General features: G+C 36.7%; 1 long non-coding RNA gene across 2 annotated transcripts; it reads right to left on the bottom strand.

Moving 5' to 3' along the window:
- Positions 1 to 36,941: 36,941 nt before the first annotated feature.
- On the bottom strand, positions 36,942 to 48,497 carry LOC126875164 (uncharacterized). Of its 2 annotated transcripts, none has more exons than XR_007695590.1 (3): positions 48,310 to 48,497; positions 46,346 to 46,789; positions 36,942 to 45,893 (listed from the first exon to the last, which is right to left on the bottom strand). It is a non-coding gene; the product is annotated as an uncharacterized LOC126875164 (long non-coding RNA). The 2 variants fall into 2 exon arrangements; XR_007695443.1 differs by having other exon boundaries at positions 36,942 to 45,489; positions 45,588 to 46,789.
- Positions 48,498 to 60,948: the final 12,451 nt, after the last annotated feature.

Genomic DNA, 60,948 nt, shown 5'->3' on the forward strand with positions numbered 1-60,948 from the left:
TCTTTTATGCAGAAGATTCTTTGCGAAGAACTTCACAATATATTTTCAAGACTCTTGTTTAATGGATCAGTTCCAAACATTCCTTTCGAATATTACACCCTTTCTCATTTTGTACAAAAAGTTCGACCAAAAGAACTTCATAATAAAAGTTCAGGATTCTTGTTTTATAGCTCAGTTTCCAATATTGAAGTTCTTCTACAACACTATACTCCTTATTTTCCTCGTTTTATAGAAGGAATTCTTTCAAAGGATATTCATAACACAAGTCTAATATTCCAATTTTATCTCTCAATCTTCAAGTTCCTGTTTAATTATATCTTTTTTCCTTTTGTACAAAAAAATTCCTTTAAAAGACCTTCGTAATAAAATCGTGTTATGCCTGAGATTTCAATATTTCAATTTCCTTCGATATTATATACTTTTCATTTTTTAAAAACGTATATATGTGATTTCTCTCACAGTTACGGACTCTAACAACTTCTACCTCCATATATCCGTACGTACTTAATACGTTCTCAATGTACTCAAGCATCCAACTAGGAGTAATATTTTTTTAAAAAGAAATTATCGTTTCATTATCTAATAAAAATTCGCAATAAATAATTTCTCCTCTAATCGGAATGTATTGTCAGAAATCGTCGAAAAGGTTAGGAACTTTTCGAACAACCCAAAGCATAGATTGAGCATATAACAGATGTACCTTATTATTTAACTAGAAATATCTAATTTTACTAATTTTAGAATACGTATAAATTCTTTCACTAACACCATCCTAAGGGATAGTATATTAGATAATATATTTTTCGTAAATTTGAAGGAAAGAATCTCAGCCTATTAAGAAACTGATTCTATTAGGCTCCTATCAAGCGATTAAAAAAATTATTAAAAAAACGAAAAAGGTGTCGCAAATTGTAAATGATGCTAATTCATTGACCAGTTATTCACTCAATGTACAGTATGTATATTCGGCAAATTTCGACTTTTCTTCCAACATCAGCAGTGTTCATTTCCATCGTGGAGTTTCTGGAATGGAATCACGCACGCGAGAAGCACGCGTCGCGTGCCGAACGAGGCTCGCAGTGATGAAGACAACTTTCAAGCGGCACGCGGAGGAAAATAACGCGAGAGCCTTTTACGCGTGGAATAGAGATCTTCGATTGAAAAGAGAAGTCACGGTGTGTCGAACGGATCGCGATCGATGATCTCCTTTTTCGGGTGCCTCCTCGAGGCCAGAATAACACGTGTTCCTCTTAACTCCATCCATAGATCTCTTTGCTTCTTCGTATACCTGTATGAGCGTACGAGCGAATTTGCATATTATAACGATATCGATATAGCGGCACGTTAATACCGCTGTCGTTGCGCTCGCCGTATAAGCGAAGGCACACCTGCGCTCGCGTTCGCGCGGCCCTCCGGCATCCGGTGATTGTCCGCTCCCCGTCTTTCTTCGTTTCTCTTCGAAGCGAGCCTCCCTTTTTCCACCGTCTCATCCGATTCTTGTATGTTTCCCTTTTAACGATCGAGGAAGGCATGCCCGATCGTCACGCTTCTCTGACTTCGTCGCGATTGCGTTTTGGACCGTGTTATGGTCTGTGCTATGGGATAGCTAGGATGGATGAAGACAGCGAGGAATATTATTTTATTCTTCCGACTACAATGGCGCGAAGTTCGTGCTACGTCTATCTCGTATAATCGAAGAGCTTATAATAGAAATGATTCATGTACGAGTTTTTTTCTCTGAAAAAGAAGGATGCTATAGAATGTTTAATTTCTGTTTTATATTTATGTATACATTATGTATTCATTATATGTCTGTATTTTTCAACTTTTTTTTTAACAAATAATTCATCGCGTTATATAATCGATGTAGGCATATCTGTGATGGTATTAGAGAACTGCGTTTATTTAAATCATGTTGTGAAATTTGAATAAAATTTTTACAGAATCGTTAGATACTTTTATAGAAAAAGTAATAAGGTAATCTTTGTTGATTATTGAAGATACAAAGTACATGTCGTGATGATGGAAAATTAAATTCAATCATATGTTGTACCAGCAGCGTTCAAATATTGCTCGGCCTTTGTTCTTGAAAGAATTAACATATTCCACGCGTTGCAAAATTATGATTAATCCTCGCTCATAATTCTTTCCTGTCAGACGGATACTTGTTTTAAGAAACAACGTTTATTTTCGTATCTCTCATTTTTCATAGTATGAATATAGTTTTCAATATTAACTTCTCAATATTAAGGTATCTGTCGGTAGTTTTCTACGACTAAAGTAGGGTTAGATTTAATAAGGACGAATTTATTCATATTAAATAAAGGAATAAATGAGAAGATATGAAAAAGTAACAAAATATATTGTGATAATGTAAATCTTCTTAGTAAAGAGACGTTTCCTTCTCACTGTCGGCATTGAATTGTAATTACAAAGAAGGAAAAACTCAATAAAAAGTTTCGTCACGTTTCTGTTGTCTCTATCTTATGAAATTTATGCAGGTTAAAGATGAGGGTAGCCAATGAATATTTTCTTACTGTGGCGCCGCAACTTTGTCTCCACATGAATTTGTATGTCTATTCATCTGGATATCATAGACGGAAGTTGAGATTATTTATAATTCATTGGTTCGATCGTACGTCTGACAAGAAAATTAAAGATTCGTTAGTTTACACCCCTTTCGTTGGATACTTTGTTAGAAATGTACATACTAATCTCTTCGAATTTTTCATCAGAAATTTATCACTTCTCTACTGAATCGAGGATTTCGATATTTTTTCTTTTTTTTTTTTTGTAAGGATTATCTGTCCTTTGTAATAGAGAAACGTTGATTTAAACAAAAAATTATAAGAAAGTAAAGAAACCAAAATGATTACGTTACAGTAGACTGTTGTTAGACATATGAAGCTTATCCTTTAACTTCTACTGCGTTAAGAATTATAGAAAGCAATCAGTGAATACGTATGATATAATTTAGTTTGCATAAGCCTGGACTAGATCTTTAGGATATGTAACACGGCGAGTACCTGTTGCAGTAGATTAAATTCTCAGGATACGTAGACCGAATATGTAACTTGCCAAATACGTATTAGATCTCTTCGATTCAATTTGCGCGAATATATATGTAGCCGGAGATTCAATTACAAAGTCAATCACGAATGTCATTTAAGTAATCGTCTTAACGCTGTGTTCATCGCCGTGACTTACGTCAGATACCTTGGAATTATACATATTCACGAATGAGGATAAGTAGACATATTTTTTGACGATACGAAGACAGATGGTTTCTACTGACAAGTCGGGTTTAACAATTTTTATTTTCTTGTAGATTAATAATATTCGCGCAAAAAATGCCAGCATGCAGAAGATTACGAATGATATAGTCTCTAAGTACATAGTATTTATTTTTGTGTAATATGTATACTGTACATAACGTCATCGCATAAAAGCTTCATAGAACTTTCATAAAGTATACAAACACTTTCCCAAATGACTATAAATATGTACTTTGTAAACGAAATAATTCCAGCTAATTAATTTCCATTACTTACACATATATTTACATTTATCAATCGATGAACAAATCTGTAACAACTAGAAAGTAATATTTTCCTTCGTTATCTTGTGTTTTATTTCAAACAACAGCAGTTTCTTCTTTAACCTCGTTCCTTAATCGGAAATTCTATAGATATTCTATAAGTAGAAATGAATAATTGATAAGAATAATTATCGAGCGTAAGATATAATTTGTTTTTAATAAAAATAAAATGACACGTCAAAAGAGAGGAGATTTCTAAATAAATAAAGCTGTTACGTTCAATAAATTAACAATTCGAATAAGTTAATTCGTATTCCACGACCAATAAGCGAACGATACTTAAAACGAATACTAAAAGAAGAAGACTGATATATCAGCAATATAATAACATTAAACTCTTGATCAATTTTACTATATAACTTTCCTACGTTTCTTGTACTGGCTATACGTCGGTAACCAATAAAAAAAAAAACCATCGAGTCGATGATTACGCGTAAAAATCGTATCGATACCAGTACCCTTAACATCATCGACGCTTCCTAAACGTCGTTCTCAGCGGGTCGTCGATCAGGGTGGCTTCGCAGGAGCCCGAGAGCCGAGGGTTGGTTAACCAGCCTCTTTCCTATTTGGCTGATCGCAGCGGGTGACCCGTGCGAACCAACAAAAGCCAAAATTGCGGAGCATTAGTCAAACATCGCCACGCCGTAAACCAAAACCAACCACGGGGTCTCCTCCCCATCGTGGTTTCTCTGTTCTCGTCGTGTTCTTTCGTTCGATTCGTTCAAAGAGTCGTCGTTCTCCCTTTCGCTCTCGTTGATGTTCGATTGCCTGCGATACGCCGGTTCGTCCGTTAGAAACGGATCAGAATCTGACCACCTGGTGGCAGCAAGAGGCTACGGATGAAGCCATCAATAACCGGCGATCGACCAGAGCCCGTGGCTTCCATATACATCTTGTATATGCGTATTACGATCGTATGAAACGCATCTGGAACTTGCAAATGTAAATTATTGCCGACGTTGCAAAGAAATCGGAGAGGAAAGGGAGAGAAAAAGAATTAACGGGTAATAGGAGGAATTTGGTTACATTCCTGTAGGGAATTAATTCTTCATTTTGGAGCTTAGATGGTAATTTAGAATAGTAACCTTGACAATTTTGGGGATCGAGTCTTGAAACTTGGAAAACTTGAGTTACATACTGTTGGTTTGCTAAGAGAATGATACGATTGAAAAATATGTGTATTTTTTAGGAAATTGGTTTGAAATAAAATGTTATTGATATTATACTTAATTATTTATTAACTATGAAGAAATTGACTTTCCTTCGTACTTTAGTTAATGGTCTTTAGGTTTCGATGGTCTTCGATAAAATATCATTTGTCCGTTGCTTTTATTATAAATTTATTAAAAATTTGTATTTGAAAAAAAAAGGATTGGAGCTCTATTTTGAAACGTAACGTTGCTCTTATCGAAACATAATTTTATAGGATAATATAATCCTAATAAATGTCTCACATTTAAATTCCGCTTCTTAAAAATTACAATTTTTACCAAATCGATGTCCTTACCAGATGACGTTATTACATTACCAATTTGTCAGCTGTGAAATATATCTAATCGCGATGAAGTTTGGCAAAAGACTGTTTTTCAGTTAATTATCATTTCCAGTTAAAAAGAACCACTCGTTTTCTTTTTCTTTTCGAGTAAAGCTAACATCTAAGCCATATACTCTGTGTTCGCAATGATATTGTCTTTCTCTTTCATCTATCGTAAAGTGTAGTATTCTTCAGTTGGACAGCAGTCAGAAGTCCTATAAATCTTGCGGCAAACTGCGTTCTGATGGGCTTTAACGACTTACTCGCTGCTTTCAATGCTGTTCTGTGTCATAAATTTCTGGCAATCTGGACGAATGAGTTTGCGACGAATGGCAGGAGGAAGTGTGAAAGCTTGTTTAGGTCGAGCAGTTTGCGACTATTGGCTGGCACGAGAATATTAGTAGAATCGATTAAAGAAATTTATCTACGACAGGAGGAAATTCTAAACTGTTATGTCAACTTTAAGTCTCAGGGAACTCGAACGTAAAACATTTAAATTGATACTTGTGATTAATACTCATTTCATTATCCGAAAATGCAAAATATCAAGAGCAGCGATTCCGTTCGAAATTTTCTTTGCTATTATAACTCGAATCAATTAATTGTCAAAAATATTGTATATCTGCGTAAAAATTCGATCAATGTTACAAAATCTCTTGGCACTATCCAAAACAATAACTTTTGTTACTCGAAATACCGTACCTTATCGTTAACCGCAGAAGATGAGTTAATATCATATTTACATTTGCAAGAACTAATTCGACTTTACTGAATTTTAATACCACGATTATAGAAGTTTCTGATTAAGAAATATTCCGATTAACAGACTTTTAACACCCTTAACTTCTGCACTATATCCCACTATCATCCATCGACAACGCAAAACTGTAATTCGTTAAAAATGACTCAATATCGTCAGATATTCGAAATACGTTAAAAATCGCGAAACACCATCGAACCAACAAATTTCTCTTAAAAATGAACGCTGTTAGATTTTTTCGTGCCACGAGCCGGACACGTGCTGATTCGTGTGTACGGCTGTGGCCGATATTAGTCGGCCAATTTGTGCTTTACATTGTTCACGAGCGTCACGAGCACGTAATTAACGTGTGTCAAGGCGTGGGTCGGAATATCATTAGCGGCAACGAGTCTCTATGAATTAGAATAAATCCAAGTGGTGTCGGGTGGGTGCGCGGGCCAAACGTTTTATCGCGAAAAAGTGAAAGATTTATTTGAATTCCAGCGACACGGATCCAGAGATAAGCTAGATCTATCTTTTGGCGTCAAACGTTCCGACTTCTTTTATCGGTGCGTGTAAAACACGGTTTCTTCGCGTCTGACTCATTGTCATGCTAATTATGCATTCGCGTTGGAATCTCACGATAAATACTTACCTTCGACGATAATTAGTTGCCAGAAAAAAATCATCATCTAAAACCGAGAAATGCGTAGAGAAGTGTTGTTCGTGATTCTTTCTCTTTTTTTTTTCTTCTTTTCTTTTATTCCTTCTAGCGTTGCCTTTTTTCCCTTCCTTTCTCCCTTTCTCTCTAAAGCGGAGAACGGATAGTTGAAGTCGTAAATTATGTTTAATAGGTCTGGAAACGTTGAACGTTAGCGGATAACGGTAGGTTTGAAGTGTGCAAGGACGGCGTTCTTATTAATTGTACGACACGAAGGTGTTTACGCGCACCGTTAATTTATTGGATTGTTGCGAGTGATTAATGTATCATTGCGATTCGACGGAGTCGTCACGGTGTTCGTATGGTGATGGGTGAATGTCACGCGAATATGTAGGTACGTTACTTCTTATGTATATTTAATTTTTGATCAGCAAGAAGGTTTAGACGACGTTCTCCAGTTGTAAACCAGGAATCGGTAGATTTATCGACAGACATATAGGTACTTGTGTTTAATTTCCTATCGCCCATTAATGCCACGAAGAATATTTTTATTCGTTGTATAAGATATCGATTACGTTGAATTATAGTAATTGGTATGAAAGCCAGTTAAATCTTTCTCGGTTGGATTACACTTTATATCCTTCGACCTAATCCGATAGCTTTCGAGGCTCTGAAAAGCCTGATGTATATCAGATTTAATAGAAGAACTGTGCTATGCTTTACATACTGCTTCGCGATTTAATCCGATCAACTGGACGATAAATTTTATCATTTTCATAAAATTCAAGATCATAAAGGCACGAATAACGAGTGAATAAGTTCATCAATTACGCGATGTGACTTCTTCAAAAACCAAACTAATCCACTCCACTTTTCCTTCATTTCTTCTTTTCACTATATGCAGATTAACGACAAATTCTCAAAAAACAATGACTTCTACAAGTTCATTTATCGCAAGAAGATTAAATAGACAGTAGAAAATTCTACAGTTTTAAAAAACGGTGCTTCTAATTTATTTCTCAATTTATAGCTTCTGAGCTTCTGAGTGGTTGTTACGTTTGTCGTTAGTAATAAGATCAAGTATATTGCATGTGTGTATATACGAAACTAAGTGTACTCTCCTGGTTTAATATAAATCAATATTAATCGATGTAAAAATACTTTACATTTAAATTGCACATGTATTCAAGGGATTGAAAACCAACTCGTGTAATACAAATCCTTTGAAGATATATAAAATGAAATATCGCTTTTAATGGATAATAATCTGATCCCACAAAGTAAATATTTTGTATGAAAATATGGTAGATTCGTATTCGAGAAATATGTTGCTCGTCACACTTTAGTCTTCTTCGATACACGTAAAACATCCAACAAAAACCAAGCAGCCAATTACCAATTGACAATTACCAATCACCTTACAATCAGACGTCTGGAAAGAAAAAAGCAGATAAGTTGCACAAACTATTTGCTTTACAAACCGCTGCGTAATTACGTTGACAAAAGAAGCGTTGCTACAACGGGTCGATTATTACCGATCACGTGTCGATTGAAAAACGTCGCGTTCTCGCGTCCGTTTTACACGGCCTGGTCGGAATTATGCAACAATTTATGAACACGAGTGCGTGACGCATTCACAGCGAAGTAAGCAATCATCCAATTAAGTTTTTTGGAAATTCAGACGTTTGCTGACTTTAGTCCGATGCAACTTGCCCCGTAGACGTTGAAATCCAAGCACGTTTGTACCCGCGTCGCATTACCATACTTGTCACCGGCTCGTCGCATTATATTCGGCCGGTGCGCCAAGTTTTCCCTACTTGGCGACTTCCGGTGTAGCCGACGAACTCATGTCCCTTCCTAACAGGGCTGTCAGTGGTGCTCTGCAAATTTAATTCGTGCCGATCATGACCCCTGATAACGTCGTTCCACTTAGGGGCCGCGGACCTGTCTGAAAACTGGCCGACTGATTCGCGATCAGACGAAAAAACATTTTCGTCCAGTTTGCGCCGATGCGTTCCACGGATGCCTGGCCGAGGAATTATCTTGATGATAGTGCGCCGAGTTTCATGGTTGTACGGTTGCTTTGAAGAATGGTTGCCCGCGTAGGAATGCGGATGGGAGTATTGCTCTCCTTTTTCGGGTACTGGCTTCTCGAATATTGAGCTCCAAGTATGGCTAAAATTATAAAAAGAAACGCGGTATGATATTTTGTTCCTGTGCAGTAGCCGCTGTTGGTTGGAAATTTTGTTTTACGAAATAATTTTTGTGTAGACAGAATTGAGATTAGGTTAAAGTTTCTATCAAAATCACTTGATTGTCAGCGTTTTACCCTTTGTTTTATAGTATGGCAAATATGTATTTTGTTCTCCTGGAGTACTCGTCGTTGGTTGGAAATTTTGTTTTACGAATTAATTTTTGTGTAGACAATATTAAGATTATGTAAAAGTTTCTGTAAGAAGAATTTAATGACGACTGTTTGATCTCTTGTTTTACGGTATTGATAAATAATTGCGATAGACTGTGGTCATAGTACTCGAATCCTCGTACCAACTTCAAATTTCCTTTCAGTTCATGACAGTGAAGATTATTAGACCCAAGTTGGAGGAATACTATCTTACGATCCTTTATAACCTTTGTATCAGCCAAGATTGATTGATTAACTCAACCCATCGGAGGACGAGCAGTTCATACAACTTGCTGTTATCTACGATCTTTCGTTCATAGGTATAGTAGAAATTCACGTCTACGTATGTGAATTCAACAAGCTATAATTTCGTTCAAAGAAATGGTGTTCATATAAACGAAGTTCTATCAAAGAAATGTTAACGTGGGTAGCCTAAAAGAAACTCAAAACACTAGAGATTAACTTAAATGAAAGTAGTTGTTAATAAATTATTTTCTTCATAAACAGTTCAATCGACAGTTCGATTATCAAAGTGTTCATTACAAAGATGTTAGTCGTTCGTAAGAAAATGTAACGATCGATCGCACGTTCTTGGTTAAACACCCTGGTGATGCGATTCCACGAAGAACTAATGCTGTCGAACTTTCCTGGTGTGCTTCATTTCACGCTAACGAAGCCTTTTACTCAGAACTCCTGACCTCCGGCGCAGCGACGTGGTCGCCCTAACACATCCGGTAATCCGATTAACGGCTCGTTTCCGATTTTATATTCACTATCGTATGTTTTTCTCCACGTTCTCGGTCGGTATCGACATTCAGATCCATTACTGCCTTTATAAACTCCATTATACAATTTTTTTATCCATTACTAAGTTTATTTGAAATTATTCTATGTGTGAGTACTTCGGTATCTACAGACAATTAACCAAAGGGAAACTATGGACGTTATATTAAAATTTAATTACTTAAATAACATATCTATTTTTACGCTTATTCACGTTATACAAAACTATTCCTAATGTTTCTCTATCGTTATCACTTATCGTTAATAAATGTCTATCGAGGTATGTGTAATTTAGTATGCTACACTAAATTAGCCGCGTAGTAGTGACACACATATATGAGTATGAGTGTGTGGGAGTATGTGCGTACACAGCGTCTCGTAAAACAGACGAATGCAATTGTTTCGTTGATAGTGTGGTATAGAAGATGGTGAGACAAAGAGAGTGCTGAGACGCGTGCAAACGAGTATCGACGAAGATCTTGTAAATCACATATTAAATAAATTTGAAATTATTTTGATATCAATTCTAAGTGTAATCTAAGTGTTCCTATACATTTATTTCGATAATTAAGATCCACAATTTTCAACAATGTCAATCAAATCATTCAATATCACTTAAACCACGAAATTGTTAAACCTATAATTACCAGTCCTACAAAAATATTTTTAGCGATTTACATAATTAAACCACGATTATATTGTATGTGCTTATTACGCGTCATTAATAACTAAATATCGTATCGAGTCATCAAAAACCACCTAAATCTCAACCTTATAAACTTACCGCTAGTATTAGTCACGTAATCCATCATCACGACTTATCAAATATCATTAGTCGAATTACCCAAGATCATGCAGATCTACCAACGTACAGTAATCACCCCTAAAAAATTCTTAACGGTAGCCACATTACTAATCCGTCAGTATCACTTAACAAGCGTCATTAATAAGCTATCCATTATCAAATAGTTCAGGAATCATTTAAATTCCAAGCTTACAAACCTACTTCTAACGTTAGGCACGTGACTAATTTATCATCTTGACTTGTCAAGCATCATTAACACTAGCACTACAGAATAGTTCGTATACACTTTATAAGTTTGAAACTGCATTTTTGAGGATTTAAATGATTTTTCATATAATATTGATATATATATAAAAGCTTGACTTTCGCCTTGCATTATATAGCTTTCTTTACCTTTCATTCAAATTTATTTAATACTAAATTTATACTTCAGCCATTAATAATTCTACGATTAAATCAACTCATCGAAACTCACGTAAATTCTAACTTACTATAATTTACAATTTACAGAAGATTTCAAAGCTCAAGTTCTCTTTGCTCTAGCAATAATCAAATTATCTAAACTCGCTTGAATTCTAACCTCGTAAAATTTACTGTAAAAAATTCCTAAAGAATTCCAAAAGTTAACGTAATCTGTTCGTAATTAAATTACAAATAATAATTGAATCAATGGATATTCAGGAATTTTTAACGACCTTTTTTGTAAATATACGAATAGAAGTCTGTCTCCCTGGTTGCAGTATCGTATACATATATCTTTTTTCACGTACCTTTTTCTTTGTCCCCGCATTAATCAAATCGTCTGAACTCACCTAAATTCCAACCTCCTAAAGCCCACAATAACCATCCTAAAAAGTGTCTAAAATTATCCACACGACTAATCCATCAGCACTTATCATGCCTCATCAACAAACCATCCATTACCAGAACGTCCAAAGAGATCACCTGGAATTCCGCCTACGCAAAGGTCTGACAAGGTGTGCCGGGTTCGTCAAAACGTTGACGACTATCGCACCGGTGCGCGCCGGTTGATCCGGTGAGCGGCTCGGCTGCAATGTTTTATCCTAATGAGAACAACAGTCGCGTCCGATACGAGGCTCCTGGGAATCGGTGGCTAGGACTGATGAAGATGGAGGCAGCGGAGGCAGGCAAGTTGAGGCGAAAGGGGTCGTTAAACTCGCTGGAGCGAGCGAAAGAGCGGTTTACCACTGTGAATAGAGGGAAAGAGAGATGGGCTCGTTGGACGGGTCGCGCACGACACCGGACAGTGGCCGATACACTAATTTAATTAGCAGGAAATGAACGCGCCGCCTGACCAGGATCTATGCGGCCGCGTAGGACACGTGCGTGTGCAACGGCATTAAATGCGTGGACACGTTTCACGGGAGACTGGAAAGGGACAGGAAGGGAGAGGCCGCCGAAGGTATTGCCCGATCTTATTCCGTTTGCATAAGCCGGTCGATCCTGTCTCCTCGCCCTGTCTCTCATTTTCTCTCTTTGCGATAGCATCTGCGGAATCAACGATAATGAGATACGGGCGAAATTGGAATAGGATGCGTTACGGTGAAAGAGCTTCACGCTCTTGTCACGACACTGCCATTGTCTCTCCCTTTTAGGTAGTGATAATGACTGCGTTTCGTTCGTATCTGATGTTCGTTCACGGTTCTTCTTTCGGGGTATTGGAAAAATGAAAAGTTGGTTATATCGGGCAGAGTTTTCCGAGGGAAATTGTGTTTGCTCGAAGAGAAATTTTTGATCTTTCTCGTATGGGCGTAGTTTTTATAAATTGTGAATTTACACGTTGTATTTCCAAAAAAGGTTCAGTGATGTTTCTAGATTAAGTTTGTGTGCCATTAACATTCCGATAATGGAATATCTTTTGAACAAGTTTACTCGTTTGATATATCTGGATATCGATTACTCAACATTGAAGGTCTTTACGTAGTAGACTTTGTCGCTTGCCGTAAACTTTGTCGCTTGATACAAACGTATATAGAAGACACATTCGTTAAGACACGTTTCATTTATTACCAGTATTTTGAATCATGTATTTTGTCAGAAGATTCAAAACTAAAGAGTATATTTAATATAACTGTATTATACAATAATAGCATCTGATCTATAGCTCATAATTTTTACCGATCTTTAGGTACTAGAGAACAATTTAACAACGTAATAGGATCCCCAGAATTATCCGAAGAAACAATAAATTGGTAGTAATACACCAGTTATTGATTATCCGTTTTATAAAGAAGAGAAAGGAAGATAAGGTATCGAATACAGTTTTAATAAAACCCAATAAATTCTGAGATAAATTGAAAGAAGTATATTTTCACGATATGCGACCCTGGGTCACTGCATCAGCGAGCTTAATGCTTTAATTTAAGACCTCGCTATATCATGGGGGCTACTGTGTACGTAAATAGGTCTGTATATGATACCGTGAATACAATGATTTAAACTATCGATGACTGTATTTTCAAGATACACGATATAACATAAAATAAAAGAATGCAAAACTTCTGGCTGCAGTTGAAATATAACTGTATCTTGCAGATTAATAATTCTTTCAATCTAACACAATTCTTCAAATAGTGGAAAATTCTTTTAATCTAACAAACAATATTGTCTCCTTTTGCCTATCTCATTCTTTCTTCCTCTTTGTTGACTTTTATACAATTTTGCAAGCTCGTGCTGCTCTTGTCGTCTCTCGCAAATATTCCCATGAATTTCGACTTTCTTAATTAAAATCTAACCTGAACAATATACATCAGGTCGTCCGAAAAGTTTCTTTCGTTTTATGAGAAAATAATAGACGCACAACGTTTTTTCTTTTATATTATTTTATCGAATTACGTACGATCCATTCTGTTCTGTTGAGATAAACACCGTGACACCGTTCGCAGATTCGGTTTTACGTTTGTATGAAGCTGCACTGTTGTAAAAAACACGTTTGCGAAAAAAAGACACTTTCCGGACAACCTAACACAACGCTCCAAAAGAAATCTTCAACTATTGAACCACGACCAGATCGTCGATCAGTGAATTAATGTCCGATCAATTGAAAGTCCGATCAATTGAAAGTCCGATGAATCCAAAATTTATAAAGACAATAGATACTTGTATTACCTATATAAAATATCAATTTGTGTTGAACGTCCAAGTATAAAATATATATGTTGACTAAAAATGTAGTTCAAAGTACCATTACGAATACTCAGAGAAAATGAAATTATACATATATATATATGCAATCCTTATGGTATAAAACGGTTTATTTTGACATAATTAATCGGTAGCTATCAGTTTGGCCGAAATATGACAGTCAACTTGGCTGGTCCTCAATAAAATGATGATATCGTTATCTACGATCAACAGGAAGAAATTACTCAAGAGGATGACAGTATGGTAGACGTTGAACGGCGAGGTTACTATTATATTTATTAAGGCTACATCGAGATCGAAGATCCGATAGGTATAAAGGGTGAAGTGTTGTATCAGACAGTGATAGACGGAGAAACAAAGAGAAGGTAAAAGCCAGAGGCTGCTCGTATATCGTGTCTTATGATCATGAAACCTCTTCGATCACGTTTCCTTTCCCGTACTCGATCTTTTCCCGATACGACCTATCGATCGATAGATTTTTCTTCGCTCTCGACCGTACACCTGCGTTTCTGACGTGTGTGCTGGACGAAGCCCGGTAATTCAACACCGTTACGCTGAAATATATATCAATAGCTATTAAGTAATTTTATCTTCGAACAGCGATTGTTTAAAATGAATATTTTACATTGATATCGTTAAACACGAATGTAGTTGATATTAATTTTTACAACGAGATATAAACAAGGCGAATTAATCTGCATCGCAGAATAAGAATTTTAAAGTTTTACGTATTAAATATTGGATAAAATAATTTAGATAAAGTAACAATTAAAAACTGATTATATATAGTAGAAAGAAGTTTATTAATAAAGCAGAAATAGTATCTCTGTTAACAGAATATTATGTTACTATATGTATTAAAAATTATAATATTACTTTATCGTAAGTGAATGTTAACTCTTGAACATGTTTGATTTCAGGTACTTTTTAAACGAGTTCAGTGCCATTGCTCGTAAACAAAAACCGTAGAAGTCAAACCGAAGCATTTCTGCCCTCCAATTGTTTTGATTTCGTAATTGTAAGATTTGTAGAGCAGCGACGAAGGTTAGTTCCGTTTCGGATTTCGATTCGGTAATATCGCGTTACGTCGCAGTTTTCTCTTTCCCCGTGTTAAATACGTGCAATTTAGTATTCGATCGTCGTACAAAAGTAGTTAATTTTACAATCGACGTGTCTCCTGTTTCAACAAAAGAATGGGAATCGAGTTCCTGCGATCTCCGGTTAAAGGTAGGAAAAACAAATTTATTAATAAATATCTTGTTTTAACCAAATACGTAGTATCTTGTGCGTGTTTTCATAAATACCAATTCGTTTAATTAACCCTCCGTAACACTTTATCACGATACATATTCATTTTACCTAATATACATTTACATAATACCTTACATATATATAATTTACATAATACCTAAGATTAATGTTATCTGTCTGTTATTAGAGAATTTTACGTTATTAGTATACCCTTATATTAATACCAAACGATCTGTATGTAAATATAATTGTACGTTCTTAAGCTCTCAAGTTTTAGATCATAGAAGATTCTAACTGATTATCTTCTTTTTTTTTAATATCAGTAAATAGAATTCTGGTTATAGAGGGTTAATGATCAGACGACTTTTTACGACTAATTACTTTTTGATTATCTACTGTTGAATCGTAATTGTAATTTACACAATACCAAATATCTACACTGTTTTACATTTACGTTTGTTCCATTAAACCATATAGGAAACGTTCATAAGCTCACTCCAAGCATATTATATAGTACGCCATCTCAAACGCGTGTCCGTTTCTTAGAAACGTTGAAATTTTGCCCCATGTCTTTACAACCGTACGTAATATCACAAAACCTATGGTCTTGTATCCAACTTGAAATTATTTTACGCTACCAAAGCTCTGCTAAATAAATATAATTAAATCTAATGTCATAATAATAACACATAATGCCAATAGGCATACCTAATAACTACAATCAAATCGCGTTTAACATTCGAACGCATTAAATTGCTGCAAAAAGATTAATCGTCGAGTCTACCATACTGGCAGGCAAAACGACAGGCAACGTGTTAAATCTTCGAACTTGATTTTCTCGTAAACTTGGTCATCTTACGACAAAATTTCATTCTATTCGTTTTCGACTAGTAGTTGTTCGCTAGGAACGTAGTACGATTACTGTGACGCACTGAATAACAAAGTTTCGCCCTTGCCGACGTATCGTCGCCATTCTCAAGCAACGCGCGAGCGAAGGCACATATAAGGAACAGACGCGAGACGAAACGGAAGCCACGAAGAGGCGATGGTTTCCCATTAAGGGGAGGCGAAACACGGCGGTCTCGTTCGCGGAAAAACTATAAAGACGATAGTCGAATGGTAATTGAATGAACGATTACGCGCGATAGTTAGGGCGAATAAATTGCCGGGATAATCGTCAGCGTAAGAAGCCGCGACTAAAGTGAAATACGCGTGGCGGTGTTGGCGAACGCGATAAAGGAGCGAACCATAGGAGGAGAGGAGAGGAGAGACAGTCGTACCCTCGAGGTATGTTCCTCGCGAAAAACACGCCAGTAATAACGTTCGTACCTGCGAAAGAAACGCGTTATGCCACTTTAGAACTAATTCGTGAGAAGTCGTAAAACGCACCTATGACTGTGTATCAGTCTTCCTCTGGTTCAATGATATGATCATTAGAATATTCATTGAATATAATTTTAATATCTCGCACGAGCTTTTATCGTTATTTGATATGTTATCAAATTGCATATTGTGGTTTTTTTCTTTTGTTTGACAATGTATGAAGGGCTTTTGATATTTTGGAAGCTGATAGGTAAATTTGGAATTCGTAGTTACCCCTTGTGAAGCTATGCGACTTGGACATTTTTCTGTGATTTATATATCCGTATTTTTTACATTTATATAACTATATTTTATTTTATTCACGTGTCACTGCAGTATTGTATTGTTGATTTTCGTAGTATGTTGTTATATTAAGGATTTTAATGCAGACGTTAATGACATTAATAAAATAATTTCAATATCAAGAATTCGAGATATTATTAACATTATATGAGACGGTGGTGGAAAATCTTAATAACAGGATTAAATCCGTATACGTCGAGGCGGATGATTTTTTAAAAGTGATTTCAAAGATCGTAATTTATTTGATAATACGGAAGAACGTTTTTTTCGTTCGTGGAAAACATCGATGTAGATATATTTTCTATGGATTTTAGAAGTCGGCGAAAACAATCTTTATAATAGTACATTCTACATAGTTTATTTACATTAATAATTATTAGTAATTATGAATAATGTTGAAAATCTATTTCTCGATTATAATACAGAGTAGAAATTATTGTATGACTCGATGGCTCAGAATCTCCAATACTCGCATTCGATATTCTACTCTTTATACAAATCAAATAAAAATACAATTCATAAAAAATCTCAGAAAAACTTAAAAATTACCCCTAGACTTTTAAACAGCAATTTTCATACTCGCTCGTGTAAATCTTCCAATTCCCCTTTTATTATTAATTATGACCAAAAAAAAGGCAATTCCACAGATCCTATCTCGACCAACGCTCACGTCGTAAATATTTCTTATTTAAAATTCACTGCTCGTATAAATTTTGACCCTCGAGTATAACATCAGAAGCAAAATTACCGTCTCATTGTTACGTTCCTGACGATCTTTGCTGCCATCAATTTCCCATTAAAAACACAACAAACACACCTACCATTACGAGGTTTCGTCTCGCGCATACGCCACGAATTCCTGCGGTACACACGCGAACTGAATTATTCCAATAATTCGAAACCTCGCTTCGTTGAAACGCCCGAGAGTGGAGTAACGTTGGCCGTGGTCAAAGTGAAATATAAATACCGGAAGTAACCGAGCAAATACCACGATAGCAGGGAAAAGGGAAAGAAGCGGGGAGGAGGAGAGAGCGTGTCTATCGCTGCGTGTCGGAAACGCGTGTTGTCGCGCAAAAAGCTGGATCGCGGAGATTCTATCGGGGGCTCTATTGGAACGGATGCGAATATTAAAACGGGACTTGTGCGGACGAGCTTAGGAAAGAGAGAGAGGAACGTTTATATTCGTGTTACAGGGAGGCTTGATGCAGGTAGTCATTAGGCTACGGTTTCGCCTCGGCGCGGCGTTCCCGCGGAATCCCCGAGTGCTCGGTGTTTTCGTGTTTTTGCATCGGCCGAGCGATAAGCGTGTGCACGCCTGTTGAAAAAAAGAAAACTCGATTGCCGTTGCACGTATATGGAATCTGTAATTCGTCCGCTACTCTGTGATTCGAAAGCGCGTTTCACGGGCTAAGAAGCGATTTCGAAGTCGCGCGTTAACCTCTCGCGAGCTATTACGTCCGAGAGATCGATTCGGTGGTCTGCTCGTTTTACTTCGATCCCGCGAGATAGGTACTTGAACTCTGCGCAGATACGCGTGTACATGCAGCAAGGAGAAAGAGAGGGAGAGAGAGAAGTTTATTGCTTTCTTCGATTCATTTAGCTGTTCCTGGAATATGTGAATTGATTCGAGGCAAAGTTGAACACCGGTTCCGAGTAGTAGATTGATGTTGGACGACGTTAGGTGGATCTATCTGTTTCTAAGGACGTTGAAAATAGCTAAGACGTAATTTGGATAGTTTCGAAGCGAGAAAGTCTTTTTGTCGATACATTTTTTTGTCAAACTTTCCAAAGTTGCAGGAATTTCTTTTTCGAAGATCGTGTTTTTATTTGTCCTGCAACGGACGTTGAATCACGTTTGTAAGTTTGATCGTGTCTGATTTATGATCTGGAATCTAGAATAGCAAAAGAATGGCCATCGACAAAATGTTAACAAGAGTCCAGCACAGATTAGATCGATGATGTAGAACAATGATAAATGTAAAAATTTAGATAACTATCGTTCAAGTTGTCGATCGGTGGACATATGACTCACGTGCGATATGATCATAACTTGTGATACTATTGAAAAATTCGTTACACCGTACATATACAAATATCTGAGTAATAAACGTATCGAATTTCATGTGACCAATAAAGTGCAAATGAAGCATACAATTAAATTTCGTCTATTCATCAATCCTAAGTTATTATCTTCAATAGCGATCGTAAGTTATTATCCTCACTGTGTCAAGCATGGCAGGAGAAAGGACACGTTGTTAATCACTTTACTACCTCTTAAATCAATTCTCCTAGTTAATTATTCAAATTATAAATTATCTCACGTTTATCTTCCCATTGAATAATATTTCTGCAAACACGAACTATTTTCAGTATTAAATAAACAGAATGACAATATTTTACTTACTATCTTCCATATATCAATCATTCGCATAAGAAATTAATTCATCTTCATTTGCACATAAAACAACACACTAAAAATCACGATAAAACAAAATACGTTAAAATAAAGGACACTATATGAATTATTTTACTAGCTCCTAAATGCCAACCATTTGCATTATAAATCAACTTACTTTCATCTCTCCGTTAAATATCTTTCACTTAAAAAATCAGTCATACATATGAATCATTAATTTTATAAATTATTTCACCTTTTTCTCTCTAAATAATATTATATTATGTTACATCATAATACATTATGAGATATTATAAAGCTCTGTTAATTACCCCTTACTGCTTCTAAATGTCAATCGTTTATAAATCATAATCGTAAGTTCACTTCCTCATCTTTCTTTCAAATATCTTCCATTTAAAAAAATCAGTCGTGTCAGTGATCAAACAACATATCCAGTACCGAGACAGTCTGAATGTTTTTCACGATGTTCAGTCTCTCTCTTTATTACTCCATAAAACGGTTATAAATCACTTTGCCCGGCTATAACAATTCTTGTCTCCCAACTGTGTTCAACCAGACTCTCTTGATAGCCGCCACGGAAGACGCGTGAAAAACACACATGCTTGAAAGCGCATTCCAACGTTTTGGCGACAAAGTGGAATGCTGACGGCGGTTTCGTCTCGCGGATACACGTAACGCTGCTTCCGGTGTTTCTCGAGGCCCAGGCATCTCATTGGAGAAAATAATTAAGGCGCAGCCAGATGTCGAGGATGATAACGCGTCAGCTTTTTCACGCGAACCCGTTCCTCCCATTTTCGTCGTCTTGTTTGTCGTTATCTAGATTCGAGCTCAGGGATACTTTCCTGAGAGAGATAGAGAGACAGAGAAAGAGAGAGAATGGGATTAGGGCGTAGAGGAAAAGAAGAGAGGAGAGCCAAGGAGAGAAATAGAGAGAGATCGTGGTTCTCGAGTCGCTGAACTGTGTTGTTACGCAATCGTTCCTCGTAGAAACGTTCGGCCGGATTTATTGCCGGTATTTCGGCCGATTTCGAAATCGTAACGCCGTTCCTGGATATTTCTTCGATGGTTTTCTTGTTTTTGCACCTTTTTTAGAAGTGGCCATTTTTAAATCGGTCTCTAAGGTGTTGTTGTAAGGGCTTAGCGGTAATTAAAGTATCAGGCAATCCTGGTAAATGAGTGATCGATCGTAAAAGTTTGGCGTGCAAACTTGTTGCAAATATCTTGGATGTTTGTAGAGATCGATGGTCTGTCTCAACTTTAGTCTTGGTGCTAAAACAAAATAGCGGTATCTTGAGAAATGAATAATTATAAAAAAGTTTAATGATTATCTGCGTGTTTATTAAAATTGATAGTCACAGTTTCTCTCGGTTATTTGGATACGCTGTCCCGAGCGTGGGAATTGCTAATAATAATTTGATCAAACTCAGAAGTATTTATTTGGTAGATACGTATACGTAAGGTTTTTATACTTCGCGTATGGAGAAATGTTTTTGGAAGTTCATTGTAACAGAATCATCTAAGTTAACGTTCCTAAAAATCACAGTATATTGCGGAGTATAGAACTATGCTCGTCAAATAAATTGACTTGCAGAATCGTAGAAATCTAATAAGTGTTCAATTACCTGTATGTATATAATATAACTTCGTTCTTCATTTTCACCTTACAACTCGTGATATTTGAACACTGGAACTACCAGAGTAGGTAATGAAAAATGTAAAACTCGTAACTTTTCATAGAGTATATCAGGAATTTGAATGATCTTTTGTAAACTACATAGATGAAAGTGTACTTTTCTCTTTGTATCGTATACCGTTTCATTATCGTTTATTTTTATTTTTCTCGTACAAGTTTCATACTTTAATCAAGCTTAATATACAAACTTTAAATTTCAAATACAACACCATCGTGTGTGAAAGTTCTTACGATTAATGAGAAGATTGTCGGTTGTCTGTGATGTTGAGAAAGAGATCGATAAAATATTACGGAGGAAGAAGAATTCGAAAAAGGGGAAAACGAAAGAAAGGGAAGCTACGGAACGAAACAGGTGAACTCCATAGACCCGACATGCGTTTTACACATTCCCGCCGTGTTACAGTTATACCTGCATCATAGCGTGTAACATAGAATAAAAGGGCATCCGCTGTAGGACGCATCAACCGAACAATAGGTTTCCTCGGTAGACGAAATTAATGTTATTATTGGACCAAATGTCTGGGGCCAAGTCGTGGGAAGAAACGTTTCTCGACGAACCTTCTCTTCCTTCGACTCTCTGTTACCTTTTTCCCTCAGCCCTTCTTCTCCTCCTTAGTCGTTTCTTCTTCTTTCAAATGACATCGAGTTGACTCGTGACTCCTTCCTTTCAATTTAATACGAAGAAAGGTGTTTGAAACCCTATTTTGCCAGCCGAGAAATTATTGGTTTACGGACAAAGACAAACGTAGGATTCTGGAAATTACCGTGGAAATGTGTAATCATTGTGTCTGTAATTGTTTAACGAGATCTGTTGTCGTTTTAAATGATATTGTCGTTTAAAATTATGAATATCACGATTACGAAGTATAATTTCAGAATGAATGACATCGTTTTCCAAATTTTGAGGAATTATTGCGAGAATAGCACTATCTTCTATAAAATGCAAATTAACTAGTACTTATGTAGCTAGTCACGTATCTCGGTATTTACTTTTTAGTAGAAGAAGCGAAAAGCCTACTTCATAGTCTTATTTGATTCGTATCCTAAACATTTTTTATTTCATTTCTCAACGTTTTCATCAAGCTCATTCTGATTTAGATAATTTAATAAATATACTTACTATTAGTCTTATTCCACAGCAAATATTTTGAATAAGAATTCTTGGTATTCAATTATTATGTTAGTATATTAAATACCAAAACATAAATTTTTTGGTATATATATAGCGTAGATACAGTAAAAATTTATGCACACGAAATAATAATTATTGAGATTTTTATTTTATCAATGCAAGTAACGTAGTATGTATGGTTAAAATCATTGTACGATTAAAACACACTAGAAAATTGCCTTTTAGAACATACATAGAGTAACAAATAAAGAGAGGAACATTTTCAACTTCCATAGTCTGCTCTTACACAATTCCCCTCGCTTTCGTCCACCGAATCAAATTCATTATTCTACCTAACTTGTACTATCCTTCTAACACCACGAATACGACGTATACAATTTCCATCGGGCATTCAATTTCTCGAAATCGGAATCGCGTAAAAAATTAGAAAATTTCGAAGGAATCCGTGGATATTCCCTGACGTGCACGTGCAAACCGATCGACGATACGCGTGAAAGGTTCTGCTGCATTTCAAAGGTCCGCGTTGTGTGCACGCGGACGGGACAACAGTTTCACGGCGCGAAAAAGAGACAACCGATAATGAAAGGTGACCGGGTGGAAGCGAGACGGAGCGAAAAAGTGAGAGAAAACGCGGCACGCAAACGCGGTAGATTGTATTCAGAGGCTCGACAGGAAGTAGGCGTTCGATGGAATTCGGCCAAGGTAGGAGAGCTCGACCAAAGGTGGAAGTCGCCCATTACGATTACGTCGTTTCGTTTGTAAAAACAAACGTTTGCCGCCGCTCGCGCTCTGCCCGACATCGTCGTCGTTCCACGATAATTATCATTCGGCCATTATAGAACAAGTGAAAACTGGCTGGTGAAACGAGAGTCGAGCTGATCGGTAATGGGGCGAAAACTGTATTTTCGAACGAATTCCTTCCCTTCGTTTTTCTTCTGTTACGGTCACTGGAGGTGGTGATTTAGCTTTAATCGCGTTGAGCTCTTCAATTACGATGCACGTTCTCGGGAAACTTTGTTGAGTCCGAAGAAACATTTGAAATTATAGAGCCGCGCGTTTAGAAGAACTTCGTTGCAAACGAAGCAAACTTCGTTGTTTTTGTGATTCAAGGGTGGAAGGAGATATCAGGCTACATTCCACGAGGAACGTGGTTTTTGCCGAGAATTGAATTTAAAATAATGGAACTTATTACGATAAAAGGGAGAATCGTAAAATACTTACAGTAGTGGAAAGATGGCAGAAAGTAAGGAAAAATATAGCAATGATGAATCGAGGAACTTTCTGAGAGGAGCATCTATAACGATCTGACGAATGTGTGTTTTTTTTTAAGTTTTTCTAGTCAAGTAATTGAATTAACATGAAATTCGAAGTGGGACTTTCCTCCGGAAGAAAGTTATATAATCGTCGATATTCATTCTCGTCTCGTATATGTTTGAAAGATTGAATTATTTAATAAATCACCTAATATATTTTAAAATACGTAATTGATCATAAAGTTGTTATTTTATTTATTTACATCATATGCGTCTCTTATAATATAAAATACTAAATAAAGTAAGATTTGTTCAAGTTTTCCAACAAGTATAACTAGTATGTTTTCTAATATATAACAGTTGGCAGTGTAACTACGGTTGCCATGTATTCCAAGTCTCTGCTCTTACTTTACCTTTTTTTTTCTCGTATCAAGAACGAAAGGAATAGACATTCACTGACAAGGCCTCGTACGTTCATTTCTCGTAATCGCAGAATCATCCTGGTATCTGGTCCATTCTCTCTCGTGCAAGTATTTCATCATCGAACGTTTCTTAAGAAGCAACACGCTCGTCAATTTACTCGATCGTTCTATTCGTTCCGTGCTAGTCGTAACGCGTGAGGTCCGATAGTCTTTAAATCGGCAAGTATGATTGATCGCTCTCACGTTACGTCCATCCACTACGGCCCTTTTGCACGATCTCATTGTGTACCTTTCCTTTTTCGTAGCTCGTCATCCTGACGGCTCTTCCCCTATCGATTTTCTTAATAATTAACGGCTTGTCGCGCGCTCGCTCTCGTCGCACGTCTTCGTCTCACTATTTACACGCAGGTAAACACTAGTCGCCGTGACGTGGACAAGCTATGCCGATATGACGTGCAATTTGTCGGACTGTGTTGTTTAGGGTGCAAAATCGTGATTAAAATTGGAAGGAGGGATATCGGAACGAATTTTCTGCTTCCAATTAGATATGCGGATGAAACAAGAAATATTCGTGTTAACCCTTTGCACTCCTCTGTCGAGTCCCATTCGACATTCTTTCAGTCCCACCTTTTTTTTTTTGTGAAACGTGCGAAAGAAAACCAGGATTGCATCCTGGAAATTGTTTCAAGATATATCATACACTTAAAAATTACAAAATACAACAATAGTGTGAATAAAACTGGTATTTATGTGAATTTGTTTCTTCTTTTATTTATTTAAATTGTCTTATTTTTTTAGTTATAGTAAATTTCAAATAAAACACTTGAAAGCGTTGGAAGCTGCTGGTAACGAAATTGAAATAAAATTCGGAGAGCAAAGGGTTAATCAATCGGTTTTGATGGAAGACATTAACATTGCATTACATTACGATTTATTGTATGGCTTTCGACACGCCGATTGATACGAGAATCGCAGACACACTTATCCTATGTCCCTTGATTCCGGTGATTTCCGATATTATAAACTTCAACGAAATTTGAAATAAAAATAAAAATTGAGCTCCAACGCACTTCCTGTTTCTTGGTAGTTTGTCTATAGTCTATTACACGTGTGATTCGATATTGTCTGTCACAGGCGATCGACGACTGCTATATGGCTGATTTGTAAAATTAATATACGATTTGTATCTTTGTTCTGAAGTCTAAAATGATCTAACCTCTTAGTACAAAGTCGCACACTAAATATCATTTAATAAATCGACTTCATTGACAATTTCATTGATCATTCTTCAAATCTTCCGTAAAATTCAACCAACCAACACTTGTATGATATAACGTTGCTAGATAAAGAAAGTGACGTTAATAACAAATTTCTCCGATAAAACAATAAAACAACCCACAAACAAATATATAAAGAAAATAAATTATCAATAATAGGACCTCTTAATAGGTCCATTTTCAAAAATGATCAACCTGAAAACGCCAAGTCTTTAAGCATCCTAGGCGATCGTCTTATTCGACTGGCAGTTCCAGTAGCCGCGTAACCTCCCCTCTCGCTCCCTTCTCTCTTCACCATCTCACGCAACAACAATGTCCTGGAGGCTATCATAAATTGCAAACGATTTTCTCCCATTCCACGACCGCCTCTTCCATCGCATATCATTCCGCCTCTCGGCCTCCCTCCACTCAATCTTCACCTTATATCCTTTCTCCTCGTCGCACCTGCTTCCTTCTATCTATAATTCCCTCTTTCCACTCTCCCCATTCGTTTCACTCGTTCCGTAGACGGTAGAGAAGAAGCGATCAGGGTCCACGAGAGTATCAACCGCTGTGACTCGTGATGCCATTCCACGGGACATCGTTGTGTATATACGTGTATATATATGTATATATATACACATATATATGTATGGAACCGCGAAGCAGACGCGAAGCGTATCGCTGGAACACGGTCTCCGGAGCTCGCAGGCACGGCTTCGCGAGGCTCTATCTGCCATATCGCAATGTGACGGGTGTGTCGGCAGTATATCAGTCCGGACCCGCCAGCCAGTCATCGTTGACAACGAGATATTAATACAATGCACGAGAAGCTGCCGCTTATGCACGCGCGCGAACGCCAAGCGTGTGCAACCACCTCGCACGCCGCCGCGCTGCTCTCTTTCTGAGAGAACTGGCTGGAAATTATGATAGTCGATAGAGCGTGATTAAACGGACTGGATGGAAGGGAAAGGATATCGGGTGGGCGGGAGGATGAGGCGGATACAGGAGATTGAAAATTGTCAGATCTTTTTATCTAATCGGAATTTCAGTAACCAGTTTTTCCTAGAAATTTTTGTTGATGTAGATTCTGAAAATTTAATTTTTTAATTGCAAGCGAAAATAAATTCGGAAAGCTAGTCTATACGTAACGCACTGTTTGCCGGTGTCACAAAGAATGATGGAACATCCTATACCAAATTCCAGAGCTATTCCAAATTCGAGAGGAATTAAATATCGTAGGAAGTTGATGGTGGAAATTGGTTAGAATAGAAATCTCATTGTAAGTAGGATTTTGTTTTGTAAGAAGCGTTGCAATTGAAATGGCTTCTACAGTTTTGCGTTGGAATTTCAAGTTGATAATTATAACGAAGCTTTTATATGATTGAGAAGTTGACTAACTCGAGTATTTAATATTTGTTGGTAAATAATGTTGAATAAAAAATTCGACATCTGTCGAGTTTTCTAGCGTTACTTATTGTGACTTCGTGTAAATTCGAAGAAAAAGTAAATGTAAATTAGATAATCTTAAACATCGAGCCAGTATCTGAATTTCAACAAATCGTCCAAGTGTGATTAAATTGTGCAATTTAAATTTTGTGTGCACATTAATTTTGAAAATTGTAATAAATTCTTCCTCCTCGTAATTCAGGTTTTCTATTCGCGTTTTTAAATATCTTCATTACTGGGGTGAAAAAATTGTCATATGACGGGCAAATCGCGTCTAGACGGTTGTATATTAATAAACGCATAACTTTACACGCTTCAATAAAGTACGTCTGGTTTGAGAACGCGTGGTAAAAGCGGGCAAACAGAGAGATAGACAGGATACACCGATAAGTAAATGACTTTATTGGAGAATAATGTTGTAAGCCAATTGCCGTAATTTGCTAAAATACTCGATGGTTCTGCAACGCGCGACAAACTGTGGTCGCGTGATGAACGATCGCGCAAATACCAAGCGGCAAACTATACAACGTGATATAGTAAAATCATTCAAAAATTTGGTACATAGTATAGTACTTAGTACGTAGTACTTTCTATCACCTGTTCTTACTTTCTTTTGCGTAGAAATCTTTTTTGGAAATGTACGTCCTTATGTATCTTGTATTTCCTCATTCGGAATTAGGAAGAAAAGAAGATAATGAAGTGTTACAATTTGAAAAATGAATTGCACGTGTGAAAGTATATCTTATCTCAGTGATTTATGTGACATTTATTGTTAGTTGGATATCATGTTTTAGGATAAAAATGTGTGCAACAGAAATTTTTACTATACTCATTTTCTTGTGTTCATTTTAGTCTATCGATATTAATTTTTTGTTTAAATATAGTCGATAAAGGAATTAAAGAATGATAGTATAGTATCTATATATATATATGACACATATTTATGCTTTTCTATATAATATGAAGAATTTTTGTATTTCTTGTGAAGTAAGAATACCAAAAGAATGTTGGCGGTATCCAAGTAACAGCACCTCGCAAAATAAGATTCTATAAATAACACGTTCTACATACCCAAATGAAACTTTCAAAGGAAAAATGAAAGAATCTTTTTATTAAAGAAATATTGCTGTATGCAAAAATATGTATTCCAGAATCAGGGAAAATGTAAGTTAAGCGAAACGCAACACTATGATTCTGTGCAAAATAATCCTCGAATTACCGTGGAAATAAATGAAAATTGAAATTGAATTTCAAACGAAACGAAGTCACTAGTACATGTAGTTGGATGCTCATTCCCCGATCCGATACGATGGTCACCCATTTTCCCGGTCACCCTGTACATGCAACGAGCGGAATACGCTCAATTCGAAAGTGATTGTGTTTCCTCGCGCGAGCCGCTGTAAATAGCGACCTTGGTTCTCCATGCTGCAAACTTCAAGGCTATTGCAATCGGGTTGCACGAGTGGGTGGCTGTAAACGACGTCGCGGGAAGGGAGATAAGGGTGCATTCACATCGTCTGCCAGAGACGCACGCGTCTCGCGTTATCTGTAATCTGCCGTATCTGCCTTTATCTCGGATCGGCTACGTTCAACGCCGTATTCGCGACACACTCTTCTCGTCTCCCAGAATACAATGTATTTCTCATTAAACTTTATTAACCGATAATACACCGCGTTCTCCAACCATAAAATCGTATTGAAATTTTCAATTATTACAGAAATACGAAGTACATATAAGATGCAAACGACAATATCAAACTCGAAGTACAGAAAATTGGATACTTAGACTTATAAAAATTATTGTTTCGATATTGTTACGCTTTTATTTTATCGTATCCCGAGTTCGATTTTTATTGCATTAAAATACTTTGTTAGGCGGCTCTGTTTCTTTCTATCGTTATAAATCGCGTATAAAATAGTATACCCGCGTGTGGAGAAGAAATGTTTCAGTTAGCGAATGGAAATATTCTGGTTCGTGGGTAGTGAAGAGCAGCACGGTAATAATGATGAAATTTATACGAACGTAGAACGTTCAATGTTGATAAGTTTTACAGTTGTGCTCTGTTATCAGAAGCGCCGTTTGTCGTTTTACGATCTATATTTATTAAATGATCGTATGCGTACATTTTGCTATATGGTTGAAGACTACGGTTTATTCCGAGGCTGATATTGCACGCTAAGTTTGATGAAGTGGATGTTCATGGTTTAGATACGTAGGAAGGAGGAAGAAAATGAGGACTTTTGACACGTGTATTTGAATTTATCGCCAATTTCTGACCGTCCAATTGAGTTTTACGACAGATAAACTAAATTTGATATTTGAAATAGTATAAGGTACGAGAGGCGGTACTCTATTTCAGGATAAGTTTACGAAGGTAAAAATTTGTCGCTCTTTATTTTGCAAAGATCTATAAAATCTATAAACAGTGGCCGATATTTACTTACGCTACATTTCATCGATAACAGTCGGGGAATAAATTACAAACTATACATCGTTATTTATTTTATGATTATTGATTTAAAAATGTTAAACTTCTACGTTCTGTATACCATTTTTGACTGAATAGAAGATTTCTTAAATTCAAGTAAAATATATAAACGAGAGAGAATATAAATGTTCTAATTTTGTGCTAAAAATGTTCTTAAAAATATGAAAAGTCATTTTTATACTACTTGAAAGAGCAAAGTTGAAACATAACAAAATTCATGACGTGTACAGGATTAATAAATTTATTAGACCGACTATATGCACTGTCAAATTTATTTATAATACGAAATTAAATACAAACATCATACACGTATCTATGTTCTCAACATGTTATACTTCATGAATAAACATAAAATTCTATGAGTTTCTTTAAATCGTCTTACGTTTCGTTTTATTTTTCTAATCGTTTCAATTTATTATCTTTATCGGTGTTCGTAGACTCGAAGATACCTTCGTTTATGAATTATTCTAACTCAGGTCGATAGAGAAAGAGAAAACGCGCTCTCCGCGTACGGAATAGCTGCGGTTCAAACGCGCACAACCAGCGCACGATTGGCCGCGTTCATTTTTGTGGTCTCGACTCACGTCAATCAGTAGACGATCCACGCGAAACCGCACGCAATCTCCATCCGTGTAGGGCCAGCCAGCATCTGGCCAACGCACACAGTCGTAACACGTGTGTATAGAGATCCGCATACGAAACGCAGAACGCACTGCGAACGTGTGTAGACACTTTTGTATGAAGTGAACGTGACGGTCGTTGTATTTTTAATATTAATGAAGATGTATAAAATATTAGTATATACGTATGCTAAGGAAGAATGAGGAAAAAACGAAAATCCCATACCTATGCGTGTACAGTGATGGACGAATGGAAATTTAAAAGATATTATTTTATTGTAATTTTGTTACAATTTTTAGAAAACGAAATTCTATTTTATAAAGGTACTGAATATTCGCAATATACAAAATATGTATTTGCCAGAATAAATGAAAAATATTTAGCACACAGTCATTAATACTAAAGTATATGTAAGTTCCAATTTTAACACAATTTTAACCAAATTTTCTTTTGTCCATCGTTAATATGAGAGAATTTTTTAAAAATATTTGTTGTTATAATAATAAAAGTGGCTTTTAAAAAGTTTGTAAAAATTGATATAACGCGATATATGTATTTTTATCGTCTTTTATTTGTTGGTATTTTTATGGTAATTTTATAGCTGAACTTTTAAAATTTAATCTCTTTGCTTTTATTCGCAGTGCATGTTTTTCGTACAGGCATTGTCGGTTCGAAGGAATTTTTTGGAAACATTTGTTCAACATTTTCATAAAACAAGCTAATGTAGAAGTGAAAACTAACGATGTAGTCTGGGTAAAATTTTTATGCAATCCTTTATATACGTAGGAAAGTTTGAGCTACACGAGCTTCGTGTACAATATTCGATAGCAGCGTTATGTTAACTTTCCAGTCTCGAGCTGTATAATTAAAGTTTCAAATTACATCAATATCTTCTTCGCGTAGATGATATGTGACAATTTAAATATGTACTTAACAATTTAGTCGCTTAAAATATTTCGAAATTCCCTGCTAATATCCTCGGGAACGCTAATATTATTTTTGACATATATCACAAATTTTCCAGGACTAACGATAACCGATCTACGTTAGAATTGTCGCACGGAGAAGTAAATTATAATTAATACGAAATATGAAAATAAAATATCATTTTTCGCAAAGAATAATAATATTTGTGGGACCGTGGCAGGCCTAAATATGTATCTAGGTATTTGTAAATAGAGAATGCACTTAGTTTCAGCGATGTGTATGTGGTAACGCAATGGCGTTTACGAAAGAGAATCGAAGTTTATGAAAAGCGACGCGGCGGGTACGCAGGTGCAGTCGACGAGGATTTGTTGTTCCAACACGGCGTGTGTTTTTCCTGTTCTGTACAATTGCGGAATTATTTAGTCTCGAGCGTAAAATGCACCACGCAGCGGCAGAAGTTGAGGGAACAGTCATACGTGAAAAGGGTCGTCCGTGGAGAACACTTGTTTCCTACTAGAGACATTCTCGTAACATGTAAATTGTTAAGTCGACTGTTGTTGACTGAGAATTATTATATTTTTGCTGTATTTTACCAGGAAATACTGCCATGAAAATGAACATTTTGTTTCGGTTTAACACTAAAACTACCAAGATGGGGGTTTAGTTTTCTCCTTCTTTTTTTGCTTTGTATTTGTTGGTCGTGAAAACATATAAAAGTTGTTAGCCAAATCAATATAGACGTCAAAATATGATCATATATTCGTTAGTTTATCTTCAAGAGAATCTGTTAAATTTTCTGCAGGAATGTGTCAAGATATTCCACAGGATAGATATGTAGTCACATCTTTTCCTAATGTTAAGATGATCATTTTCCAATATTACGTGAAACACGATGAAATTTGTGCAAATTTGCATACATTAGCACATACAAGTTTAACTTCGACTCTTCGTTCGTACACCTTTTCTTATTGCTTCTATTCAGGTAATTACATAGTCTTCTTATATGTAGATTCTACCCTTTCCGTGTCGTGCCGCCATTTCAGAGTTTATGATAAACATGATGCATTTTGAAGAAATGACTTCGTATTCTTCTATCTCTTCTGATATCTTGGGAATAATTTCATCAGGTACATCATCTTCGCATTTGCATTGCCATCTTGAAGTTGCGCGTGAAATTATACAGTATACATTATCATATAACACCTTTGAGTACTGCATTTTCCAAATAATCATACCGTTTGGTACCAATATCTACACACCTCCGATACCTTGGTATCATTCACACGAAACAAGAAAAAGAGAGAAAGGAAAGTACTATCCACGTTTATATAACAATCTTGTCAATGGTTACCTCTTTGCTGCTGTCTTTTCTTCGAATCAATTCCCATAACAATTCCCAGTACATGAAATTTCTCCACTGCGTGCTCTGTAATTTCTCCGATTCCCAGTAATCTCAGTGACACCGCAGCGATAACCATTACCGCTGCTATCTTTGTCGGTACATACTTGAATCTCGATACGAATATGTGTACTCGTCGATCACATCCTGCGCTCGCAGCTGCCGATTTCGTGCGGAAACACGAACTCGAGTATCGCGAGTCGAGAAGAGGATACTTTGGGTAACTCGAGGCGGGAATTCGTCGTGCAATGACACCGGAAACGTGGCACAGGAAATCGGTGATATGTATATTTATTGGAAGAGATATATTTACATAGCGAGATTGCAAATTGAAATTCTAATCTCTTGCTTCGCAATATTTTTCATTGGCATTCTAATCGTGGAATTGAATCTTTTTTAGCTTCTGAGAAACATTGTTTTTTTAATTAATAGTTACATTAACGATAGACTCGTTTCTTCTTCTTTTTTTTTTTTTTTTTTGTTTTAAGATAATTTTGAACAGAAGATATACTTACTGTACTAAAAATTGGGATCAATTTTATCGAAAATAGATACGCTTATCGATTGTTCAATTAGCAAGTTACAAAAGTACGAAGCGTGAAAAGCGAGCGACATTAGATTTTCGTTGTTGCAACGTTGCTACGTATTTGGTACAAAATCCGGACAAACTTTACATAATTGTAATTGTGTAATTTCCAGTTTGAAGAATTCTCAAGTCAGAGTTCCAGCTAAATTCCACTGCAAACGAGATTTACCTTCGCTGAATTGGAATTATATCTAATCTGTATCATGAGTGTGATTCGATATTATAAGACAAGGGGTTAATCAGCGATACCTATTATATGTCATTATCTATTACACAAGAGTTTAAATCTCAAACTGCAAAAGTCATTTGTGAATCGATCGTGTTGCAAAACTCATTAATATCAAATTTGTGTTGGAATTTTTCAAATCTACTTGACATATATATTCTATGCTATATATAATTTGTTTGAACGTAGTAGACACTACGAAGGAAGAAACAATTCTGAATTGACATCTTATGATCCTAATCGAGATCTCGAGCTTCCTCTCTCCCCTTATATTTTTCAAATTACTGATTCGACTCGCGAAATACGCATATAAACTGCAACACCTGCCCAATTTTAAGACAACGTTGTACGTCTTTCACTAACTACATTCGACATAATCTATATCCAAGACATATCGTCGAACGGAAGTCGATACGCATGGAAGTGACAAACTCATTAACGACGTAGTAGCATAATCACAAGTTTGACCGGCAATTATCGTTCGTTTCGACCATGCAACCGACGAATATCGGTATTTGAGCGGTTTATAATGGTCTGGCTGACGTGTTCGAATCGTAAATCGTGGCCAGCGCATTGAGCAAGGCGGCAACTAATCGAGTAGCCCATGTATACTCTCCCTTCGTTCGTAGAACGGCCAACGTCCGATATTCCATTCCGTTTCGTTTCATTGCGGTTTCCTTCTATCAATTATTTCGAATCTGAGATCGTGCCTATAAATCCACCGAATGAGGATACGCCAGGTTATTATCCTATTTCGTTCTCTATCGGTCGCTGAGCGGCGCTAATTTTATTTGGTTGAGAAATTGAAACAAAGGCATCAACCCCTTTAATAAAGACGATTTATCTTTGACGATGGTCAATTATTAATTATATCTAAATAATTTCGATCGCTTTCGTTTGTTAGATTGCGATTAGTTGTCCCGGTTAGCGATTCCGTGGGAAATTATGTAGAGGACAGTGCAATGTTTGGATTGTGATTGCGAGTGATGCTCTTATTGTAGAAATATATACATATAGTATATTTAGAAATTTGCATTAGACTAATTAGTAGGTCGAGGCTGATGGAAAGGACCTAATGGCTGTTAGATGATACATATGGTGGATTTGAGCCTTCTTTGTTTGTTCAATGACTTTTGGAAGTATCATAATTGATTCTTAACTATTTTCTATTTTCTATTTTCTATTTCAAGTAGATAGGTAGTTTACAACCATGTTCTTCAATGCCAAAAGTGACGAAAATGAATTTCTATTTTATTCTTAAAAATGTCCAACTTTAAAACATGATCGAATCTTCTACCACATCCTCGAATATCAAAGACGTTAAAAATGAACTTGTATTTTATTTGTCAAAAATAGTTCATTTTAGTAGCCAATAATAAGGTAAAAATTTGAGATATTTTTGTATTAATGATAAGTAAGACGTAACAACAACCAGTTTGAAATATTTCAATTATAAAATAGTAAAGACACTTTATCAAACGTATAAGCACATAATAGCTTTAACGATGAATTTTTATTGTTCATTGTCGTCAATTCTGACTCACAGTCGGTATTGTTGCCTTCGACCATAGTCGCGACGCAGCTGGATAGACGCTGTGGCGTCAGCGACGAGCTCGAGGTCGTTCGCACTCGCGAGCTAGAGCGAGCAACCGCAGACTTTGCGTACTCCAATTATAATGGAATTAAGGTCGCGCGATGTGTCGTAATTATTCGTCTGAATAGCGTGCAACAGGATTTCGTTGCGGTCGTAACGAGCGATCGACTTGTGCAACTGGTATTAGTTTACTCTCCTCAAGAAGAGAATTTTATTTCTATTAGCTAGGCAACGTACTCAAACGAAATACATTGCAAATTAACGATCGTCGGACTTCAAACACGAAACATTTTCTAATAACTTTCTTTAATTTTTTCCAGGAATTTTTAACGAAAAATGTTATTTCAGAAGTTTCGTTTCTTGCGAGTGCTATCTATGTGTTTATAGTGTACGAAGATGACAAGTTTTTAATAGAAGCTAAAAACTGCATCAAAATATTAGTGTAATGTCTAATTTTAATTCTAACCTAAATATCTAAAAAAAAATCTAAATGTCTAATTTTATAATTCACTAAATCAAAGAATAAAAATTTCACGTCTAATGATGTCATCACCTACGAGGTACTTTGGGTGTCTTCGCTATTAATTTAATTGTTTTAATTACGTTAAATTATTAAGCGCGAAGCAGTGAAACGATGTATAAAAGTTGCACGAATGTAACGTTATTGAGAAACATAAACAAAATGATTTGAAACGATGATGTTGTTTTATCAAGATACAAGAAATGAAAATTTGGGAGTATTAAAATAATAGATGTACAAACTTTGCCATACGATCAACTATACAAATGAGAAGAAGAGAAGGAAATTATAAAATAAATTTACCAGAATTTAAATAGAAATTGTTCACTACAGTATTGCAATTTCTTTAAATTTTGTAAAAGGTCCAGATGGATGAAGAAATGCTAATGAGAATTACATAACAGAATGCAATAATATAAATTGACTGAAAAAATATCCAATTAGAATTTTGGGTTAACGCAATCGTCGTGACTAATCTAAAAACAACGAAAAGTGACCTAATGTAATGACCTAAAAGCAACTATGATATAAAATTTAGACAATACAAACGGACATAATCAATGTCCCGTTACAAATCGTTTGAACAAAAAATGATCCTTCTGGGAGATAAACCGATTCTATTCGAATGCAGCTCGAAGCTCTTGTCTAATTTCTTCATGGCACCGATGATACGTCCACTGCTATAATAATAAATTCCTCCTTTGTCTCCATCTTCTCGAGCTCTTTTCCTCTCTCCTCGTAGTACGATCCTCTTTGTCCGTGTTGCTTCTTTGTTCTTGCGGGACAATATAAGTCCGAGCACAATAAATTTGCTTCGCCTCGCCTCGCCTTGCCTCGTCTCGCGAGTCTTTTCTGTAAGATCCGCTCGCGAGTGCCAGAGGTACAGCTAATAAGGCGGGTTTTTATTAAGCGACCGCCGGAAAAGCGTGCCATTCCTAATAACATTGGCGAAGATACTAGTACAGCTTTTACACTAGTACACCTTTACGTTGTTTTGTAATACGTGCAATTAGTCCGACGAATAACTCGGTGAATAACTGGTACCAATCTGCTTATGAATATTTAATCGTGTCAAGGTAATCGCATGGTACTATAATAATATAATCGCGTTAATTTTAACGTCTTGATTGACTTGTTTTTGCTTTCTTGCGTTCTTGTTTCAAACTCGTAAATAAGGATAGTACGTATAAGGATATAAATAACCTCGTGACATTATAAGGAGAAAATAAGCTTAGACATTATAAGTAGAGGTTTCAGAAGAAAAATAACACTTATAGTAATAATAGAAATTAGATTGTGCAATTTAGCGAAAATTATATTTTAAGTTCTACATGTACTCACGAAGGTTTTCATAATAAAAATCACAAAATTCTCTAGATTGATACGGATTTTACGTATCACTTCTTGTACTTGCCTCATTTATGGACAAAAACGTTCTTGTATTATTTTTTCCACCGAGTTACTCAATTGTTAGCAATGTAAGGTATATTATTAAATATACCGAATTTAGAATATTATGTAAGGTAATATGGAAATCTTTTATATTTTTGAGAACATCCCAGAAATATATATACGAGGTTTAATAAAGAATTTAGGAAGCTTTCGTTTAGAGAGGAAAATCTTTTGAAAAATTATTTGTTCTTTTTTCTTCATTATTTTCTAGAGTAAAACTGCTCGGTAATATATCATAAAAAATTTGACTCATGTTGACGAAACATCCTATACGTGCACATGTTTTCTCTTTTCCTGTCTGGTTGCTGTCAACCGCGCGGCCTCCTGATAACAGTTATCACTGTTAGCGCAACGTAGACGAAGATAAAGAGTCTGTTTGGTACAATCGGTGAGTACCACCTTTCCGCGCAATCCTCGTATCATAGAAAATACCATAAACCATATTCTTTGAGACGCAAGCTGTTATACAGGTGGTCTAACCATTAATAACTCAATCCACTTTTATATTAAATGCACTGACTATTGTATACTTAATATTATACATACCCATATAGATATAATCAGAATTTAAAAAAAAAAAAAATAGCACACATTATTCAATTTAGGGAATTCGAGGATTTCAATCGAGAATTAAAGATTCAAAAACTCAATTCAGAATTATAGGATTTCGATAAAAATGAGAATTACGTCTCACATTAGCTTTTTACCTTTAGGTTGAAAAAGATCGCGTATCAACTTAATCAATGACTTAACGTTTGATTAATATGTATACTATAGTGAAAATCGTGTTACTTTACTTATCGCATTGAATAAATTTTGATATCAAATCTGAAAATAAATTTAAATAATTATAGAAAGAAAATTAATATATCAAAAATTTCACTTATTCCTCTAAAAGATTTTAGTATTGACCAGCTAAATTATCAATCCATTATATTTGAGTGACAAGTTTAAATTGCACGAAAATTCAGTGTTTTCCAACGCTTCTATTTTTATCTCCGCCGGTCTTTTTCTGTTTCATTTTTGTATTTAGAACGGTCCTTGCACGATGGCACACAGAAAAGCGTCATCGAATTTATTAGCAACCAGTCACGTGCGGCGAATGCGTCTATTTATCATACGACGTTATCAGCGCAGCTGCTGCGCCCTGCTATCATCAGAATACCCAAACGCGCGGCAGTCGTAGACTTTTTGGGCGTGACCTCCTGAATTCCATGAATTTCATTGCGACGAACTTCGTACTTGCTGCCCGATAAATGCGTATCTGCGTCACCTCGCTCGTAAAACTTTTCACTCTCACTTTCGACCTTTTGCTTAATTATCACGATACTGATCCTCGTTACCATTTTATGACGCACTTCATCGTCGTCAACGATGCAACCGTACACACGAATTTTCTACGGAGAAAATATGCCGACGTTCCAAGCCCTTTCAAAGAAAATTGCTCATTTATGACAATATTTCTGGCTATGTCGAAGCAATGTGAATGGAACGCTTAATATCGTGATAAATTACATTTTTATTTTAATAATATATCGCGTGGTTGCGCTGTTGTAAGAAATTACAGTGATAATAAGCGTAATAAATTCAGTACATTTTACTTAGATTTGCAGAGGGATCATTCTTGGTTGGTTTTCGTTTGGATTGTGAATTTTCAGCAACGCATAATCCCCATGACGATATTGTATCTTCTTTCCATAACCAATATTTCAATGATTGAAACACGCAGCTTAATTATCTCCAATTGTCTCCAAATAAAATTGTAAACGTACACGATAACCTGACGACAGAAATCTTTCAAATCAATGCAAATGTCTTATGATTCGTTTCGTTATTAAAATAAAGTTTCTCGACGGAATCATTAACATAGCTACCAACATCGGCTCAAAGACCCGCCTTGTGCCCTGAAGCGCAAGTGACCAACTTATTACCTTGCAATCTGCTTTTTGAACGAAATGAAGTTCGTGAAACGAATCATTAATATAACTCCCAAAACCAGTTCAAGAGCCATCCCTTGCCCCCAGACACAAACATTCACGGAACGTATCCTAATAAAAGAAACTTCTTCGCATTTAGTAAAACGTGTCTCAAAAAATGCGTACATACGTCAAAACGTCGAACAGCCGCTCACTTGCTTATTGGAGAACTGGTCTTGGAACAACGAACGCATTCCGAGGCAGGCTTTTTATTTTCCAATCGAATCTCATCTTCCTTTACTTTTCTTCGACCCGGCGCAAACGCATCCTCTCGACTTGTTTATCCGTTTCTCGCCGCGCGTTTCTCGTTTCGTTTCGCGAAAACCGGTACGGATTTACGAATGGCCGAACGAGGCTGGCGTGCAATTGCTAACCGTCGTGCCAGAGCACCGATGATCGTCCGCCACGAATAATAATCGGAAATCGACGGTAACCAAGCCAGACGATCGTGGTATATTCTGACACGGGGTCGTATCGTGTCGGTGGTGGGTATTACGACTGATTGTGAGCACAATGCTGGTAATATCTCGTGATTTAGTGGCGGGTGCGGCTAGATAGCCAACACCGACGTGTTCCATTACCCGCGAGCTTCGAGCCCTCCTTGCTCCGACACCTCTTTATTTTCCATCTGCTCTTTCTTTTCCTCTTTCACGTTTCCTCCAGGAGGATACGGCATCGCGAGATACTCGTCATAAAACGAAACTGTCCAGCGACAGTGTCCCGTAAATATGCGATTCAACGCATCGTGGATTCATTGGGAATCGTGCACCCTGCCCTTTGCCATTGTCGACCTTGACGATCCGCCGATACATTCTTAAGCTTACGACTCGATGAAATTGCTCGCCGTGCGTGTTTTCTGTGGAATCTTCTTAAATAGACGAAGGATGATCGATTCTCGATAAAAGGCTGCTAGGAGAGATGGTCCGTGAAAATGGTAATTTTTTGGCTGATAAAGTTGCGGAAAATTGTGAGTTGTAAGGGCAGGCTGTTGCGTTAGATAGGATCTAGGTGTACGTAGTTTCTCTAGGACCTCGGATCTGAAGTCTTATCTTGAAAGATTCTGGATAATCAAATAACGTATATGCAATAAAAAAGTAATCATGTACTTATGGTACAGATGGGATTTTCTACTGGGATTTTTTTATTAACAATGGAAGTAAGATTTGAAAGTCTCTTATTAGATTTTCTTAGTTATTTTAATCTTTTTATCGTACTTTGAGAGGCAAAGAATCTCTTAATTCTCCCCTAATAGAGTTATTATATTTTATAATGTAATTTCTATATAAAGATACCTACTCTCAATAACTTTCCTTATTATTATATTCGAGCTTCAATTTTAAGTATTGATTCGCATGGTGAACATTTAATATTTCTGTTGAATTACATATCGTATCGTATATTTGCAAATCTTATTTTAAATCTTTATGATTTTAATTCATTCACCTCTGAATTATTTTTCAATCTCGTCTTCCTTTTATCATCTTCCAATAGTATTATGTACATAATACATATGTATAAAATCGACAAATATATTAGTTCCAATAGAAGAGAAATATTTGATCTCTATTTACAGCAGAATTTCATTTATCTGAACCCATCAGGGAATAAACAATTCATACAACTGTAGTTCATATAATAGGAGCTAACCAATTGTGTCCCCTACCTGTGATTTCTCGTTCAAATAATATGAGTCGAGATGAATAATAGGAGTTCAGATGAATGGATTCAATGTATAGGAGTTTAGTTAATTCAGCACTAATTTGCTCATTTTAATAAATGAAGTCCCAGTAGGTTTCCGCAGGAAAACAAAATCTTCATTTTACAATATAAAACTACATTTACAAATCATCGAACAAATTGATTTTTACAAATTGAAAGAAAACTTAATTTTCTAAAAATCTCTTGATTTTATTCAGAATATTTAAGCAATGTTTGATTAATTTTTCTCATTTTTGTTTCTATTAATCTCGATACAATTGATCGGTTTGACTTGTATTCTAAAACTTTCACTTTCTTAAATTACTGTATGTTTGTTGGTAATTTCTTCGCAGATAGAAACATTAAACAGATGGAAGCACTAAAATAAAATAAGGCAACTAAAATTCGCGAAGTTGTTGCCACAGATTTATCAGCGGATTCGCGATGTCTGCGAGTTTATCAAGATCCGACTACTCTCTCTTTCCTCGGTGTTTTTATCGCGTCGGCCAGGTGCTCTTGGGCCGCGCGTGGGTGTTGACGGAATTTTCGGTAGCACGTGCACGCGTGCAGTCTGCCGCGTACACGCGGAGTAGCTACCGTATGCGACATAAATAACTTTCGATAAGCCCCGCAGGACAGGCTTTCGCTACCAATCTTGCTCGTGTTCTACAGAAACGCGCAGGTATTGGCGAAATATTTCGTCGATGCCGGACATCTGTCCACCTTCGTGTGAAAAACTGACTTTAGAAAATGCTACGTACATATGTGACAAGAAAAGTTAGATAATATAGAAATTGAGAAAATTAGATAAAGTTTTGTATGCAAGTAGAATAATTCATCCGTGAAATAAATTTATTGTTTGTCATTGTCATAATAAGCCAATAATGAGCCAAAATCAGAAAAATATTCTTCTATATCATCTGCTCAATAACAAGTAAAAAAGAAAAATTCATGGTTAAAGCTAATATTCCAATATACACTGCTTGTATTAATCGTATAAAAGTTGTTGTATCCATTCGTGGCCTGCTTCGAACGAGAATCGAGCAATCAAAGCGTTTTCATTCCGATTCCATGGCCACAACAGCGACTTTACTTTCGTGCTTCACGTTGCATCAACCCGTTGTTCCGCCTACGCGGCAGAGTAATTTGCACGTACGCTGGCTGCTCGCCGATACGACCACTGAATACAAGCGATGCCCTATTTGCAAATGTCAAATTGTCCATACGCATTACCGCCCCGTCTACGCTACGTGCCGAAGTGTCTCCGCGAGGTAGCCAGCGCGCGAGCTTCTTTGCATGTAATTATCGGTCGAACATCGAATTCTCTGGCTGACTCGAACGAAAACGTCTCCTCTACGCGTAGTTACGTAACCATTGAAACGGAATCGCTCGCCTGGGTGGCAAAGGGAATACACGCTCTCGCATAATGTGTACAACGTTGCTACTTTGCTTGGTCATCGAAGCTTGTAAAGAGAATTGTTAGGCAATGGAATATTGGAATACACAGCGAATTTTTAGAAGTTGGACATCGAAATTCGATTAGGATTTGAGTAGCGATTTACGGAGAGAAAATGGATAGTCTTTTGAAGTAACTTTCTGAGAAATCATAAGAAAAAAGTTTGAAAATTAATAGAATTTCTTAAGTTTGTCAACGAAGTAAATCAATTTCCAAATTTTAAATCCTTATCGTAAATATTTTCCTTTACCTACGAGTAAAATTTTTAATTTTTTAATTAGAAAAAATAACTAATGATGAAATATGATATATTTATTATAACCTTAGTTGTGAATTGTGGAGATGTAAAATAAGCGAAATTATTGAGCAAAAATATTTAAGATAATCGTATAACTGTGCCTGTATATGTCGCGATTGTGAACGTCAAATGATTGATTGAAATATCTATAAAAGAACCTTGTATTATATTACATGTAATTTTACTGTGTTATGCAGAAAAGTTGTTTTAACCCAACTCGCATGTTTGCCTTGTTATCTTGAATCTTATATGGAGTCTTAAGAAAAGCGAAGATTTATTATAAACTCGAGATAACAAAACATTAAGCGTATACCGCTTTCTAATAGGTTACTGTCCTATAACAATATCAAAGAAACTTTATCTGTCATTTGGTTTGAAATTATTTCATGATCAAACCATAAATAAAATTTAAATATCACTGTGAAAGGCACAGAATCAATTTACACGTCAAGGTATACCACCAACAATCTCTTCATGAGAATTTATTAACACTTGAGTCAAAAACGACAAGAGATCCGTGACAGGGTTAACAGAAGATTCAACGTTCACTCCTAACCAGCCATACCACGTTACAAGCTTCATTAATACCACGAACAAACACCCACATCCGGCTAGCGCTAAGAAATCTTGAACAAGACACGACGTTGACGTAGATAAGGAGAATACCACGTCGAAATCGTGTCGCTGCAGGGAAAGTCAATCTCTGGTTTATTCTTAATCGGGACAAGGGTTGTGCCTATTCATGTAGTTTCTAACACGTCGTTAATGATGACATATTAATGGCTCGTTAATGCCACAGCGTATCGATTTTCGTTTCGTATGGTTGTTTCGTAAATGTCAGTTATCGCGCGCATTCCAGCGCTTTCTTGTTTCTTAACGAGAGGCTCATTAACATAGCGAACGTATACGAAGAGGGATAACTCGTTTCACGATTTTAAACGTTGTAAACGTCACGTTCACGTACTGCTGATCGTGCATGTAGTTTGTTTTGATATTGGCCATCAGGAGTTTGATAATTTCGTCGAATAATGAGCTGAACCGGCTGACCAGGTAACGAGTGGTTCGTTAACGGTGAAATGTTAATCACTCATTACCTGATCCGCTGATCACTTGCTAAGCCTTTCGGTACATTGTACGCGTTGCTTTCTCTGCGTTGTTGATGCTAAATTGAACGTTTAGTCGTTTTGCTTGACATTTTATTGATAATGTCGTGCCACCGCGCGTTATATCCTCTATGGTGTTAATTAAATTCGTCGTAGGTGGTTGGACATTTTCAAAAGTTTACAGAGAATTGAATTATTCTAAGAAGTGTATCTTTTTGGGTTGAATACTGGAATTAGCGAAGTGGTCAAAATGTCCAATTCGTTATTTTCGATAGAAATTTGGAAAATTTTTAGCTGTGTATTTGTGTGAATTTGTGAGAACTTTTATAAAATATAAACGAGTGTTTTTCTCATTGCAATATATATTTTTCCATATTCTCTACATCTTCGTTTCTTTCGAACAAATTTTATACGTGTTACGGTATTAAATAATGCGATTAATATTGTTGTTTTGTCATACTTCACGTAACGCCATGTTTATATGATATCATGATTTAATTTGTAACATTACAATACATTCACGTTCGTATTAAAATTCTTCACGATATGGGTTGCGGAGATGGATGCGAGTATGCACAAACGGCTATATTTTTGTCCTGATATGTGTTTCGAATACCATAGGATTTTTTTTATTGTGTAACAAGGTTGAAATATGAAAATTCGAGGATTGCAATAGAGTTAAAATACAGCTTATTTTAATGTATAAATATGAGTTGAAAAAGGACATTTTCTAGCCTTATCGGCATACGCCTACGAGCTGGTTATGAAGAAAATACATACAGGCATTTCCATATTGCAATTTGTACATGGATGTCAATTGCATACGAAGTATGCAATGCTTGTAAAACAATTCGACATAAATTGAAAATCTTCTTATACTGAAATGTCAAATTTGCATTGAAAAGGAACAAACGAATATTCAACAATTTGCTTACAAGATATCATTATAAATCGTATGCTCGTTTGAAGTCAAAAAAGACATTAATTGTATAAGTGACACAGGAGCCGAGCTGTTCCACTTCGTTCAAGTTAAAACATCCATATTTAATTAGATGAGGTTCCTGAAAATTTGTACACAGGCAAAGTCCTTTGTTCGTAAAGATCTTTCTTTCAGCTCAAAAGTGTTTTGATAAGAATCGATGGTCTATACGTATCAGTCATTAGACACACGGTTGGTGACACCTATGATGGATACGTTAATTACGAACATGTATATTTTCTTCATTTCTGAGAAACTAAACACTAGCCACGCATTCTGATGCAAAAGATACGAAATTTTCAAGAGATATCGCTCTGTTTGTTTTTCAAATAGCTCATAAGTATCAATAAATATCGCAAACAAAGGCTATATGCAATTTATTCTTAGCAATAATAATCTTCTTGTAATAAACTATCAAAATGATTAACGTACGTATACTAGCAAACACGACCTAATAAAGAACAAATTAAGAACCACACAATTCCGTGATAAATTCATTCCCATAGAAACCCGTACGAAAGACAGAATGTCCACTCGACACTGGCCCGACATGCGCTAATTGACCATATTATGGAAAACAGCCGCGGGTCAAGTAGCCGCGTGACCCCTGATGTCATCGCCGCGAGTTGCACCGAGACCGACACACGCGAGGTTCAGGAAAGTAGTCTTTGTTGAGGCCTGCTCAATTCTCGAACCCTTGCATCACGTTTGTTTACACGAAGAAAAGCTTAGCCAACCGCGCGAGAAGTGACGCATAGACGATCATAAAGTTGAATTTAACAGGCCATGAATGCAGGAGGTCTAGCGAGAGTAGATGCTAGGCGACGCGTGTGTTGTCAATTGTGGCGCGAGAAAAACCTATTCAACGTACCACACGTAGCTACTGGAAAAGTTTCTACGAACGATAGATCAAGTCAGGCAGCGGCTCGGTTTCACCGTGACAATTTATTCGATGGTTTCGTGGAAACGCTAACGATTCACGATCGCAGCGCGAGATTCGTATCTCGTGGAACAGGTACGCGAAACGAGTGAAAGAAACGGAGCATTACGCGATGGTTCTTGAATTTCCCACTCGAGGCAAGACCCTGGGGTTGCAGAAACGAGAGTGGCGCCGGGGCGCCGATGCCTCTGTGTAGATCATACAGAGGTTCGAGCTAGGCCAGCAATTTATCATCGTTGACGCGCGCTGGACGGACTCGTCGGGCCCGTTCAAGACTGGCTTTTGATGTCGACAGACAGTCGCGACGCTGCCGAACTGCTCGTGCCTCTAGATGGCTGCTCGTACAAGCAACCGTTCTGATAAGAATGTTTGCAGAAAAGCTGACCGACTATCGTCGCTCGTGATTTATTACGATTACGCCTAGCTAGTTGTGCACGAGCCAGCCTACCATATAGCTTAGGTCAGAAGTTGCTATCTTCTCTTTGTTGACGAACTATTCGACCATCAACGTCGTGAAGTCTTCGACGTCATGCGATGTAACATTGACGCGAGAAGCTTGAAACTCTGCCTCAACGGGTCTTGCGATCCTCTTGAGTCCTCTCTCACTTTTCTCTGTTCTTCTCTAACTACTTTTCTCAATATGTTTCTCTCGGTTAGTCGTCATCGTCTTCTTGCTGGGAGGGAGCTGTGTGTAGCGGGCAGCGTCGAGCATCATTCATCACTCGACACTTTTTGGTATAGCTGACAAGTTCTCAGAATATTGGCGCAATTATATTAAACATAAATCAGTTATAACAAGCCTACGTGGCTGCAATGAGCAGCGTACTATTGATGTGCACTGAGACTTACTTCAACGTTATATCGTTGTATCTTCTTCTGATTGCTTTTTGAGATTCGTTTATTTCTACTTGGTCGTTTCAGTGTCGTCTTCATTTTTTCCGAATATGTGTCGCCAGTTTCTGGAGTGTTTGTAGATATGCTTTATGCGAGTTGATAGACCTAAGTATGAGTACGTAGATTGCTGCGTGAAGAGACCTTGGTAATAGCGCATTGCATGCTACGATTAATAAGTGCGACAGGTGTAAGTAAATACTTACATGTTGTATAAAACATGTTCAGAGTATGAATATGTGTTTTTCAGTTATTTAGAGATTTAGGAATTGATACTATTTGTGAAATTTCACGAGTTGCTAAACTAATAAATTCCTTTGCATAATAACAACAAAGTGGACAACAAAACAAGTTTTAGAAATATATTTTAATAATTACATGTCAGAAGATTATCCTAGTAATTGATCTTATCTTCGTCTATTCAGCTTTACTTGTGACTTGCAAAATTATAAAACTGTGAAGAAAACAAAAGTCTACAATCTATAACCTGTATATGCTCCTTGTATACGTTCCTAGAAAAAATGAGAATTATTAAAGTAGCTCATTCAGAGGGATTAAAATTATCATCAAATTAAGAAAATTGATGATACTGAATAGTTAGCTTATAAAGTTTTCCATGTTTGCTTCTGCATTCTTTAAACCTCTCGAACGTCATAGATGATAATTAATAATATTAATAATTAATACATTACTACATTAGAAGACACTGATAATAGTTCTCGTACTTTTCCTCAAACTATTAAATGTTACTATAATATTATAGACAATTTAAGTTAATTTATCCATTTTCCTGATATACAGTGGTTCCTGTATACTTTCCCTTACGCATTCTCTAAACCTCTGCTATCATAGCCGCTTATCGTAACACTTACCTACCTAATCCCCCAACTTTCATCGCTAAATTCTCGAACTTTCTCACTCGTATCCCCCAATCTCAAACTTGCTAACACTGCAACCAACTTACCAGCCAATTTCTCTGGGCAATCTGCCATAGTCGCTTTCTACCACACACCTCGTCATTGTCCTTCTATATCGAACCAAGTGGGCAGTATCCCATTCAAGCCTTACGGCACGATTCGTCCCCGATCACAGCCGCGACACGATACCCACGACCATCCGTTTCCAGGCAAATAACAAATTGTACGGCGGGGAAAAGCGGCGACCAGGTTTCGGAGAGTCTATTTCGTGTCCCAGTAAGGCCAGGTCGATTAGTGGCGGCGATAAGACGAGCCCCTTATTAGGAGAAACTCGTAGAGATGTTCTCGCTGAGCTGTTCTCATCCCCCTGACTCCACTTTGGTTCTCTTCTCTCCGTCCTCCGTTCTTGGACAGAACTTTTGTGTTCTTCCTCCCTTCGCTCTGTCTCTGTGTTCGTCTTGTTTCGATCGTTTCTCTTCCTCCCACGAGCGCTAAGACCGAATGAAAATGTATGAGAGCGATATCTATGGAACGGAGAAGAGGGCCAGAAGGGAAGCAGATGAGATACGATCCTGTTCTCCCTTTCTCTCTACCTTCTCGCGGTGCATCACGCGTATAATGCACACGTGTAGCAACTGCAGATGGCCGGGAACCAGCGAGAAAAAGGGAGAAGGGAGCACAGCGAAATAGGCAGGAAGAGGATGGAGCGGAGAGGAAAAGATCACGAGGGAGGGAGACAGTTTTGTTTTCAACAGACTGTATGTACGGAGTACCGTGTACGTGTGTCCGAGGCTGAGGAAGCTACCTACGCCCTGAACCGAGCACGGCGCCGCGTCGTTTCTGCACCTGACCAGCTAACCGACGATAAATTTCTGCGCAAGAAAGAGCGCTGCCTTTAAAGGGCGCTGTCCAACCCTCATCGCACCACTACAATGTTGCTCACTGAAGATAGTCTCGCAGCGTTATGATCGAAGGTGGCGATGGGACAAGGGACGATTTGTTCTTGGGAATAGAGATTAATTCTTTGGTGATTTAGTTTTGGATTGTCAATAGTTTGACAAACGAAGACAATTAGAAGATTTTGACTTATTTTTAGGATTTTTATGAGAACCTACGTGATTCATATAAGTCTAGATATTTACACAGATTCGGCTGATAAATTCGAAGAAATAAATTTAGGGCGTTTCAAAAATTTTAAGTACTCTGGCGACTAGAGAGAAGCAGCGATAGAAGATATCATAATTTAAGTAGTACTTTCGTGGAGGATATGTAGGTCAGGATAACATAAGGATCACGAAATAAGAATAGCTGTAATTACGAGCCGAGTAAGTCAACGTCGTACTATACAGACAACGGAAATGTTCAAAATACATTATGGAACGAAACAAAGAAAAGGCAGGAGACGGGACGGTGCGTTTTGCCAGCTGCCTGCTAGTGGATTCATCACTAAAGGCTTCCTAACAGCTCCATATCTTAAACGTTAAGATAGTGAAGAGCCTACCTACATTAAGAGATATATTCGTAGGAAAGAGATCATTAGTCAGAACATTCAAGAATTTTGTATTTAATGTACGTTCCTTTAATTACGAATATGCAAGAATGACTTTACACGGTCACGTATAAATTAAAACTAATAATTATTATAAAGTGGCTATGTAAAGTATTTAAACATATTTTTATTTTCCGATAAAGCGTCTTTTTATGAAATTCTATATATCTTATTTCCATAGTATCACATTTTTGCGGTTACATTGAAAAATTACCGTTTTCGAAAGTGGGTCCTAAGAATTAGTCCTAAAGAACTCCCAGACTGTTGCTCGATAAATATAAGAATCGTTAATGACATAAAAATAAAATATAACATAGAATGAATTTTTCGACTAGGATATTCACAAATTAACCAGAATCTTATCTACAAATAATATCTATAATTCTGTACATATCTCTTAGAAAATATCCACTGTTCAAATTTTCAAATTTGTTTTATAAAAGTAACCTCTAAACTTCTAACCTCTAAACATCATTTCTTTTCTCAAAGATTCACCATAGATTTTTCAGTGGCGCCGCGAAGAAAAACCGGGGATGTTCGAGACGGCCAAGCAAAATCACAGCCCGCGGCGCGCTAACGCGACGGCGTTATTAATCGCGCAATAAGTGGTGTAATCTAAACCATTACCGTGGCGTAATTATGCGCATAAATCGCGGTGCACTGGTAACGGTGCTAGCAAGCTATATAGCGAGCATGGACACACATGCGCGCGCATCCAACGCGCCATAATAGCTTGCAATGATGTTGCCCGCCCTGGTTAGTTATTTATTTGACATTATTCATCGTAAAGTTAATTGGCTCTGGAAATCGCAAGAACGAATATAGAAAACAGGTATTATGAAAATTCTGCGGAAGGTCCGGTTAAACGCGTCTTGGTATGTAACAAGATAATAAACTAATGAATTATGACATATTGGGAGTAGAACTATGTACTTAGGTTAAGGTATATTTATTTTTAATATATAATAATTTAATTTAATATATTACAATGTGTCGTATCGATAATACAAGAATGGAAGGATTCTTCTTTCTTAAAATTAGAGTCAGATAACGAAATTTGTTGGACATTTGTGTATTGGATATTTCGTGTTTACATGTAGTTTAGACAGAACATTGCTCAGTTTGTTGAGTAAATATCACTTTTACTCTCAATATTTCATATAAGTAAAATATTTTGTTAGAAATTTCTTCAGAAGCAAAACATTGGATCGTTTGGAAAGTTTGTAGTGAAATCGAAGAATAATTACAAGGCAGTGCGTTTATGTAAGGTTAGAATTTTATTGAATAATGTGCTGAATATTTATTTCGTTCACATTCTTTTGCCATTTATCGGCTAGATTCGCCAACTATTTTTATAAATATTCTTTATAGTTTGTAACACGATATTATTTCAAGTAGCTTTTGCAAATCTCTGTAAAACGTGTGGAGTTTGTAATCGTTTAAATAGTTTTATAAAAAGTGGAATAAATGATAATCAGACAATTCTCTCGTGAATTAAATGAATAAGATTGAACATTTCAATAGAGATTTACGAATCTTTTCTGGTTGTTCATAAGTAAGATGGAACGTTATTTCTTTCAAAAACTACTTTTCTTTGATCTATCAATTTTGCATCTTTTTCTTCGGTTGCTGCATTTAATTTCCAGCAATATAAGAACACCTTTTGCTCAATTCATCATTTCATTATTTAACGAAAATTCAAATATAACTCTTTCTGAATCCTACCAAATATACAGTAGAAATATATATCGATTGAAACACAATAATTTTTTTAAAAATGATATTAAAAATTGAATAATTTAATCACCACAGCGAAATGAACAATCCACAGACCTTCAAGCTCGTGAAGTAACGCATCGAATCCCTTTTGTTGTGATGTTCTCGCTCTTCGGTCAGCTTCCTGAATTTATTCTGCGTGTTTGGCCTATCTATTAAGCATCTTGTAATGGCTCTATTCGTGAAGAGGTGATCGTTCGACGAAGGGAAATCAAGATAATAGAATGGAGAAGAAAGAAGGAAGTTACACGCGTTTCTAGTACAAGATCGTATCTGGTTGGCCGAGAGATTCTGACCCGTCTATTAGTTGAATATATCACGGTCGCTTCTATAGCTATTAATGGGGATTCAATTTATCGGTTGGCAAAGGTTAATCCGCGATTCTTTCGTTGAAATATTCGCGACACCGGCGCCTCGTTAGGTGAAGCTTGGCGGATGAATAACGTTTCTTGATCGCGGCTAGATCGTCTCGATTAACGCCATGGAATTTTATTGTGTTGGAGGATGTGGGTAGACAGGATAGAAGTTTGGATATACAGTCAGTCGCAAAAGTCTATGATACACTCCTTAAATTTGGAATATAACAAAAACGCTAGACCTAGTAATATTTTGGTACCAAATTTTGTATTAGTCCTGTTACATTCTTTGAATCATTTTCAACTCAATCGTATTTTTTCCACTGTTAAAAAGTTTCCTAAGCTCGCAAATAAAGTGGAAGAATTCTTATTAATATGTACATTTTTATATCTCAATTTTATGTCATTGAAACGACAGTGAGATTGGCGTACAGGGCTACTTGAAATTAGATATATATTTAAAGATTAACGCAATGTATTATACATACTTGAAAAAAGAAGTAAAAAAAGTATAAAATAAAATTTCACAAAAGTGTACGTAAGCCTGTTATATCTCCATGAAATTATAAACGAGCTGGATTTTAACATTATATGTAACATCTTATTAGACATTGATAGACTCAAATGTTTTATAATCTCTGCTGTAACTTCGTTCGAAGATTCCTGTGATTTAAATGTTTTAGATTTTGTGAATTCATTCTTAAAATACATTAACATAAATCATTCCGTACTGTATTTAAATGTACAGGATTCCGTGACAAGTCGAATGTACGTAGACTTTTTTGACTGATCGTAAGCGAATGTTCAGGAGAGAATGTCTAGAGTTATTATTATTATATTATTACGTAATAACGTAATTCTTAAATTTGTGAAAAGAGTGGGGAAAAGTAGATTGGTCGTGTTAGACGGGAATTTTTAATAAAGTAAACACGGTACATTCTGTTACTTAAACGAACAGTACACGTTCACTGGCTGGATCGTTACTCCATTCTGTACACGATTTCGTTGTTAAACGAATTTTCATCTCCGCCAGTTCGATGTACGCGGTGTTGGCAAACCAGGTAAATGTCTATGAAACAGCAAAAACGTGATTGCATTTACGGTTCCCCGATGGAACGTTTGCGTTTTAGTCAAATAATAGCGCGGCTGTCGGGTGAATTCTGTATCGAAGGGATGTTGCAATTGTTTGTAATGTTTCTCCTAGCTAATGGTACCCTATCTTGTTTGCACGGTGTTGCATTACATTATCGTACGTTCAGGAGGAATTGCGGCGCACGTCAATCATCCTTCAACGGTGCCTGGTATTAATTTCTCAGCTTAACTGCATGATAGGTTAACAACGAGCGACACATCGCGCTACAACATTTATTTCTGCTAGGGCCCACGCATTCCTTTTGCTTATACACGTTTATTGTATACCTGTAACTTACGTACAGTTATGCACGCAAGATAGTAATGTTTAACTAAACGAAGCAATTCAGCATTTGTATTTTTGATGAATAGTCGATGGCGCGAATGTGTAACTAGATATAGTATAGAGCATAGTTATTCTCGAGTGTGAAATTTGGAAGAAATCGCCGTTTAAGTAAAGTATTCGACTTTTGTTTAATATAGCAGATGTCTCTTCAAATGAATTAGATTCACTTGTGTTTTCGATGCTCACTTGATAGTATCAATGAGTAAATACAGCAGATTTATTCTTGAGTGTTAAATATTGAAAGGAATTGACATTTAAATCTTGCAAAAAATATTTGATATTTATTTATTTATCTGTTGCTTTGGGATGTTTCTCCAAACGAATTAACTTTATTTATGTTTTCGACGCATCATTGATGGTATTTATCAATTTATCATTATGTTCATACAACACAGTTGTTCTTGAATGTTAAATTTTGAAAAAGATTATCACTTAAGTAAGATAATTGTCAGTTTTATGATCATTTCTGTGACATAATTGTAGACCGATACTTTGTTACGAAATCAAAACGCTTTTTTGTGCCAAAACGCTAAACAAGATATAAGATACATGTGAAAGTAGAATATACAGAATCTATTCCTCGGTTCTGTTAATAAAGATATGAACTCACGGAAATATCTCGTCTATCAATCGCCATTAAAAATTTCTGTTGCCATTCATTTCTCAATCTCATTCCATTCTCACGTTAACGCTGAATGAATTGTCGAAGAAAAAAAGTAGCAAGCAATGTCTCAGCAAGAAGAAATCGCTGTGACGTAGCAGGAACGGGGTGACTAGGCGAAGAATGTTACAGAATACCATGTGCTTACACAGAGGGCTATCGTATGTGCTGAGACTGGTCGGTTTTTACGCAGTCCGATGTCGGAATCTCGAGGACGCTCGCGCGTGTTTACACGGCCCCTGAATGCGCTTCTATATGCGGTTTTAGACACCCCGATAAGAGCGCGAACGGCGTATCGACTATCGAGCCGCGCGTTGCAAAACACCTGGATGTTGCAATACACCTTCGTCGTAATGCCGTTGCCTGGCCTCCGCTCCGTGCTCTCGGTACAAACACGAGCGTGAACTCGCGCGCTTGTGTGGCCGTGACGAGTGTGTTGCATCGTTGCAGCATGCGGGCGTGCAAACAGTCGAAGATAAATAGACAAACACCAACGCGGTTCGTTGTTTCCGAGAAAAATTGCCGTGTGCCACAAAATATTTACGAAATTCTACACTCCGCTCGGATGATACGAGAACGATAAGGCGGCTAACAAGAAAAGAAAAGAAACTGTGCTTGTACGTAAAAAGGCTTTTACGAGCTTAACATAATAGCCACTTACTATAAAATGTTTTAGTGCGTTGAAAGTGTCTGTATTCGGTACAGTTGAGTTTCAGATTTGACTAGTTAGTAGTTAGTGGTGAAGGTTTAGCATCTACACATGGTTAGTATCTATACAAGTTTCTAAATTACTCGCCACTCGATTAAATCGCTGAATATCTCCGATATTATCTGTAAGAGGATGTTAGTACTTGTTGTTTGTGGTGGGAAGGTTGAATAGAGGAAGAGATGCAAGTTGTCGATTTATACTAATGGTTGGTAATAGGATCGTCTTCTGTGATGAATTTGTATCCCTTGTAGTCTAACCCCAAGTGATTCCGTACTCGATAAGCTATTTTCCAAAGGTATTCATAATTTGAACGTGTTTTTATATTTTCGTAACTAATGACGTATCTACGTTGACGTATTTCGATTAAATTAAATACAAAGTAAAAGAATATATTTTATACGACAAAATAAAAAAGGCAGAATAAAATAGTGGTCGAGTTTAGTTGAGTAGAATTAAGGAGACGACACGCTTATCTTGGTTACTGACTGAGGTGGTCACATTTATAAGTCGTTCGGCTACATCTACTGATTAAAAACCGAGCCAACGAATTAATTGCTCCTTTTTTACTTTAAAGAGAACAATTTCTTGGTACGCCTTTGTGTTGCACTACTAGGCAATTTCTTAGCCACCTGTAAGTTTGACAAGGCGAAGAAGATCGTGAAAGAGAATGATTTCTTAAAACTAACAATGTACCTTTCATTCTTCGGATTCTATGAATCTATGTATATGTTTCAAAGAAATTATAGTAGTTATATATTAGAGAAGATTCTAGTATTCAATTTTGATGATTCCTCTAAAACGATATAATAACTTCCGACATTAATAATATTACAAAGATTGATCTGTTTGATTATTATGATGCATGTATGTTGAAATGTATACGAATAGTTATGAATTTAGAATTCAAGGTTTTTGGGAGAAGTAACCACGATTCGTTGTATCTTTGAGTTCTGCGTGGGAACAAAAGTTCTGAGAAATTTAGACGGTCGTACGTGTGCCGTGTTTCTTTTTGGGAATTTACGTGTACTTGGAATTCTGTATTTGAAATATTATTTCCCAGTCAGGCAAATATTGACGTTGACGATTCAACGTTGACTATGAAAATCTTATCTCGAAGACGTAGTAAAAATATATTTTTTGACCAATTCTTTTTCAAAAATTTACAAAGTCTATAATATCTCTTCAGTTATGAAAAAGCAATAAGAAGAAAAATATTTATGGAATTTGAAATTCGAATGGTTAATAATTCAGAAATAGTTAAAACGGTATTTTAATGACTCGGTTTTACATTTATCGTGTGACATACTCATCGTTAAACAAAAGTTACACGTATTACAATTAGTATTGTAAGCGAATTTTCATAGTTGCAATGCAACTTCGACGTGGTGGATAGTCGGGTTCGGAAAGCCGATCGCGAAACCCTGTTATTCCTGCTTTGCAATGGCTCGAACGAGTTTATCGCGATACACGATGCTCGTTTGGTTACCGGGGTATCTCGGTGTATCGACATCGATAGATCTCGATAGAGAAAGGAGGATCAGGAATTGGTTACTGCAACAACCATTGTTGATTTCGGTAAAGGGATTGACGTATCAACATCGTTTATCGTCGGCTTGCACTAATCTCACTAAAATCCCATGTTGTGTCTGCTTCGTTTATTCAACATGTTAAATGTTACTTTTAACAGATGTTATTTAGATAAATATCTAAAGTGATAAATATAAAGGAGATTTGAAAGAGTATGGATATTTGAGTTTCTCAGAGATCAAATTAATCAATTCTACTTGTACGCTTTGCAATTTCATTACTCGGACATACGATTAATGTTCAATCTCGCAAGAAACGGATGACACTTCCACAAATTCATTTATCATAAGAAGATAGCATAGATCATATAGAAAAAAATGTTTATAACGTCATTATTTTTTTATCTTTAAACTGAGAGAATCGACCAATGTCAGTGTCTGCCGTACGACTGATTTAATTATTGTTTTTGATGTAGTGACCATCTTAATTTATTTTAATTTTATCACGAACTCTTTATGTAGTTATTGCATCTTAATTTTATTTCATTTTTAAAATATGAGAAACTAGAATATCTAAATATATGATGAATATCATCTAACAATTGCGATGATTCTTTCGTTTGCAACAGCAACAATTGCAATAATTGCATGTAAATAAAAAATTGCAAACTTCGTACGATTCCGATCGTCATACTCCAAATTTACAAACCAGTTATTGTAAACTCTAATACGCTGGTCCAAGTTTCTTCGTCCTTTCCAAAAATTTTCTACCACCGACTCGTTATTATCGTCTGATCCTCACGAGCACCCTCCACATTCGAAACCAAAAATTTCAATTCCTTCGCCTCGAAAGACGCATACATCCCCTGCGGCTGTTGTTCACGACTTTTCGACAGCTCGTAGGTACCAAGCTAATACCAGGAAATTACCGCTTGTCAACGCTTACCGCCGACACGCGTGACGCGGATCTTCCAATTTTCACGCTGCAACCCGATACCAGGCTGCGGACTGCTCGTTTCCCCCGAATCCTCCTCTTCGTGAACGCCTATCTACCACGCAAGCATGCACAGGCCCATCTTTCTTTCTTTTTTCCCTGTTTTATCTTTTTTTTTTCGTGAAAACAGCTTCACCCTGCCGGGTCTAAGGCAGATTGTTCGTCCCGTTAGGTCCCATCCGCGAGGCAAAAGCAATCAGTTATCTCTGGCCGTGAACTTTCCACCTACCGAGGTTGCAGGAAGCGTATCCAGGTTGATCGTTACGGTCGTCGTCGAGGCACCACGGGTCATCTCGATTGCAGGGGATAATCGAGCCTCGAGGAGCCTGAATGAAGCTTCTTCTTCGTCCTCTTCTTCTTCTTCTTCTTCTTCTTCTTCTTCTTCTTCTTCTTCTTCATTCTGCCCCTCCTCCTCCTTTTCCTTTTGTTCACCTTTTTCTTTCGGTTGGTTCGCGAGTGTTTCGTTGTTGGCTAAAGCACCCTCGTTTGCTTGCCTCCCCGATGCGGATTTATCGGCGCTTCATAGAGACGTAAAATCACTGTCTGCTTTAATCTTGGCCTGGGCCGCGATCATCGGTCAGCCGACCAACGGCCCGCGCCTCCAAGATTATTGAATACTATGGTCGGTTATCGTCGGCCAGGATCATGCTTTACGGCTCGCGATACAGAAATCGCCGGTATCCACCGTTCGGGGGAAACTCGACGAGAAACCGTGCCAACGGATGCAATTAGGGGGACGATTATTGCATAGGTAGCCGCTGTTTAACCAACACCGGTCTTCCGCGGTTTATCGTTACGAGGAATTTAGTCACATCATTCGACTCCTTTACGTGCTTGTTGATACGAAGCTTGATGAAATTGTAGCTAATTTATTTCCGAAGATTGTAACTTTTTTTGTCACTTTTATCCGAGTCGCTTAGATGTCAAATTAATCATAAGTTGAAAAACTTGACGTGGCAAATGTTGTTTTATCAAAATTTATTTTAATATTTAGGGATGTTTATGTCATTTCATAATCGTAAAAAATTGTAGCTTTGAGGGTAAGTCATATTATTTCGAAGCGAATATGCCTATTTGCAGTATCAGTATGTTATTTCAGCTAACGAGAGAATCGAGTCTTGAGGATCAATTTGTGTAATGATCGTAACAAATAAAATCATTGTCGATATTTTTGTCTCTGGGTCTGTAATCAGGTTCGGTATATCTTTGGATATGTTTGAGTGGTAGCGTACATGTCTCTGTTCGTAATAGAATTGGATTCGTATGTAACTTTCAACACTTTTAAATGCAAAAAATTTGAAATATAAGAAAATTGCCCACTCGTACGATTTACACGAAATTCTACAGAAACTTGACTGTTCAACGTAATATCTTTTCATCTTCTGCAAAATTACTAATATTTAATTCCGTCAAAATTCGCAAAACACGAATCTCTTCTTCGACTCATTGCCCAGCTAATTCCCTCGATTATTCTCATTGACCGGCTACAATTTCACAAAACATCTATTGCTACCTTCGCTCATAATAGAAACAAATCATTGCTATTATGAGAAAAAAAAAATCATTACCATCTTCTTATTTCACAATTTGCCTCTGATCTTCATAATTTCACGCGAATTCGCAAAACATCAATGGTTTCCTCGACTCGTTTCCCACAAGAAGAAACGAACGCGTATGAACGTTCCCGTTCCAAGAACAAGGAAGATGGGATCCTTTGCCGGACAAATTGTCCTCGTCTGATGGAAGAAGTGAAACATCATTGTTCACCATCCAGAATGATGAACAGTAACGTACGTAGGTACGTCTGCCAGTTGCTTATTACATTTCCTTGACTCTCGTAAGCTCGACGCTCTCGTACAAGAGGCATTACTTTTCCTCGAGGACCTCTCTACTGAGGTTCGTCTTGTCCTCGTCGACCGATGACCCGGAAGCCTTTACCGCGCATACGTAGAACCTGGTGCGTGTCCATGTGCGAAGCTATTTTATTGCGCGCGCGACTCTATAATCTTGCTGTGAGTGCTGTGCGCGCACGACGACTTATTTCCAATGCCTATACTTACGTTTAATGTCTATATCTGCTCGCGAGACCGGTAGCTTAGTTAAGAGAACGAACAGGAATATAGCGGGTAGAGCCTCCGAGAATTTCTATTTTTATTTCTTTTTTTTCTTGCGTTTCTTTCTTATTCGCTGCCATGGAATTCTAAAATGTCAGTGGTTTTCGATAAGCTGTTAGCAGAATGTGGAGCGTCGATTTTCTACGGGGATTTATATATTTCTGAGACTGTGGATACTGGCAGAAATTTGTTGGATGCTAAGAACAAGCGTTCATCTGCTGTTGGTGTTTATCTTGAGCAATTGGTCTGTTCTTTCATCTTTTGGAGATGAAAAGTTTGAAGGGGATATATTGTATTCTTGTGTACGTGACCCTGTCAACTTGAAACTTCCTTTGAACAAATAATATTGAAAAAACAGCAATGCTTAAAGTAGGAAAAAAACGTTCTCAAAACGGAGAATTTCCAACATAAGCTTTTTTTTTACTGCAAATAATCCAATTTTCATTTTAAAATATAATCGTAACTTGAGCGCTTTGTTCTTTCATAGAATCATAAAAAATCCATCAGTTTTTGAAAAGATACTTCAACATACGATGACGAAAATGGAAGATACGTAGATGATAATTCATAGAAACTACTATTAATAAATAAGAAGAATCTTTTTCAACGGAGATATCTATTCCATTCTAACGAGCGAGAATATTATTCTTTTCGTATAATTTTCTCTTTGGAAGAATAATTTATTTTTTGCTTAAAAGATATAAAAGATCGGCCATAAACTTTTAAAGGCTGCTGCTTAGAAGCGGGCATTCTGTGTCAGGCGATTCCTTTTGCAGTAGTATTTCTCGGTTCGCTTTTACGTTTGCCACGGCTTGAAATTTATCGCATGACTGAGCACTAGGTGGGCTACAGTGGTTGATATTTCTTGCATTCGTATGCATTGTGCTTAACGAAGCTGGCTTCGCGATATGTCCGGCGATACTAGCTGATTGAAGTGACTTACGAACTTCCAGATGACCGGTTGCACTTGGGATATGCGCGGGCTACTATTCTTTGGATTTACGACGTGTGAATATGCGCGCTGGCTGCGAGGAATCGTTGCGACATTTGTGCGGTTGCGCATTCTAGATCCTAGATCCTTGCGGTATATCGTGTCGTACGATTTGAATAACACGTTTATGGTTAGCTTTTCCATGCTTAATCTCGCGGTACGCTTGAAAAATGATGATATTTTGTAATGGAATATTGAAATATTCTTTTATGACAGCGATTACTTATCGACGGTTATAATTGATTATTATTGAAAATTATAGTCATATAATGGAATATTCTCCTTTATTAGTATTCATAGTTTTAATGGCGCGCTTCTTGAAAGATGTTTTATAATTTAAAAAAAAAACGTTCTGCTATTAGATACGTCGAACAGGTTTGCGTATTATTGAATTGAAATATTTGAGGAATGTTTATTTAAACGATTTATCTTGTTTAGCAAGATGTTATTTTGAAATAATTACGAGTGAGTTTATTTGAACGAGAGAATGATTTTTCTTATAACGAATTAATCCATAATTTAGTTATCGAATGAAATAATTTTTTATTCTATTTCATATCTTGTTTTATTTATTTGATTTTAACATAAAATAACATTGTTTCCTCTAACTTATTGTTAAGATAAAAGTAACTTATTTATTGAAATGATGCGTTATTCTATACTCTTGTTTTCTACGTTTATTTCAAATGAAACGTATCGACGTTTGATATCAAATATAGTACTTACAGCAAAGTTTTCGTTTATATAATATTCTATTACTTCTTCTTTGTTTGAATTGTTGTATACCTCTTTCTAGCAGTTGATAGAAATTAATTAGTTTCCATGTTAGCTCGCAATTTAAGATATTTGTCAAAACGAACCACAAATTTTCGGCAATACCGAGAGAGCAGAAGGCGAGATTAAACGTCCTGTATAGTAATTCTTTGCATGCTTCCGTGGATCGTACGCTAAATTCGTGTGGGTCGAAGGCTTGGTGTGTGAGGTCCAACCACGGAGTATCAAAGGTATGGGCCACTTCACCAGGTGTGGAGAATGGCTCGCCTCGATGGCAATTATATCGGCAAATAAACCAGGAGGTGAATATACTGTGAGGTTGGCTGCGGGTTGCGCCATGAATAGACCACTGTATATAGATAATTCTAATCTCCGAAGTACCAAGCGGCAATTAAAGTGAAGAAACGGTTCTGTGCTCTTTAAATATTCACTTATTGTCTCTTCCCAAGTGGAAAACGACTAAACAATAGTATCAAATTTTTAACAACTAATGGAATTGTATTCTGTTATATGTATAAATTGTTCGAAGTATTATTATTATTTATAAATATATATATAGTATCAAATTTTTAACAACTAATAAAATTGTATTCTGTTATATGTATAAATTGTTCGAGGTATTTTATGTAAAGGAAGATTATATACTCGTATGGTCTGTATCGTGAACATTTTAAGTACATCTTTTCCAGTATCTCTTTCTATTAATTGTGAATAGTATCGTTCATATTGTACTCTCCTCGCGTTTATTATTATCCTGTACTTATAAAATCTAAATTTTCCAATAATTTAACAGCATTTCGACATATTTACAACTTTTGCCTGACCTGTGCTTATCCTGTGCCTCTATTGACGTCATTATATTTGAATATATTCCTCAATTACGAGAAATCTGATAAATCTTCGTTCGCCAGAAATCTGTTAAAATCTGCAATTAGTACAGTTCACCAAAAGAGAAGAAAATATTTGACGATACGTTAACATGTTGGATTTAATTGACGTTACCGGTGACCAGCATTAGACTTTACAATAACTCCAAAGGAGTCATCGGTTGACCGACAATGTTGGTATTAATCGAAGTATGTAACTTAAAGGAATCGTTATATTCCTCAGATTTTTAATGTTACGGTAGCAATATAGTGCTAACTAAATACAAAATTAAAATGGATAGTGATGTATCCTTCTGAAATAAAAGACAGCACACCTGGCAAACTATGAAGAATATCTGACACGAAATATACAAAATGTATGTACAGCGAATATATCAATAACTCGATGAAATACAATTTAAATACGATATTCGAAGCAATGTCCAAAACCAACGAATCTATACAGTGTATACGTTGTACATTCATGCGGAACACGTAAGTGGTATTGCCTGCGATACACCGACTCTTGAACGCTCCTCATCAAGCTGCTCGATTAAAGCGCAAACGCTGGCCGAAACCACTCCGTCGACTTCCCACGGCTGTTGACATGTTTTGTGTTCATTAGTCGGCACTCGAGAGAGTCGGTACACAGGCGGCGAGCAGAGTTCCGCAGTGCACGGCGTGAGAATAGCCGGTTCGAAACGATTGTCGTTGCGGTCTCTCTCGTCGCTCGCGAAACCTTCCTCTCCGCGATCGCAGAAATTTTATGGAGGCGAGTAAACCGCTCGTCAGAGAGTGGCAAAAGGGGACTCCTACCGTTCGAGCAACAGACTACGTGAGAAAAGAAACGAGTTGAG

The sequence above is a fragment of the Bombus huntii genome, chromosome 1 (assembly GCF_024542735.1).
Source record: "Bombus huntii isolate Logan2020A chromosome 1, iyBomHunt1.1, whole genome shotgun sequence".
Lineage (NCBI taxonomy): Eukaryota > Metazoa > Arthropoda > Insecta > Hymenoptera > Apidae > Bombus > Bombus huntii.